This window comes from Saccostrea cucullata, unplaced genomic scaffold (assembly GCF_032062105.1).
Source record: "Saccostrea cucullata isolate Sc308-1 unplaced genomic scaffold, CSIRO_AGI_Scuc_v1 ctg5432, whole genome shotgun sequence".
Taxonomy (NCBI): Eukaryota; Metazoa; Mollusca; class Bivalvia; order Ostreida; family Ostreidae; genus Saccostrea; species Saccostrea cuccullata.
The window spans coordinates 17,457-78,453 of NW_026937397.1; the positions used below are offsets into that span (position 1 = coordinate 17,457).

At 33.4% G+C, this 60,997-nt stretch overlaps 1 protein-coding gene and 2 pseudogenes across 1 annotated transcript; all 3 read left to right on the forward strand.

Annotated features, from left to right (window-relative positions):
• The first annotated feature begins 13,909 nt into the window (after positions 1 to 13,909).
• Positions 13,910 to 14,821, forward strand: LOC134248116 (uncharacterized). Its single transcript, XM_062730534.1, has one exon. It carries the CDS (start codon positions 13,910 to 13,912, stop codon positions 14,819 to 14,821), a length of 912 nt encoding a protein of 303 aa, XP_062586518.1.
• Positions 14,822 to 21,694: 6,873 nt separating this feature from the next.
• Positions 21,695 to 29,767, forward strand: LOC134248117 (serine-rich adhesin for platelets-like; annotated as a pseudogene).
• A 15,383-nt stretch (positions 29,768 to 45,150) lies between these two features.
• LOC134248119 (uncharacterized) lies at positions 45,151 to 57,907 on the forward strand (annotated as a pseudogene).
• Positions 57,908 to 60,997: the final 3,090 nt, after the last annotated feature.

Here is a 60,997-nt window from a genome sequence, read left to right on the forward strand (position 1 = left end):
AAAAGAAAGTACCGGTGATCTTATATATATTGATTATTCTTAGCATTATTTTCCAGATTGTGAATGTTCTGAATAATCTATTATTTATTTATGTATTGAACATTAATTTTCACCATCAATTCCTTTAGTTAAATAAAGAAATGATGTAATGAGTTATTTTTTATTCGTACAAGTTAATCACACAGAGACAGAAATGGCAATTTAGTTATATTTAAAAACTCGGGCTGAAAATATAATCTTTACTAATTTTAAGGCACGATTGTGCATCGATATCTGATAGCAGTTAGATTTATAAATAATGCGAGTGTTTATCAGTACATAAAGTTCGTGGACTAGTGTCATAAAATTAAACCTATTTGAGGTACATCAAACATCAAGTAATTATAAGCGTCACCTCATAAAATTTTACTTATATTTAATAATACTTTACAAATGTTTTAAATGTATACAATATTGTCCTGGTGGCGTTACATCAAACATTACCTTTTTTTCTACTTGAGTATATCTGACGGGGAAAAAAAATATCTTGAAAACTCCTTTGCAGTAGTGTATAATAATTTGTACACAGTTAAAAAAGAGAAAATACTTCCTATAAGTTCAATAAATGATTGGATTGATCTTTTTTTTAAAAAAAAAAAAGGAAGGCGGATTATTAAAAATGATATTTGTAATGTTGCCCATTGAAAGCAAGTTTAAAACCGTTTTTAATCAAGCAATTTGATATCAAAGACCTCAAAATTACAGCTTGAAAAATAGTTGACTATCTTAACAATGATTTAATTATTAAATACCTAGGATATCGTTTACTTTTGATTTTTATTATATTGTATATGATAAAAAGGAGGCACCCATTCTCTATTTATTGTACTTATTGGAGATATATTTCGAAAGAACCTTATCTTATCTAAATATCTGAATATTATACATATACATGGAATTTACATTAATGACCAAGAATGAAATTACATTTTTAGAATTACATTTCTGAGGTTAATTGTTATGATATTACACTCACTAAGGTGAGGTCGTTTTAATCTATACTGGATTCCAAAACTTCATTGAAATCTTAACAAACGACGAAAATATTGCCCCGTCCAGCAAAGGACCTACCAAGACGCTATCCTTGCTTCTTACTAAAAAATAATTAACTGCATTTAAGAATCAACGGTAGACGTACTGTTCTAGGGCAATTTTCAGATGTGGATACACAAAACACTCAAGAAATTTCAGCAAATCTAAAATCAGACTTTTTAATGTCTATGAAATCAATACATTCAAATGTACGACACTTCTACACTTCATAATTTTACCCCATGGTAAATTAAGAAAATCTAGGCTCCTTCACCTCGACATGTAGATGTATCGTATTGTCAAATGAATTCATAATGGTAACTTCCATTCTTATATCGATACGATTTATCTCAGTGAGCTTGAGGTAAACAAATACCACAAAGTCTGACACATCTGTTTCATATTTGGATATTTTACTTGAAATAGACAAAAATGGTAATCTAACTACCAAGCTCTATGATAAACGTGATGACTTTAACTTTACAATCGTCAACTTCCCTTACTTATGCAGCAATATACTTTAAAATACAATTTATCATCGATCCAAATGCCGGATGACGTTTTTTCGTATTAATTGTTAATTGTAGACCATTATTTACACACTGAATTGACGATGGATTTCTTCTGTTATTTCCAGAATGTGACAAGGAGCACACAGCGGGTGTAATCGGTCGGCAGGGGATGCTCACTCCTCCATGGCACCTACTGACCCACCTCTGATTTTTTGGAGGTCCATGTTTTTCTCTGCTCTTATTTTGTATTGTTTTATGGACTTTTGATCTTGAATATTGTTCGTTATTTCCCTGATATTTCATTGATATTATACACAATGCTTTTTCAATTTATAAAAACAGAACTCTGAATTAAATTTCCACATTTGTAATTTGTCTTCAACAAAATCACTCTAATTCTACCAAAGCTACAGCAGATCACTTAATGTTTGCGACATCTTGTTTTCGCGAGAAAACCATTAACTCTTTATCTGCTAGACAAAACTTTCACAAATTGTAGTTACTGCTCTGTTTAACCCTTTCGCTGCCAACGTAAATTTTTGAATTGCCAAAAAACGTAACGTCACACGTAAATGACGTTACAATAGTTGTGACGTTATTAAAATTTGCGGGTTAACGTTGTATCAATGACGTAAATCGCACCTGCGTTATGTATAATTTTAACAGAGGAAGATCCTGTTTCAGCGCATGATCTGAGAAAAAGTTTTTTTTTTATATTTAAAAAAAGAGACATTTTAAAAGAAAATTGTGTTGTCTGAACATAACGTTATCTCCAACATGTACACGGCTGCACGGTCGATTCCTTATTTTTTGAATTAAATTACGCACTGATTAATAATTTGGTTGATTTACTGTGAAGTATAGGTAGTGGAAATGGTAGTATTATAGCCATCAAAATTATTTCGGAATATGAATTGGTAAACCTTCCATTTTGCATACTTGTATGTATTTACAATGTACGGAAAATAAATACATTGTTTAAAATATAAAAGTACTCTGTAAAGCATTCTTTATGAAATTTATTATTTTTTTCTAAAGAAAAAAAAATGATATACCCCAACAAAAACCAGCTAGTCTGAAACTCTACACTGATAAGAAGACCATGTAATATAGAAGTTAACGCCTTTATCAAGAAATTAAAAACTTAAACAAATTGCGTGTATTTTATTGCCATTTCTTGTTGTTTAGTGAAATACTTTTAGGATATTTTTGTTTTCCTGACACGCCAAACCTTTATACCGTTAAATACATGAAATAAAAAGTCAAATGTGTCAAAGACATTTCTCATTGTCTATTTTTTGAAAATAATTGTTTTAATTCTAGTGCATGTACGAATTTTGAAAACTAAGAGTCGGAAATATAATAGTCCTCACTTTGTATGCCTCTATTCTTTTCCCATGTAAATTGTGAATGATTTACCTCGACCCTTAAAAGTACTGTTACATCTTGTGTATTTTATTTTCAATAGGTATACAGTACATATTAATCGTAAATGAAATACATATAAATTGCGTTTTGCTAGAATTGAAGCATTATACAAGTGGATGCATATGCTAGATTTAACGTGTGCAGTGACAAATGTTCTTTCGTAATAACTTGAAAATTAAAATGAATAATGGTGAAGCGTATTTTCTTTTTCATTTTTAAGACATTTAACGCCATCTCCGGCCTCAAACAGGGTCTGTCCTTATATTTACAATATTTTTAGAAATCGGTGGCGATTTTAGATTTTTTTTTAGTGGGATACAAGTCAGAAGCAACCAGCTCAAACTTGAAAAACATATATTGTGTACCGGGTATAAACATGTATTTGAATGGAGGGGAAAGGGGGGTCTTGGTTAAGGTTTTTTTTTCTTCCAAATACACGACTCTCTCCTTCTATACCTTTTAAAAGTGGCCCCCCGGTTTGCACAATATATTTCCTAAGGTTGGTTTTTCGTTACTTTTATACATACAGATATTTAATAAATCAAATGGAACATTTCAAAACGACCCCCCCCCAAAAAAAAACTCGACTGATGAATCGTAAATAGTTTGTAAAACTTAACATCTCAGGTTACCTGCATGCAGTCTATCAGCTTTGTATCCGGTTCCATGCTTCTTTTGATACAAGATTAAACAAAAATTAAAACTGCATTTTTTGACAGATGGTCTACTCTAGCTGCAGATCTGTAGCTAACTCAAGCATAGATCAACCACAAATTTAGCTGCAGAAATGTAGCTCTCCGAAAAAAAATATATGTTGACAGACCGGAGAGCTACAGTGCCATCCATTGGAAAAACTGTATATTAATTGCCCACAAAAAAGTGCGCTGTTAGATTTATTTCTCTATGATTTTAAAACTGTCATCTCAAAAAATTACTGACTGTGTGTTTCTAAATCGAAAATTTAGCCCATTTATACTGCCATTTTGGTGTGCAAGATAATTCGGTCCAACACGCTTCGTACCAGTATCAACCACGAGCTAGCGAGAGTACTTGATAGAGGAGTAAGGACTTTTTTTCAAATTTGAATTTTTGCAATTGAGGTAGGTAATTGAAGAATTAATATAGAACCGAGCGCACTTTTTGTGCACAATAAATATACATTTTTTTTTTTCAATGGAAGGCACCGTAGCTCTCCGATCTATCAAGATATTTTTCAGAGAGCTACAGTTCTGCAGCTACCACAAATTATGAAAATGGCCCTCCATTAGATCACTAAAGTTTATGATTCATATGCTAGTACATCACCTTAATTTTTGGTAATTAATCCTTTCTATTGATTTATTATAAGCTTACAATATTCGAACGTAGCCTATTTATCTTTTAATATATTTTTCAGTTACACCAGTTCACTTGCGATCTTTTAATAGGAAAAAATATATACAGTGTGTTAATTTTTTTAACCCGGTTCTTTGCAACCCGGTATTGTCTATGGAGTCCTTGTCTTCCAACAAACTGTTTGATATTTTATGGACGTTCACAAACTGTGCTTTATTTGTGCACCAGTTTTAATTCTTATGAAGGAGAATTTATGCAAAAACTTTAACATGAGATGAATACGGTAGAACATCCGATAAATTGTATGACAAACAAGTTGACTTGTCTACTTTTTATATTGAATACAGTAATATTCCACTTTTGCCCTCTAACGATGTTTATGTCTCCCAGTTTTTTCGCTACTCGATCCAGACCTTGCTCTGAGTATGACCAAATAAAGAGCAAGACATCCTACTCACAAAAAAATTGATGTTACAGGAATTCAAGAGCGGTAGTCGTAATAATTTTTTTATTGTAAAAAGGAGGCAATTGATCCCATTTCTAATGTTCAGAAGTCCGATTATTCTCAATATGCCATTTTTTTATTTAAAGGATATTTGCTTCTATATATATATATATATATATATATATATATATATATATATATATATATATATATATATATATATATATATCCAAAAATGAAAAGAAATATCACAGTGTCCGGTAATAAATATAAGAAAAAATGACAAGGCAACAACGTTAGTAAAACGTAAGCGCTTTCTTCATTATTTCTTCAGACGTTTTACATTTCAAAACATTTCAAAAATGTGACGTAATAACGTATACACAGACAGCATATCAACCAACCCGAGTACAGAAAAATAAAACTTAGTGAACATCTTGCTGTTTGTGGACAGGGACAATTCAAAGTTTATCCCTTTTATAAACTTAAAACAGAGAACATTTTAGAAAGACGGGAAAAAGAAAAACATTTTATCAAGATTTTTAAACCATCCTTAAATAGTTTAATGTAGACTGTCTCATGACTTAATTATTTATTACGTTATGAATTATGTGATTTTACTTTGACTCTATAATTGTTTCCTCGATTAGCATTGTCATTGCATTGTTGTTGACGTTATCAACAGGTAACGTTATTACGTCACATTTTTGAAATGTTTTGAAATGTAAAACGTCTGAAGAAATAATGAAGAAAGCGCTTACTTTTTACTAACATTGTTGCCTTGTCATTTTTTCTATATATATATATATATATATATATATATATATATATATAGAAAGCACAGAGAAATTCACTTTTTACAAGGATACTCACTTCCGCCCCAGCCCGGGGTTGAACTCTCAACCTACGGAATCTGTCTCCTAGCAGTGCAGGAACAGCGCGTTAGACCGCTTGGCTATCTAGGCAAGTTTAAAAACTTGCTTTCGATGCCGATGGAATTCTCACAACGCTGTCCTACACTACATAGTCATTGAGAATGGAAGTGAGATACAGTTATTTGGACATTAGTTTTTAGAAGATCGTTACCAACACATGTTGTGATGAAATTAATTTTATTTATAAAGCACAAATTACAACTCTTAAACTAACGCGCTGTTCCTGCACTGCTAGGAGACAGATTCCGTAGGTCGAGAGTTTAACCCCGGGCTGGGGCGGAAGTGAGTATCCTTGTAAAAAGTGAATTTCTCTGTGCTTTCTATATTAATATTCCTTCACTTAGGGCAGTTATATTAGTTTAAGAGTTGTTGTAATTTGTGCTTTATAAATATATATATATATATATATATATATATATATATATATATATATATATATATATATATATATATATATATATATATATATATATATATATATATATATATATATATATATATATATATTTCTGTTCATTATCTTCACCCCTTTCAGACATTGACAGTAAGAGTTTTAATTTTATTGGCGAGTTATATTTCCCCCTCGGGCACATTTTAGCGACAACTCTGGAGTAAATTATTTTATCTTCTTTCATTGTGTAGTCCAATAATTGGACCTAATCATGTTTATATTGTAGCATATTTTATATTCGTTATATATGTATATTTCATTTCTTTGTTAATTCAGTTAGACATGTTTGTATATTCTTATTTTCGTTTACCTAATTTTAGGTGCAGAAAACAACACTAACATGATTGGACTTTATAAGTCCGTAAATTTATAAAATACATGTCATAAAAAAAATTTAAAAGAAGGAAATAAGCAGGGAGATGGCAAATATTATGGTTTTTTTTTACCATAAAAACTAAGTGGCCTGATGTAGGTGCTTCGCAGTTTCAAAAGCGTACACTGTCACAAGTATGGCATATGTTAAATTACATGTAAGCTTCAATTGCAATAATAAACTATCAGTTTATGGTTTTTTCCCACTCGATATCAAAAGTCATTTTTTAATTGATTAATATAATTAATTAGTGGTAATTTTTCTGACTGCGTTATTTCATTGAAATGCTTCTGATTTTTAAAGCAGCCCTCGGGGTTTCGTCATTTCTTCGAACAATACATCTAAAGACCGGTATACACGGTAAGATTTGTATTATAATACTTAATCTTATCGTGTTTACACTCTTAATACAGTGTATACTAGATTTTTCGAATCTTATAAAACTGTATTATAAATAGAGCGATGCTCTTTTTCCTAAGACAAGTCTTACCATATCGGTACCTTTTACTTTCAACCAATGAAATGTAATGACACTAGGTGTCATCCTATTTTTATCATTACTAAAAAGCACATGGTAAATAATAATGGCCGACTTTACAAGTAAAGACATCGAAAAACTTGTGGTTTTATGGGAAGGGGAATAGGACTTGTAGAATATATCAAGCTGTGCAAAGTACGATGATAGACACTGCTATCAGAGCCTCATCCTACATTATTTTGACAGAGAGAGAAATATGACAGGAGAAAACACGTTGGCATACGTAGTTTATTTACAATCTTATAAGATATGTATTAGCGTGAGTACAAGAAAGTATTATGATACAAAAGTATTATAATACTTGTATTATACTACAAATCTCATCGTGTATATTGGCCTTAAAACAGACTAATTTATTTTATTTCCTGTTTTAAAATAAAAAAAAACTTCGCTCATCATTCACATAAATATATTTTCATTCTGTTTGGCATTATCACAATAGAATAAAGTATTTTATTTCAATTTTGGGCATATAATCTACCCGACCGCGTTTGGCATTGATAAAAAAAAAACGAGTACGCTCTTTCAAGCGTTTAGAGAAAGAATTTGTTATTGTGGACTGATAGCGATTCTGTGACAAATATGTCAAATAGAAACATATTTGAATTAAGGGACAGGGGCTTTAATATTCCACATTGGATCCAATATTTCAATGTAAGTGTTATTTATGTTTTTAACTTATCATTTATCTACTACCTTCCAATTGCACGGAATTTTATACATTTGAATAAATCTATTTTTATAAGGCAAAAAATGGCAATTCAATATGTCAGAAACCATGCTTTTGCCTTATCAATGAGCACAGGAAATAGGAAAAAAAGATATATTCAATTCAATACATTTTATTTAGAATATTGTATATGCGAAATTGTAATTTTTTCAAACAATGCATTTTTTAAAATTACATATAAAGATAATATCTCAATTCTCAATATGGTCGTTTCCTCTTCCCTGTAATTTTTGCCACTAACATTACTTGATGCATATTTTATTTTCGCTATAGAAAATAGATTTCTGAGCAGGAATTATTTCAAACATGTGTTAGAATTTTTTCCCCGTTTTAACAACATTTCCCAACAAAAGAAATTCTGTTTAACAATGATTAAATCTTTTTTTATTCTTGTGATTTAAATATAAAAAGAAAACAAAGCAATCGAATCATATATTATTAACATTTTTTATAAGAGGTTATTATTCAAATGTTTTTTTTTTTCACAAAAAAATAAGATCTTTGATTTTTAAACCAATAGCACAAAGAGACACTGGTTATCTGCAAATTAAAAGGGTGCCTTTAAGTAAAATCACACCCTGCTAGATGCTTCTTTTTTGTTAAGCCACTGGAGTGGAATATCAATTGTTATACAATCCCTACCTATAACCCCGAAATATGTCCAGACCTTGATTTCTCCTTACATAGGTCGGGCAGTATTAGGGACAGTGCCCCGATTTAAACTCCGAGACATGTGAATTAAATCTTAACATTGCTCAAAGTGGATATAAAAATGGCAATTTTTCATTTGTGCTAGCAAGAACAGGGCGAGGTCGTTTTTATGCACTACATTGTGTAATCATTTAACACATCCCTCGTTCACAGTCAGTCGGGTAAGTTTTCATCTGTGACAGTAAGATCAGGGCGAGGTCTTCTTTCGGTAGTATCATTTAACAACCACGGGTATCACTTCCCTCGTTCACAAGCAGTAAGGGTCATGTAGCAGTCGTCAACGTTCTTGAAAGTTAAGTAGATTGCGTTTAAGGAAGTTAAAACGAAAACACAGCAAGTTCTTATGCATATTTAAAATTTTTCACTTTGTACCGACGGATATATTTTTCCACCTTAATTTTTCAAATCATAAATTTTAATGTTATCACTGAATGATTGAATATAAGTTTAAAAATAGTGTTCCTTTAGGGCAATCTTTATGGTTTTTTAACCAGAGGTCCTAAGTCCAATAAATAGTGTTGATATTTTACTCATTGTACTATTGTAATTCTGTTCAAAAGAATAGAATTGGTTTTTAATCTTTACAATCATGTGAGATATCTTTATATCTATGAGTGTGACTCCATTAAATTTTGTAAATCTTCACTTATGATAAAAGAGCTATTGCTCAAGATATAAATGTTTTGCAATTTTTAGATAAAGATCTATATAACTACTTGTTTCACTTTATCTTATTTCCTTTCCATTTATAGGAAGTCTAGCCAACCATTCCTACAAACAAGAATTCACAAGGAACCAATGTGACAATTTTCCGAATGCATCTGAATTTCTTTTCTATACTGGGTTTTGCAACCATTTTATAAAGTTTTATTTTTTTCGTTTACATAAATTAGGACAAAATAATAAAAGTTCAGTATATTCATGGTTTATTATTAGGACATGTTCACGAACGTATTTTTTCTTTTTGTTTTTAGCCTGTTCCCCAAATTTAATAAGGACCTAGATATTTTTCTTATCCACTGTTTGATATATATACCTTTATATAATTTAATTTTGTTTGTATTCTTGCCTCTCATTGGTTGATTTCCAAAAAGGAACACATTACATTTTGTATAATCTGGTTTGGTATGGGGACACACCCCCTTGACAACCAGCTGAATCATCTGTATCGATCAATCCCCTCATTTCCAGTCCTTGGGATTCATGGAAAATTCCAGATTTAATGAATGTACCTTTAACTTCAAACAGTAGCTCGATCTTACCTCGTGTAAACAAGCATCATGGCTGCTAGATCTATGTATCAGTTTTTACCTCCCCTCGCTTCCTATCACTTCCGTTACTACGGTTGTATTATTGCGCGGTAAATTTGAACTCATAAAAACAACACAATTTTACACCCCCAGTTGTTTAATTATTTTAAAATTAAATTATAAGGAATGACTCTAATTCTTGGCCAAATTATCGAGTATAATATGGTTTGGGTCTGTTTACGCTTTACGCTTTATAATCCGCGAAGCGGATTATAAAAAAGCGTAAACTGACCCAAACCATATTATACTCGATAATTTGGCCAAGAATTAGAGTCATTCCTTAAATAGATAATGTGGTCAAATTGATAAATTTCTATACTGAGGGTTTTTTGAAACAATATATATAAGATCACATCATGTCTGAATTAATTGAGTTGTATGATTGCTTGCCTATGTGATGCATTTTTAAATTTCAACATTTAAATGTGTTCATTGTGTGGTAGAGGGACAAAGAAAGGGCGAAACAGATGTATCAAATTTTTACTCTATATTCATCCTTTCTAGAAAGAGAGACGCCTCAATGTGACTCAAACGTATGCATGTGTATTTTATTTCATTACTGAATGGGACGTAAACATTACATTTCGGTACTGAAACGTGCTCGATATTTTCAGTGATACACTTGTGGATTATCTTATTACATCGAAGAAAGTTTAGGAAAGGAAGGTGGACTGTTAGTACTCATTCCTATTCAAGATCATTGTAAGGTCATCCCTTACAATATTACAATGTAGTCCTTCAACCATGAAATTAGAGGGTGGAAAGAGACAACGAACTTCTTCCCTGTTAAATATATCTGTCTGTCCATCTGTTTGTCCAAATGTCTGTTAGTTTATAGACATAAAGATCAAGCACTCAATTCGATTCGCGTCAATGTTTTTTTTTTTTTCGGAATAACAAAAAAACAAAAGTAGGGAATTCTTTGCAGATGTTTTTTTAATGCTTGTCATCTCCTCGCACCGGAGGTGTAAGGGATAAAGTTCTAGTGATGCAAAATATGTTTCTTGTTTTTGATTACCTAGTGTGCATCTACAACCTTTCGTTAGACGTATTTTCTACAGCGGTTGGCACAGGGTACACATGTTTTCTTCTCTTATGAGAAAGTTGTAGTCGTCCTGTTTTACGTGCAGAGAAATAATCTGAAATATGGTATACATTTGTTCGACTAGGAACCAAACTATTTTGATTGTAAGATCTATCTCCATTCATACATGTGTATTTCTAAAGTATAGAATTTAACGTATATCTTTTGTTTCATGTCGGTTATATTTGTTTAAAAATGTTTTGTGGAAATATCTGGAAAGAAAACGGATTTCTAATATAGAGTAAAAAAGGACTTATGATAATTAAGCAGTATCATCAGTATGACAGGTTTTATTCATTTCCATGTTTAATGTACATGAGTACACCAAAGTGACTTAGACACCCCCTTCTTTGCAATTGACTTGCAAAATAATTAAACTAATTTTTAAGCTTGAATAAAGCGTGGGAAAGTGATTGAAAAGTGCTTTTATTTGTAGGATGCCAACTCAGAAAAAGAAGCCATTAGTAGCTGCAGCACTACTTTCGGTTCAGAACAGAGATCCGGGCCCTGCTCCAGCAGGAGCGCTGTTTGGTCTTTGGTGGTCACAGCTCTGGTCATCCTTCTTCTTGGAGCTGCATGTGTTCCTCTCATCCTATACTTAATAGAGGAAGGTAAGACAGGCGTGAATTTTCTATTTTCTCTTCAAACACGGAAGTTTGATAATGATTTATACGTATTTTTTAATATCATAACTGGGTTTCAATTTAAATGTTTCATTTAAAAAAAAACATAATTTCGACATATTTATATTATTTTAGTTAGATATATTTATGTTTTTTTATTATTTTATTTCAGATCAATTCAAATATTGTAAGTATAGCATATTTATTTTACATTTCACAATGTACAAACAATTACTGTAATAAGAAAACAATATGAAGCTTTTTTTGAAAATGTGAAACCCTGTTAGACCTCTAATTCAAGTACATACTCATGATATAGTTTAGTGAAATGATGCTTAATGAAAAATACTGATTTTGTAGATAGGGCATCAGCTACATTGAGATTAAAGGGGCAATACGACAAGAGGCTTGGTAACCTTAGTAGTACGATATCTGAAGAGTTCCAGAAGGACTTTTGCAATACGGTATAACATATATTATAGATTAAACTGAAAATATCAATCACTACAGATTCAGATAATCATTTTCAGAACTTCTGAGTTGTCACGATTATTTAACCTTGATGAGTTTGCACATTCTCTAATAAGCGATATTTATGTTGGTCCAATAGATTACAATTTTTGAGTTGATCAAGGATAAGTTTAATAATTGCAAAATGCACGTTGCTGTGATGCTTGCAGAGAAACGATACAGTCTTTAGTTCTACCCTGACCTTTTCCGTTTGCCTTGAATATACAAAAATTAATTCGAATGGGATTCCCCAAACAATTTAATCCGTAAAGTTTTATTTTTTAAAAGAGAAGCTTTTAATTAATGTATTTTCGTGCTTAATTTTAACATACTGTGGTTTCATCAATATTCGTTGAGCACCAATTTTCGTGGATTTCGTTGTTGAGCAGATCCACGAATTCGAATGTTCATTGAATTACGAAATATGACATTCATTTCTATGGGCAATGCTTTTGTCCACGAAATTACGTATCCTCGAAAACGTCTGTTTTACAAAATCCACGAAAATTGATGAAACCACAGTAGTATGCGACAAGAAAATGTTTTCGAAGGGCATCAACTCAACTCATCCTTTAAATTGACAAATTAATTTGAATTGGAATTCTCAAACAATCTTTCAAAATTTAAAGATTTCAAAGCCTTATGGCACAAAACTATCAACCACTGACTGTCAAGCAAGTAAACAATACTCTGATATTGAATTAAACCATGTCAAAATAGTAAATGATTAACAGAGAGAAAGTTTCAAAAATTTATTTTCCTTAGCAGTAGTGAATTAACATAGATCGCATTGAATTCTATGCAGGAAAGAAATTTTAAAAAAAAATTCCTTTTGAAACTGATTTTTTATTTTTAAAATTAAAATTGAGGGAGATAACTCATACCAAAATTCATAAATTAGGACACATCCCACCCTTACATGATAAATTGCTAATAGTAATTAATGGAAATTGTGTCTACATGTAAATACACTGATTATTCAACACCCACACATCTGTTATGTATTTTATTTCATTAAAACTAAATATATTTAATTGAATAATTGGAGATAGAATACCTTAATAAATCAAAAACCCTGCTATAGTGAATTATATATGTAGTTTTCTACTTTAGAAAAATCTATATTCTTTCTCTTTTATGTACAACATTGATTATTGTAATTGTGACTACTTATTATGCACATTTTACAGATGGGGAATACACAGAAAAATAGATACAGCAATGACTACACAGGCTGTTTAGTAACAGAAATACGGTTTGTAAAACATAGTCAAACATTTAATTATATATCATGCATCGTGTTTAAAGGATAATCCTAAATATAATCCATGAAATATAAGGAAAAATGTATTTTTGAACATATTGCGCTTCTTGAACTAAATGTCAGTGACTAGATGTGTTACATCTAAGAATGATCAAAAATGAATTAGCTATGGTCTTCAAATCTTGAAATTTTAAAATTTATCAATCATAGTTACTTCCATACATGTATTGTGATATATCCCAATAAACTTGAAAAAAAGAAACAAACCATGTCTTTCCATATCTAGATTTATAACTGACATACAAGTAGACGATAAGGGCAATTCAACACCGAAATTGTAAAACATACGAGATTTACCATCGTTGACTTTCAGACGGTCGAAATAATGATATTGTCAGCAAATGTAATTTTTCATTGAGTTAGATACTCACTGATGTTTTTTCAAACTAAGTGTTAGACCATTAATCAAGATTGTCAACAGAAAGCTTGAGGACATATTTTGTCAAATTATACAATTTTAAAAAAAATCATGGAAATATGACATTTTTCTTCTTTTAACAGGAATGGAAGTATAATAGTAAGCTTCTCAATGTTCTTTTACACAAAAGACCTCGTGACATCGGACAATGTTAAATCAGAAATAACCGAGTACTGGAGAGGGACGTCTCATAATGTGACTTTTGCTAATGTGTTCAATGTGTCAATTGAAATAGAAACATTAGATGTTGGAGTAAAACGAGAAGAACAAACTGAGTATGTAAATGCCAGATCAAGTTCGCAATTTGTCCCACCTTCTTCGATACCAACTACCGTCCAACCAACGACTGTGCCAACTACAAGTACTTTACAGAATGAAACTACTACGACAGAAAGCAGCATCTATTCTACGCCTATTGAAACAATAACCACTCAGGCTGACACTACAGCAAGCGATACGTCAACTGCTCAACCCACTGCAACAACAGTAAATACACCACCAACAACTTTAGAAGGAGATACTTCATCATTTCCTTCTTCAACAGTAACAACAGTTTTTGCTCAAACAACAATTTCAGAAAGCGAAACAACAGAAAGCAGTTCACTTACTTCCTCGACGATATCAACAGCTATGGCTACAGAGGATGATACTTCAGAGAGCAGTACTTCCACTGCTTCACTCACTACAACAACAGTTATCTCTTCATCTGATTCAACTCATCAGAGCGATAGCACTTATGCAGTCACTCAAACTTCTACAACGACATCTCCTCAAAGTACGTCGACATCTTCTACCAACTCTCCTTCAAGCAATACCAACAATTTCATTGATTCATCCACAGTAACAGGTACAAGTGGTCCCTTCACAAGCACAACATTTGATACCCAAGGCACAGAGTCTTCTACCGAAAGTCCAAACGAAACATCAGATGTAACATCAGACCTTCCAGATTCCACCACTTCCATTATAGAGGTTACGGATACAGTTTATACCTCTTCTTCAACTTCCAGACATACGACATAGATGTCACTATTTTCTGTTCCTTGAAATGAGAGACCACGTCAGTAAGTTGTTCTAGATACGACTTCTACAACCGTGAAATATTTAGAACACAGTACCACTTTTCAGATATGAGTTCTACATTTCCTTTACTTACAATTTCCTCCAGTACAATTGCTTCTACTACAACAGACAGTTCAGCATCTACGATGTACACTACTACCTCTCCGTGAAGTTATACATGTAATCTCAGATGCACTTTTAAAAAATTTCTTATATCTAACAAGTTAACAATTTTACATTGTAATGCAAGGAACAAAAATAAAATGCATTTTATTTAGCATGAGCAATATTTGTTGGAATTTGAATTTTCAAGTATGCGCAGAATTAATTCGGCGCTTTTCGAATGCTCTGTACGGAAATAACTACATGTATATAATTTTATTTAATTATCTTTTCGAAAGTAAAGAACTGGATATTTTCTTGATTCGAGTCGATCTTTCGGGTGAATTCTTCCTGCGATCAATTCTCCTACGATCAAAACGATTTTCTGATTTGGCATGTTTCGCGTAAATTTTAGTTCGGTAGATTCTGACGGTAGTTTCAGTAGAGTGGACTGTGAAGCGCCTTTTTATTATTTTTGAGGTATATTCTGATTTCATAAATTTCAATAATTCAAATTCTTGAAATACAAAAATAGATTTTTTTTATATCAGGAAATCATTTTATGATATAAAAAAATCGAATTCTTGATATCAAAAATGCGTTCCTAATATCAGAGATTCGAGTTTTTGATATTAAAAAAAATCTTGTTAATTTTCTATATCAAAAAATCGACTTTGTGATATGAGAACTGGTTTAGTACAAACATGGATATTGTGAATTCACTGATATAGTGAAGTTATCTTGGATCCCAAGCTATAAAAAAATTAACAAAATCCTTATACATTTGTACAATATACAATGAATTTTCGATATCATAAAATCCCAAAGATATTTTGATATCAGAAAATGTTTGTTATATCAAAAATTCGAATTATTTATATTAGAAAATGATTTTCTGATTTCAGAAATTCGAATTTTTTGTATTAAAAAATCTTGTTTATTTTCTTATATTTTTTTGATATCAAAAATTAATTTTTTTGATATCATAAAATTCCCAAGATATTTTGATATCAGAAAATAGTTTTTTAATATCAAAAATGTTTTGATATCAGAAAATAGTTTTTTGATATCAAAAATGCGAATTCTCGATATCAGAAAATGATTTTCTGATATCAGAAATTGGAATTTTTGATATAAAAAAAATCTTGTTTATTTTCTGATATAAAAATATATTTTCTGATATCAGAAAATGATTTTTTTATATCCAACAATCGCCTAGTGGACACTGTTTTTATCAATGGGGAAATCATTTTAAAAATGGATATTTATTTGCAAGGTATAGAAGGCAACACTTACATAATTGGACTTGAAATGTCCGTAAAATGCATCACAAGTGCATGTCTTCAAGAAAGTTTTTTTAGAAGAAAATAAGCAGGGGTGCCAAATATTATATTCTGATTTTTCCCCATAAAAACTATGCGCACTTGTGTATATAAAGGAAATTTGATTCGAAGAATTGTTGTCACAAAATAATTTCAGATTTTTAAAAACGCTCAGTTAAGATATTTCCCACTGAATATTAAGAATTATTTTTAATTGATATTTATAATTTTTAAGAGTTGTTTTTCATAATCAGATTTTTTTTCTTTTAAAGAGATTCGGATATCAAAAACAACCCTTATTGCATCTTTAAAAAAATTAAATATTCTGAACGATTTATATTCAAATTCTTTATTATTTCCCTCTGTAACAAAACATTAAAGCCTCGCCCGTCAGTCAAATAAATATCACAATACAATGTAATACATTAATATGCCACAACGTAACTGGTTTAAGTATTTCCTTTTTTTGTTACATAATCTACCCGTTCGCGTTAGACATTGATTAAAAAAATCAAAGGCATTCAGTCAAGCGTTAAGTGAACGAAACTGTTATTGTGGATTGTTATGAATTCTGGGACAAATATGTCGAATAGAAACATATTCGAATTAGAGGACAGAGGATTTAATGTTCCCCAATGGATCCAATATTTCAATGTAAGTGTACTTTGTGTAACCATTTATCTGCCGCCTTCTAATGTGAAAGTCAATATGTTTGTTTTCAGATTTTGACATGCATTTGAATATATCGATTTTTAAAGGCAAAAATAGCCATTCAATATTTAATACACCATATGCCTTCGCATTATTGTTGAGAACAGAAAAAATAGACTTTAAATAGAATATTGTGTATGAGAAATGAACATTTTTACTAGCAATGCATTTATATCCTACCTCCACTCTATCTTCCTTCTTCCACGTGATACTCCACTAATATTAGTTTTATGTATATTTTGTTTTCTCAATATGAAAGATATTTCTGTACATTATATTAACAAGTAGCAGGACTTATATAAAAGACATGTTGGGGTTTAATGCCTGTTTTAAGAATATAAGATAAATACAAAGCGATTGAATCACGTGTTATTATATTCTTTTAGGGGTGCATTCTTTATTTTTCTTTTTCACAAAAAAATTGAACCTTGCTTTTTAAGTCATTCCAAAGACAATGGGTTATCTAGAAATCAGGAAAGGAAACGTCGTTTTTAGGTAAAATGACACCTCTCTGGAGATATATTTGTTTGTTGCAAAGCCACTGAGATAGATAATTGGTATTAAGATAAAACATTACTGGTTATAGATATAAAACAGCCTTACGATTTTCAGACTATTACTTTTCGTTGGATTGGGCAGACAGTATCAGGGAAAGAGCCTCGATTTCAACTATCAGAATGTTAATATAATTTCGAACTTAAAGACATGACAGATAATTTAGAAACTTCGGTAAAAGATGACATTTTTTTTTCGAGGAGAGCTAAAGATAACATAATTTAATATCAACAAAAAAAACTAACTTCTTAAAAAACAGTCAGTCTTAACTCAAAATATGCCTATAAACTTGCAGTATTCTTGTTGTAACTTCCTGTAATGTAATCTGTCTGACTCTGATGAACGTTGACGACTGCGATATGACTCCGACTGCCTGTGAACGAGGGAAGTGACACCTAAAGGTATTATAATCCTAACTGAAGAAGACCTCGCCCTGATTTTACTGTCACAGATGGAAATTAACTTACCAATAGACATTTTTACATTTACTTTGAACAATTTCACAATGAAATTTTACATATCAGCTTATTTATATTTTCAAAATTGCTTCATCTGTTATATTTAGTGATTAAAAATTAAAATATTAAATCATGCTGATAAGCAAAGACTGACTTTATACTAATGTATTTATCTACCCAACGTTATTTTCAAATCATGAACTTAAATTTAATTACTGAATAATTGAAGTTTAGAGGAGAAATATTTAAACTTCTAAACGTATGCATAATTTTATGTATTGCAATGTACATATCATTGCTGTTTGTGACATAAACATTACATTTCGCTACTGATTATAGTCTTCCACCAGTGAAACCGTGGGAGAGTAGGAGAAAACAGCATCTGTCATGTAAAATTTGTCTGTCCTTCTATGTGTTATACTCAATCCGTTATTCTAAGGCATGTACAGACAACGAACAGTGTTCAAGCTCAGAAGTGCATTAAAAGATTTTTTTCGTAGGACGGTTGGCACAGGGTATAATTTTTAAGTTGTAGCTATCCTGTTTTTACCTGCAGAGAAAACTGAAATTATACATTTATTCGACTAAGAACAGAATATTTTGTTTCTAGCATTTATCTACATTAATTTTCTAAAATAAAGAGTTAAACATTAAACTTCTTTTTTCATGTTTTTTGAAGTGATTAGAGTGTTTAGTGAAAATATCTGGAGCGAGTAAATATACATGTATTTCTAATATAGAGCAAAGACGAGACTGCGATATTTAAGCAGTATACCAATAAGAGAGTGAGGTTTTATTCTTTTCAATGTTTTATATACCTGTACCCGACTACACCAAAGTGACTTACAAACCCCCTTCCTTACCTTGCAAAATAATTAAATTAAATCTTTTAAGCTTGAGTAAAAGATGTGAAAGGGATTGAAATGTGCCTTGCATTGTTTGTAGGAGGCCAATTCAGAAAAGGAAGCCAGTAGTGGCCGCAGCACCACTTCCGGATCAGAACAGAGATCCGGGTCCTGCTCCAGCAGATGCGCTGTTTGGTCTTTGGTGGCCACAGCTCTGGTCATCCTTATACTGGGCGCTGCATGTGTTCCTCTCATTCTATACTTAATAGAAGAAGGTAAACAAGGCGTGATTTTTATAGTTTCACTTAAACCATATGAATAATTTGACTTACACGTATATTTGTTATAATATTGGGTTTTAATACATATAATACACGCTTCATAAATGTTTGATTTGGTGTCATTTTAGATTCTTTATAATGTTTTTTATTTATTTCAGATCAATTCAAATACTGTGAGTTTGACGTATTTTTATATTGCACTAAATACAATATTTTTATATAGCGCTAGGCATTTAATCAAGAAAAAATACTGGAATCTAACACTCTTTGTTTGACAATAATAAAATTCTATTATTATACCTCTAATTCAAGTTTATATAGTTAATAAAAGATGATACAAAATGGATCATGTTGAACATTTCAGATAGGGCGACAGCTACATTGACGTTACAGGGCCAATATGACAAGAGGCTTGGTAACCTGAATAGTTCCCTCTCTATAGAGTTCCAGAAAGACTTTTGCAGAACGGTATATAAATTACATCGTGATAGATTACATATCTTACTTATAATGATTTATCAATATAAAATGATGTTTATTCAGTTTGACATCTTGTCTTACAAACTATTTGTAGTTTAATAGTTTAAAGTAAGGTAATTTACGACAATTTGTCAAACAATTGAAGTTCAAGATTTCTCTTTTTATGAATGATAGAATAAAAAATATGGTGCTACTGTAGGAACGACTAAAACGTTTTACAAAGTCACCAGACATATTAAGTTATATTCAATAACTATTGATATTATTATACTTTCATGTTAAATACTAAAATCTGATTGGTTTAGACGCAGTTAACAATCTGTTCTATTACCCTCAGCCTTAGCAACACACGAGGCAACGGGTACCACAACGTTAATGCCACATGCGTGGAAATTATGCGCGTACGGTTCACCGTAGAATTCTCAAAACGTCAGTTGCGCGTTTGAAAGAACCGGAATAAACTTGACGTCAATAAAAGCTTGCGTCCGATGTAGCTTACTTGAAAACAACAAACGACAGACAAAACATGCTTGCGAGTGCAGAAATAACGAAACTTTTGATGAGAAAGGACTCGTAGAGTATCAAATAAACAATAAGAGGTCAGTAAATCTTTTTCGAAGTAGCGGGGAGTTTGAAAGCTTTCTAAACGTGAACGAAAAGGCGATCGACGATTCGTATTGCTGACATAGCAAGAAGACATTCAGACCAGCATAATAAAATAATTGGTGTCTGTTTTGGAGGGTAACAGTTGAAATTGACACCCCTCGGAAAACCATTGTTAACCTACGCTGATGCGTCGGTTGACAATGGTTTTCCTTGGGGTGTCAATTTCAACTGTTATCCTTCAAAACAGGCACCATTTATATATTATGATAATGTACAGATAGATGCTACTATTTATTGTACATTTTTTATAGATGGGGAATACACAGAAAAATAAATACACCAATGACTACAAAGGCTGTTTAGTGACAGATATACGGTGAGTACTTCAACTTTTTCAAACATTTTGTCATCAATACATCGTATTAAAAATAGCAAGAATGTTAAATACTATTTGTATTGAAAATTTAAAATACAAAAGATTTTTTCTAAAAATCATGCAATTTTTTTTTTCTGTAAGAGACTTATTTAGTGATGCCGAGTAAGAAAACGTTTAAATTTAATTGCGTGTTGTTAAGTTAAGTTAAGTGTTGTTAATGTATTAACGAAGTTTTAATTCAACTAACAATAGTTAATTTTATGCATATCTCTCGATGAAGACACCATTCGAATAACAAATTTCACTACACTTGTTCAATATTTAAATATTTTACTGATGCAAGGCGATAATAGTCAACTAACAATTAAATCTTTGAGGTTGCTTGAACTGGTTTAAGCTTTTTTTTTCCCATGGTTAACTTTCCTAATTTAAGTATTATTGTTCTTATAGCACCTGCAAATGGTGTTCATGTCGCCAAACATCGACAATCAGGAGAGAACTCTGAACTCTGAGTACAATCATTGTAGCTCTCTGGTCATCCATCCCACATCTTAAAGATCAAATCTGCAGCTACCTACACCACAGAGCGCTACTTAAATATATTTAATACATACATTGTACTGTTATTGTGCACTTCCTATTTAACTTTTAATCAAACACTTATTTCGGGTCTCCAAACGCAAACCATGGACTTTGCAATAATAATCCAATTCGAGGCGGGGAAGGGACCTTTACATGAAGTGAATTATGTCCTCAAAGTACCATTAATTTATATAAAATTTCATTAAAGATAAATCATTATTCCGATCAATTCAATACGTTCGTGTAGAGTACTAGTATAACATGCTTACTCCTGCTGATCTCATCTGTCAAATTTTCAGGGTGTGTGTTTTATTCCCTGTTTAATAATTTGTATTGAATTTAGGTTTCAGAGATATATTACTGTTACACTTCACCATTTAAGTAAAAAAGGAATTACGGAATTTTTGAAAAAGTTTGAAGAATATTTATTTAAACTTGTGCAATTTCCAATGAAAAAAAGTAAAAATTAAATTTTTTTTTTAACATTTTAACAGGAATGGTAGTATTATAGTAAAGTTCTCAATGTTCTTCTACACAAAAGACATCGTGACCTCGGACAATGTAAAAACAGAAATATCTAAGTACTTGAGGACACGCCCTAATGTCACCTTTGCTAGTGTGTTCAATGTGTCAATTGAAATAGAAACATTAGATGTTGGAGTAAGTCGACAAGAACAAACTGAGTATGACATTGCCATATCAAAATCCCAATTTGTCCCACCTTCTTCGATAACAACTACCGTCCAACCAACGACTGTACCAACTACAACTCTTGACGATAGCACCTCCAGTGCTTTACAGGATGAAACTACTATGACAGACAGCAGCATCTCTGCTTCTACACTCACTGAATTAACAACCACTGAGGCTGATACTACAGAAAGCGACACGTCAACTGTCCAATCCACATTAACATCAGTAACTACACCAACAACTTTAGAAGAAGATACAACAACTTCAGAAAGCGAATCAACAGAAAGTATTTTACTTACTTCGCCGATGATATCAACAGTTATGGCTACAGAGGATGATACTTCAGAGGACAGTTCAACTGCTTCACTTACAACAGTTATGCTCATTTCTTCATCAGATTCAACTCATCAGAGCGATAGCACTTCTGCAGTCACTGAAACTTCCACAACGACATCTCCTCAAGGTTCATCAACATCTTCTACCAACTCTCCTACAGGCAATACCAATGATTTAAATGATTCATCCACTGAAACAAGTACAATTACAACACTTGATTTTCAAGACACAACATTTACTACAAGCATTCCTAAGGATACATCAAATGTAACATCAGAGCTTCCGGATTCCAGCACTTCCTCTTCTTCGAATACAGAGACCACTTCTTCAACTTCACTAAATGAGATTACTACAACCGAGCAATATTCAGATGACAGCACCACCGAGACAGACTTTCCAGATTTGAATGTATCTAGTTCTTCTCTTCCTCCTGTTACCAATGCTTCTGATGTAATCACCTCTGATAGCCCAGCAACCATAACATACACTACTACCTCTCATCAACAATTTGCAGGTATTTTATATGTATGAAAAGGTCGTGTTTAATATTGTAAAATCACATATTTTCTGGGGTCAAATTTTCGTGGTTTGAGTAAAAACTCCTGGTTCGTTGGACTTTGAATTCGAGGATGAAGAATTGTTTAGTAGTTATGTATGTAACATTTTATATTTCGAAGTGGACATATATTCTTGGGTCACTTCATACCAAAAAAAAAACGAAAACTAAACCCCAACGAAATTTGTGATTTCACAGTAGTTTGTACTTTGACTAGTATTTTTAAAAATGGAAATTAAGAGCTTAAAGTTTATATAATACACGTTGACAGATGATTTTTAAATTCTTTATACTTTAGTACAAGTACTAGTAGTACATGTTTTTCTAGATGGGGGAATATTTTTACTTAAATTTTTTTTTTATTTAATGATATTAGACACTTGAACATTATTAGACCTTTTTACAAATCACTTTGGAGGGAAAAACTATCTTTTAAAATGGCATGCTTATTTTCTTTATTCAAGAAACAATTCTAAATAATACAATGAAAGAATCAATTCCAGATTAAGCAAGCAACATATTTAAATAAAAATATACATTTAATTTGAATTAGTTTTAGAGTGAAAAATCCAAACAAACAGTACTTTATCTTTTAAAAAAAATAGTGCAAAGTATAATTTGTACAAATATTCTTACAAATGCTTCGAAATGACGGTTTTGAAATTACTTTTAATTTCTTATTACGTAGTGCTATGGTTTTAAAATTGACATTTGTGTATTGATGATCATGAGTGTATTTATATCTTGTGTACATATTATAATTTCCGATAAATAAATGATTTTTTTATTTTATGAAAGTCACGGTTGTACCCTTTCATTTGAATCGGTAAAGATAAATGCCTTTGATACCAGTTCTGTTATTCTTTATTTCAGTTGTTGCGATGGATCACTCATATGGTGAAATTGGCAAAGTGGTTGAACATACTTGCAGAATTGAAATCAGAAGTGGCGAATGGGAGCAGATATATCTCAGACAATCTGACAGAAAAGAGAATCTAGGAGTTTATCTTAAAAATGGCAGTACTGTTTCATACACCAACGACAGTATTCTCACTCCCAAATTTGAGACAGGTTCCTCTGGGATAAATGCTTCAGTGATCTTTAACTTAACCGAGTATCCATCGGAACGCTGTGGATCTAGACAATTTGAATTTGTTTGCAGTGTGCAGATGAAAAATGGACATTTCTTCAATACTACTGCCAGCTTTACAATAATTGGTGAGAAAAAATACTTACAGAGTTCGATTTAATTTTTTTTAACTCAAATAAAAAAAAACATTAAATAATTTTCCTGATTTTAAAGGTTCTAGTATCAATCATTCTATATATGATATTCAAACTTTTTAAGTCGATGAATTAGGATTTATAATATGTCTATATGACTTAAAAAAGGAATTTTCTTTAAGCTGACTTGAATTTAAACTTTTGCTTAAATAGTTAAAAGTTAATTTGTCAATTCTGACAATGAGAGCTAAATATAATTTGAATTTTTTTTGTCAATTTTAAATGTTGGAGATCTCAATAAATTGCTGGAATATTTAGTTTTGATACACGTGTGATGTACAAATTGACTACATTTAAATACATGTTATTGTAACATATATCGATAAGCATTCTTTTTTATTGTAGTTACGAATAATCATTAAAAATATTTTACATTTTATTTTAGCTCCAATGACACCACCAGCTGTTACTGTTCGAGCAACCAAACACGTGATCAACATCACGAGCAATGAAACCTTCGCCGGTGTCCTGATCAGCTGTAATGCGACAAAAGACCAGTCTAACGATTCCGCTCAAGATGTAGGAATTCGAATTTTCAACTCTACTGATCATAAAATCGCAGAATTTGTCTATTTTCCAGATAGAAGTGGAATGTATACTCCAAGTTGTGGAGAATGGGTCTTTGTTCAAGAAACTGAACCTACGGTGTTTTCATATCGCACAGATTTAAATGGATCGACACTTTACTGTTTTTTACAAAACGCTGGAGCAGGGAACAAGGTTGTTTTAAGTAACAACGTTACGCTGACTTTTGGTGCATTAGAAACAGAGACCTGAAAGTTTTTGAATTTAACATGTGTTTATCCTCTACTAGAATACAACAATCGTAAAATCCGCACATTTATTTAAGGAAAGAAAAGGCATCAAAATGGAGTATATTTGAAGATAACACTATTAAATTGCGCACAGACTAGCCATTTTAGTCTTCCAGTTCACCTTTCTAAAGTTATCTGTCTGTTATGATTTCTTGGAATCATTTTCTAATGAAGATTTTTTTATCATGTCTTAGAATTTCAGTAATTGCACTCTCATGTTGAGGTCATAGTTAGCAAAAAAAAAAAAAAAATCAAAAAAAAAAACAGAACCTTGACATGCTGTTTACTACCTTTCAAAATAAATAAAATGATTTTGCCATAAGTAATAACTCACAACTTTCCAGAGTGAAGTTCACATCTATTAATTGGAAAATCTTGTAATCAAACCAATGAAGCAGAATTCATTCACAAGCATCTGCATTAAAAAAAAAATCTAACGTCTTATATACCGTATAGCGGGTTATTTTAGCGCGGTGCTAATTTTTGGTTATTTTGGCATTTTGATGATAGTGCACTAAAATTTTAATCGCTAAAATAGTCTGTACTCTTCTTAGTATCCATTTGCAAAGAGCTGAAACCCTGCGTCCGCTAAAATAAATTACGCAAAAGTTATTGGCATACTTTAGAGCAGGCAAAACACCAAATTTTACACCCGCCAAGAAAACCCGCTATATGGTATTAAAAACATTTTTATTTCATTACTTTGTTGATTCGATGTATAGTTTTGTGAACTCTAGAGAAAAGATACCAAATAGCCTGACACATTTGTTATATATTTGGATATTTTACGAGAAAAATACGTTAACTGCTAAATTAATCTATCAACCAAATATTTTTATAAACATTATGATTTTTTCATCTTCCCTTTCACCATTATCACATGATATAGAGTTTATCAGTTAAACTGATCCTATATGGAAGAAAACGATTTATATTCGATCAATTTTATTAAAAGAGGCAAATTACTGAGAAAAATGATGAAACAAAAATATCAACCATCTCCTTTAAAGTACGCAGATTTTCGAAAATTCTCTTGTCGAAATAATGACCTGGTTAGTATACAGTTAAAGTATATCATTAAGGGAGTTAGCAAGATTCCAGTTCCCCATGACCTGGACTATTTCCCGAGGCTTATACCGATACAAATTTAAATTGAAAAGATCACCTCGTTAAAAAAATATTGATTTACAAATTTACTTATCATTATTCGTCGCAAATACCAAATAAAAAGACAGTTACTCCAGAATTCTAATTCAATCATTGCATTTTGTTGTTTACGTCTTATTTTGTTGCGTTTTGTTACATGAAATACGTCACGAAGCGTTGTGTTTTGCGTCGCTCTTTTATGACGTCACAATGAAAGTCTATAACCGCGAATTAGCATGACTAGCTTTCGACCGAGGGATTAGTTAAAAAAAACTAACGCACGGCGATTAGTCGATTCACATCGATTTCTAGGGAATTGTTCAGATCTATTCACTTAATTTTATATAGGGAAAATCAGTAGAGGTATAATAACAATACCTATCTATCATTAAGTTGTATGTGATTAAATTTTCATCCAAATTGATCGATTAATATTTTCTCGATGATTGTCGACGATTTTTTTTTCGTTTATCCAATCATGACAAGGAGCGTATGGTGGGTGTGACCGATAGACAGGGGATGATTACTAATCCATGGCACATGACCCATCTCTGATGATGTAAGAGGTCTGTTTGTTTGTTTGTTTGTCCTTTTAATTTATATTATTCATTGTGTACTTTTCAGCGTTATAACTGTGCTTTGTTTTCATTTTTCTCTTTAAAGTTTAAGGATTCAAAATTATAATTATAAAACATATGGTGACTTCACCTAAAAATTGTTCACTTTCCTCATACAATGGTTTATTTTAAAAAACGCCTCTATGCCCATTCAAAAAAGATCTACTCATTTAAAAAGTTTATATTTCATGTTTTGTAATTTTATAAGTGTCGAATAGTGCAAATAAAGCCTGTTTCCAGAAAGTGATAGTTTAAGAGATGAGAGAACCTTTTACCTACTACAAGTTGTTAGAACCTTCTTGTGGTATTCGTCTAATAAAATAGGCTTTATATATTTATAACGTATAACATATATATATCATTGACGAAGAAATTTCCTTTTTACACCAGAAATAATACATGACCTAAGATTCCCTCGGATGTGTTGTAAAGTTTCCTTTTTTTCCAGGAATCACGCGTGATTGAGGAATAAGGAAGATTCCGTCCCCTCCCCGGTCTTCTCCAAGTTCTACTTGTAATCTTATAAGTTGTTTCTTCCGTATGTATATATGTAACTTAGTGACCTCTAGTCCTTAAAATTTTAAGAATTTTTATGGAAAGTTTTGATAGATGGACAAATAAACCATTTATTTACCGCTTTGTATTGGATAGAATAATAATTCAGATTTTTTTTTTCATTATTTTGATGATTAAAAATTCATTTTAATTCTCTTTTCTAAATTTAACATACTAGATATGTTAGAAGGTTTAATTATACCTTATGAAAAGTAAATTTCAAAACAGTAAAATTATGAGAAGTTTTATTGATATCTTTTCAGTAACAAATATTTTTTATCGCATGACATTCCTCATATTTGTTTGTTTGGGTTTTTTTCTTTTGTTTGTTGGTTTTTTTTGTAGAATCTGGATAATAATGTTTTCTTGATTTCTTTTAAAATTTGCTTCTTCACAAATTGATATATTTTCACGAACTTGACTTATACAGACTTTTTCTTCCTCTCCATGTCTCCATGTACCCCAACAACCAGAAATGTACGGCAGACTTTCTAGTACATACGATGTATATTATGCGTTAACTTTACCATCAAAATTGTGGGCATTTAAACAAGTGCAATTCAAATGCATTACCTAATTAAGGTGACCATACATGTTTGCAACAAGGAATCCACCCATAAAATTACAAAACAACATTTGCCTTACCTCAAACTTTTATTCATTGAAGCTTTCTTTTGGGAGCAACGTCATAATCGTAACATTCAATGCAAAAATTAATCATATTAAATCAAACCATATAATTTGCATATTAGTATTTTTACAGAGACAAAAGAAAGATAGGTTCCAAGGATACAACTTTAACGCATATTTGCCTTGTAAAAAACCCAGAGAAATCAAAAAACTACCTTATTCTTATCAAAACATGATATTTTTAAACATATTTGTATATATCAAGTATATATACACATACGTTAATGTTACAGGGATTAAAAAATCGTTCAGAATCAGCATTTTGTAAATTCTATTGTCTTTATCATGACATATCACTGTATGGTATTTTAGCCGACTTAATTCATACTAATCGTAAGGCCTTTGTGTCATATTACATATGATGAATACCGAAGTTCTGTCTATATGATTAATACAAGTAGAGCTTTTTTAAAAAGCTTACCGTCTTTAGCACAATCTTAAGCAGTAAACTGATCTACACTTATCAGGCCGTATAATTCTTTTGAATTTTGTATTTCACTGACATTAGCGCTACCAAGGTTGTCGCTCGGTCATCTCCGTAAACTCTGACTGGCCGAGAGCTTTCGGCAAACCTCGGCTGATTCCATTCCCTTCGCAGAAGGATAAAACGTACGCTGAACTAGGACCTGGGGTCCCCCGCAAATAGTTCGTCATTTTGCGTAGTAATAAAACATTCTAGGAACTCTCCAGGCATTAAAGGCACAAAAGTAAATTCATCGATATCATCAATACGGAGACCTCAGGTCACCTTATATATTAATTGAATTTTATATGATAGACAATTTTCTTTGTCTTACTCCAAAATAATCATATTTATAACTTTATAAAGAAGAACTTTCTAATATATATATATTAGCAGAAACGTGAAAATAATAAAGGGTGACCAGATGTAACCTAATATTTTACATCAATAGGGGGACCAAAGATCACCTTACATTGTACAACGGTAGGGGGACCAGAGGCCACCTTATATTTAACATCATTAGGGAGACCAGTTGTCACCTTACATTGTACATCATCAGAGGGATCATAGGTCACCTTACATTTTAAATCAATAGGGGTCCAAAGGTAATATTTTATTGCACATAATAGGGGGACCTGGGGATACCTTATATCGTACATCATTTGGGGGACCAGAGGTCACCATATAATGTACATCAGTAGGGGGACTACAGGTAACCTAATATTGTACTGTACATAAGTAGAGGGACCAGTGGGCACCTTATATTGTACATCATTAGGGAGACCAGAGGGCACCTTATATTGTGCATCAGTGGGGGGGGGAGAGGGCACCTTATACTATACATCAGTAGGGGGACCACTGGACACCTAATATTGTACATCAGTAGTAGGACCAGAGGTCATCTTATATTGTTCATCAGCAGAAGGACCAGAGGACACCTTATATTATACATAAGTAAGGGGACCAGAGGTCACCTTATATTTAACATCAGTAGGATGACTAGAGGTCACCTTATATTGTACATCAGCAGGGGGACCAAGGGTCACCTTATATTGTACATCAGAAGGGGGACCAGAGGTCACCTTATATTGTGCATCGGTAGGGGGACCAGAGGCTACCTTATATTGTTCATCAGTAAGGGAGACCAGAGGTCACTTTATATCCAACAACAGAAGGGGGACGAGAGGTCACCTTATATCTAACATCAGAAGGGGGACCAGAGGTCACCTTATATTGTACATCAGTAGAGGGACCGGAGGCCTCTTTATATTGTATATCAGCAGGGGGACCAGGGGTCACTTTATATTTAAAATCAGAATGGGGACCAGAGGTCATCTTATATTGTACATCAGCAGGGGGACCAGAGACCACTTTATATTGTACATCCAAAGGGGGACCAGAGGTCACCTTATATTTAACACCAGAAGGGGGACTAGAGGTCACCTTATATTGTACATCAGTAAGGGGATGAGAGGTCACTTCATATTGAGCATCAGCAGGGATACCAGGGGTCACCTAATATTGTACATTGGCAGGGGGACCAGAGGTCACCTTACATTGTACATTAAAAGGGGACCAGAGGACATCTTATATTGTACATCAGTAGGGGGACCTAAGGCCATTTTTTATTGTATATCAGTAGGGGGACCAGAGGTCACCTTTAATTGAACATCAGAAGGGGACCAGAGGTCACCTTATATTGCACATCAGTAAGGAGATCAAAGGACACTTTATACTGTGCATCAGCAGGGGGACCAGGGATCACCTTATATTGTGAATCAGTAGGACCAGAGGCCACCTTATATTGTACACCAGTAGGGGGACCAGAGGTCACCTCATATTGTACATCAGAAGGGGACCAGTAAGGGGACCAGAGGTCACCTTATATTATACATCAGTAGGAGGACTAATGGAGTTTTATAAAGAGACTTACTTTTACATTAGACAGCTGACTTTTACATTTTAAGTAATGGAGTAAGTCATTGTTTAAATTGTAAAAGTCAGTAGTCGATTGTAAAAGTAAGTCTCTTCATAAAACTCCAGTGGTCACCTCATATTGTACATCAGAAGGGGGGCCAGATGTATTGTACATCAGTAAGGGGATCAGAGGCCACTTTATATTGCACATCAGTAGGGGGATCAAAGGTCACCGTATATTGTACATCAATAGGGGGACTAGAGGTCACCTCATATTGTACATCAGTAGGGGGACCAGAGGACACCTGATATTGTACATCGGTAGGTCACCTTATACAAGGGTCGTTTAATAATGTCTTCGGTGCTCGGAAAGAAACAAAAGTCGCTTTTCAATAATTTAGTTATAATGATTTAACCTATGATTATCTTTTCATTAAAACACATGTAAGTAACATTTTTATCCAATTTCTGATTCATTTTCAATTGTTTTTCGAACTCATTTTCTGGTATGAACCTTTGTATACTGGATTATTGCAGATCCTATGATTTCCTGGACTTGTTTCTTCCTTCTGAAAGGCGTTTTCTCAAGTTTGGCAAATGGAACAAGTCCAAAGGCGAAAGATCTGGCGAATATTGTTAACGTGAATGAACATTAACTTTTGTTTATCCCCAAGACTCCTTTACTCTTCAGGGCTTTCGGGTTTGGACGCTGTCATGGAAAAAATCTTATGTTGTGGATTCCTTATTCTCATTAACCTTTTGATTTTTTGCCAAAAAATTGCTTTCTAGATTCCTCCAGCAATTAAACTGCATCACCGAATACGAATTTGAACAATAAGACCACTAATATTTAAGAAAATTGCCCATAAATCTATCCTTGTGCTCTTGCAATTCCCTGCTCTTCTTAGACCTTTGCTTTTTTTTGTCAAGTACATCATATTGTAAATTTGTTTTGAGGGTTTTAAGCAATAGATTCAAGTTTCATTATCTGTTTGAAATTCAAATAAACGTGGATAACTACAATTACTGATATTTTTAATAATTGTTCATATATTCTGATATGCAGTCGTTTTCACTCATTTTTTAAGGGTTACTTTTGAGTAATACGCTTTTTTTTTCCTGTCAAACGTTTTTAAAACAGTGTGAACTACTCCCGAAATGATGTGTATTTTGAAAGAGGGCGTATAAGGCGTGTACAATCCCCCGCTCTGAGACAAAATGTTTTTCAAATTTCAAAATCCACAAAAAAGCTATATTTTTCTAAAATCATGTTCTCAGTAATGTCATCTTCAAAATATTTTATCATTTTATTTTTCTGAACGACTTATCATTTGATAATATTTATTTCAAAGTTGATAGTTAAGCATATTTAGTGGAAAATGGGTTTAATAGAGGTATAAAAAACGAATTTTGAACATGAATGGGTCAAGTCTCCATTCTTCGTGAACGCTTAAATGATGGAAATGTAACAAACCCGTCCATTTAAATCACACTGAAAGACTTCAATAGTGCATATACTTCGTAGCGTACCGGTAGTGGTTAAAGCGGTTGGTCTTGGACTAAACCTGAGCTATGAAGAGAGTTCGAATCATACATGAAGCTTTTTCTTTTTCTTTTATTTTTTTGTTTTCAAATGTCATAAAAACATGAATAAAAAATAAATTATTCATAAATTATTAAAACAATGAAATAAAGAATTTGATTTGCAAAAGATGATATAAACCATAAAATTTTGAAAAAATACTACTTTTCGAATTGAGAAATATCTTTTTTCAGATCGCGGAATTGTCCTTGCCTTGTATGCCTCCATTCTTTGCTATGTGTCGTATAGTCAATCATACACAATCAGTGATTATTTGTTGAAATTTGGCAAACAGTACATTATTTGTTTAATTTTTGTTTGCAAAAACGGTATTCATTTTTGATCCCCATTATATACATTTTATCAGTGAAATCCAATTGCTCAATTGTCTAGAAAACAAACATTGATTGCAGTAAATTTTTACATATTTCAGTGAGTATTTCTTTGGGATTCTTAACAAATTTTACAACAGCTTTAATGGACGGTTTAATTTTACTTTAGTTTACTGATTCTTTACAATTCATTTTTAATGCAGTGTCTCGAATACCCTTGTTTTCCAGCTTCTCACAATAATGACTTAAAACTATGTGATGAAAAGTAGTCACATCAATTGTTATAAATTCAAGCTTTCTATTGCATGTCATACAGTTCAGGACATTATTTATTGAACAGCCCTCGTAATTTGTACATCAGTAGAGGGACAAGAGGTCACATTATATTGTACATCATTAAAAACTAATGATGACACTTTTGAACGACAATGAAGAAACCGGAAGACACTTTATATTTTACATCAATAAGAAGGCCAGAGGTCATCTTATAATATTATATTGTAAGTCAACAGGGAAACCAGAAGACACCTAATATTTTACATAAATATTGAGACCAAAGGACTTATTTGGTCACCTGAATCAACGCATGTGACTTATTGCTATCAGTTTTTTTCTGGCGTCGTGCGCTGTGCATTGTGCGTTTACATTTAAACATTTTCAGCTTTTCTCTGTAATCCCTCAACCATTTACAACCAATTTTGGCATAAAGCATCTATGGGTGAAAGGGAAATTTTTTTTAATTCATGGTCCCTGCCCTCCACCCCCTAAGGCAAGAATGTTTGGGCGTAATTACTACAATTGATGAAATCTTTCAAAATCTTCTTTACTCATTTACATCAAGCCGTCGAACTGTTGGCATAATTATCATAAGCATTGACTCCATACCAAAGTTGTGAAATTCATTGTCCCAGGGTCAGGGGCCCTGGGGTTAGGAAAGGGCTATAAAATTTATATTAATTTATAATCTCTCTCACTTCGTCTGTCCGAATATAAATTAATTATACTTTTTATTCTGTATTGAAAGAATAATCAACTCATATGTATGGAATGCTGCTCGTCAGAACGTTTATTACAAATTTAACACATTTGTATTCATTTCAACACACGTTATTTTTAATCATTAAATAATACTTATATACATACATATATATATATATATATATATATATATATATATATATATATATATATATATATATATATATATATATATATATATATATATATATATATATATATATATATATATATATATATATATATATATATATATGTGCTTAATTTACTGGTTTCCATTCCTTACACGTTCTGTACGAGCGGTATAGTAACTTTTTAAGCACGCACATGCTATTTATATGACCATGTCACGTGACATAAAAACCACACAGATCCACCATTCTGTTCACACAGGAAATACCCATAACGACAATAATAATAATTATGAAATGCATTTATTCTTTGAAAATATTTCCCTCTGCCCCTGGATATTAAACAAACTAACTACATGCAAAGTTGTGATGAGGAAGGGTATTCTCTCCAAAGTTTTGAAATTCGTGACCCAAAGGTCAGGGGTTCCGGTGTTACGCTGGGGCTATATAAACTGTAAAGTTTATATTCATTAAAGAGGCTGAGGGGTGGCAGCCATTTTCAGACTATTTTGATCTCCTTTAAAAGAAGAGCTCCATATAAAGATATACAAAAATGATCAAATTTTAAAAACTAAAATGTATGAATTTTTTCTTTGCCAAATGATAGTTGGCAGCTTATGATACCGTATCTAAAAAAAAGTAAGTTAAAACTGATGGTTAATTTGTGGTTAATTTGTTGTCCCCCAGCCTCCTTAATTCTTTAAAAAAAAATCTTCCTCTCTGCTCCTGGATATTAATTAAACTAACTACATATAGTTATGATAAGCAAGGGAGTGTCTTCCAGAATTATAAATTTCAAGGCCCCTGGCTCATGGGTACCATGTCATTTGTAGACAATACTGTAATTGAATTAATGCTTTGAAATTTGTTCTTTGGTATAAACCAATTTTTCTTATGTACAATGGTCCTTTTTTCAAAATTGTGAAATGTATGACCTTAGGATGAGGGTTTTTGTGATCAATGAGCAAGTTACTAATTATTGCTAATTATTACCGCTTATTTGAAAATGAAAGTTTTAAAGTTTTACAAGATGTTCAAATGACCTATAAGATCCATAGGCCTCTTGTCGTGTTCTTAAGTGAACGTCTAGCATCTCGTTAATATGCATTTTATCTGTACCCACTGGTCCGCCCTTGTTTTCTTTTTAGGTGTCTGTTGGTTAAGACGAGTCTAGAATCGTTGATGCTTTATCTCTCTGCATTCATATAATATTTTTTGTCTGATTTCTTTAAAAATGTACAACAAAGGGGACCACTGGTCTCCTTATTTATGTACAATACAAGGTGACCTCTGGTCCCCCTTCTGTTATCTCCTACTGATGTACAATATAAGGTGTCCTTTCGTCCTCCTAATGTTGTACAATATAAGCTAACCCCTGGCCCTCTACTGTTGTACTATATAAGGTGACCCCTGGTCCCCCTGCTTTTGTAAAATATAAGGTGACCCCTGGTTCCCCTACTAATGTTCCCTACTTATGTACAATATGAGGTGACCTATGGTCCCATTACTGATGTACAATATAAGGTGACATCTGGTCACCCTACTGGTGTACAAAATAAGAAACCCCTGGTCCCCCTACTGATGAATAATATAAGGTGTCCTCTGGTCCCCCTACGGATGTCCCCAACTTATGAACAATATAAGATGTACCCTGGACACCCTGCTGTTGTACAACATAAGAAGTCCTATGGTCCCCCTACTGATGTACAATATAAGATGACCCTGGTCCCCCTGCTGATGTATAATATAAGGTGTCCTCTGGTCTCCCTACTGATGTACAATATAAGGTGACCCCTGGTCCCCCTACTCATGTACAATATAAGATGTCCCCAGGTCTCCCTACTGGTGTACAATAAAAGATGTCCCCTGGTTCAACAACTGATGTACAATATAAGGTGTCCTCTGATCCCCCTACTGATGTACAAAATAAGGTGCCCTCTGGTCCCCCTACTGATGTTCATAATAAGGTGTCCTCTGGTCCCCTTACTGATGTACAATATAAGGTGACCCCTAGTCCCCCTACCAATGTACGATATATGGTGTCCTCTGGTCCTCCTACTGATATACAATATAAGGTTACCTCTGGTCCCCCTATTGATATACAATATAAGGTGACCTCTAGTCCCCCTACTGATGTCCCCTACCATAAGGTGCCCTCTGATCCCTTTATTGATCTAAAGTGTAATATTAGGTGTCCTCTGGTCCCCTACTGATGTTCAATATAAAGTGTCCTCTGGTCCCCCTACTGATGTACAATATAAAGTGCCCTCTGGTCCCCCTACTGATGTACATTATAAGGTGCCATCTAGTCCCCCTACTGATGTACAATATAAGGTTACCCCAAGTCCCCCTACCAATGTACGATATATGGTGTCCTCTGGTCCCCCAATTGATATACAATATAAGGTTACCTCTGGTCCCCCTATTGATATACAATGTAAGGTTACCTCTAGTCCCCCTACTGATGTACAATATAAGGTGTCCTCTGGTCCCCCTAATGATCTAAAGTGTAATATAAGGTGTGTTCTGGTCCCCCTACTGATGTACAATATAAGAGGACCTCTGGTCCCCCTACTGATGTACAATACAGGGTTACCTTTGGTCCCCCTATTGATGTAAAGTGTAATATTAAGTGTCCTCTGGTCCCCTACTGATGTTCAATATAAGGTGATCACAGGTCCCCTACTGATGAACAATACATAAGGTGACCTCTGGTCCCCCTACTGATGCCCCCTACTGATGTACAAAATAAGGTGACCTCTGGTCCCCCTATTGATTTAAATTGTAATACTAGGTGTCCTCTGGTCCCCCTACGGATGTACAATTTAAGGTGACCTCTGGTCCCCCTACTGCTGTACAATATAAGGTGACCTCTGTCCCCCTTCTGATGTCCCCTACTGATGTACAAAATAAGTTGACATCTAGTCCCCCTACTATAGCTAATGTACAATATAAGGTTGACTCGAGTCCCCCAACTGATGTACAATATAAGGTTACTCCTGGTCCCCCTACTGATGTACAATATAAGGTTACCTCTAGTCCCCCTACTGATGTACAGTATAAGGTGACCTCTGGTCCCCCTACATATGTATAATTAAAGGTGACCTCTGCTCTACTACTGATGTCCACTACTGATGTACAGTATAAGGTGACCTCTGGTCCCCTACTGATGTGCAATATAAGGTGACTCCTGGTCCCCCTACTGATGTACAATATAAGGTGACCTCTGGTCCCCCAACTGATATACAATATAAGGTGACCTCCTGGTCCCCCTACTGATATACAATATAAGGTTACCTCTGGTCCCCCAACTGATGTACAGTATAAGGTGACCTCTGGTCCCCCTAAATATGTAGAATTTAAAGGTGACCTCTGCTCTCCTACTGATGCCCACTACTGATGTAGAGTATAAGGTGACCTCTGGTCCCCCTACTACAGCTGATGTACAATATAAGGTTGCCTCTGGTCCCCCAAATGATGTACAATATAAAGTGACTCCTGGTCCCCCTATTGATGTACAATTTAAGGTGACCTCTGGTCCCCCTACTGCTGTACAATATAAGGTGACCTCTGGTCCCCCTTCTTATGTACAATATAAGGTGACCTCTGCTCCCCCTTCTGATGTCCCCTACTGATGTACAAAATAAGGTGACATCTAGTCCCCTACTATAGCTAATGTACAATATAAGGTTGACTCGAGTCCCCCAACTGATGTACAATATAAGGTTACTCCTGGTCCCCCTAATGATGTACAATATAAGGTGACCTCTGGTCCCCCTACTGATGTGCAATATAAGGTGACTCCTGGTCCCCCTACTGATGTACAATATAAGGTTGCCTCTGGTCGCCCAACTGATGTACAATATAAGGTGACTCCTGGTCCCCCTACTGATATACAATATAAGGTTACCTCTAGTCCCCAAACTGATGTACAGTATAAGGTGACCTCTGGTCCCCCTACATATGTAGAATTAAAGGTGACCTCTGCTCTCCTACTGATGTCCACCACTGATGTAAAATAAAAGGTGACTCCTGGTCCCCCTGCTGATGTACAATATAAAGTGACCTCTGTTCCCTCTACTTTAGCTAATGTACAATATAAGGTTGCCTCTGGTCCCCCAACTGATGTGCAATATAAGGTGATTCCTGGTCCCCCTTTTGACGTAGGATATAAGGTGACCTCTGGTCCCACTAATGATGTACAATATAAGCCGTTCTCTGGTCCCCTTACTGTTGTCCCCTACTGATGTACAATATAAGGTGACCTCTGGTCCCCCTTCATATGTAGAATTAAAGGTGACCTCTGCTCCCCCTACTGATGTACAGTATAAGGTGACCTCTGGTCCCCCTACTGATGTACAATTTAAGGTGACCTCTGGTCCCCCTACTACAGCTGATGTACAATATAAGGTTGCCTCTGTTCCCCCAAATGATGTAAAATATAAAGTGACTCCTGGTCCTCTTATTGATGTACAATTTAAGGTGACCTCTGGTCCCCCTACTGCTGTACAGTATAAGGTGACCTCTGGTCCCCCTACATATGTAGAATTAAAGGTGACCTCTGCTCTCCTACTGATGTCCACCACTGATGTAAAATAAAAGGTGACTCCTGGTCCCCCTGCTGATGTACAATATCAGGTGACTCCTGGTCCCCCTGATGATGTACAATATAAGGTGACCTCTGGTCCCCCTACTTTAGCTAATGTACAATATAAGGTTGCCTCTGGTCCCCCAACTGATGTGCAATATAAGGTGATTCCTGGTCCCCGTTTTGACGTAGGATATAAAGTGACCTCTGGTCCCACTAATGATGTACAATATAAGCCGTTCTCTGGTCCCCTTACTGTTGTCCCCTACTGATGTACAATATAAGGTGACCTCTGGTTCCCCTACATATGTAGAATTAAAGGTGACCTCTGCTCCCCCTACTGATGTACAGTATAAGGTGACCTCTGGTCCCCCTACTGATGTACAATTTAAGGTGACTTCTGGTCCCCCTACTATAGCTGATGTACAATATAAGGTTGCCTCTGGTCCCCCAAATGATGTACAATATAAAGTGACTCCTGGTCCCCCTATTGATGTACAATTTAAGGTGACCTCTGGTCCCCCTACTGCTGTACAATATAAGGTGACCTCTGCTCTCCTACTGATGTCCCCTACTAATGTACAATATAAGGTGACCTCTGGTCCCCCCATTGACGTACAATTTAAGGTGACCTCTGGTCCCCCTACATATGTATAATTAAAGGTGACCTCTGGTCCCCCTAATGATGTAGAATATAAGGTGTTTTCTGGCCCCCTTTCTGTTGTCCGCTACTTATGTACAATATAAGGTGTCTTCTGGTCCCCCTACATATGTAGAATTCAAAATGCCCTCTAGTCCCCCTACTGATTCAGTATAAGGTGCCCTCTGGTCCCCCTACTGATGTAGAGTATAAGGTGTCCTCTGGTCCCCCTACTGATGTACCCTTCTGATGTACAGTATAAGGTGACTTCTGGTCAACCTAATGATGTATTATATAAGGTGACACACTGGTCCTCTTACTGATGTACAATATTAGGTGTCCTCTGGTCCTCCTACTGATGTACAAATAAGGTGTCCTCTGGTCCCCCTACTGATGAACATTAAGGTGTCCTCTTGTTCCCCTACTGATGTAAAGTTTAAGGTGACCTCTGGTCCCCCTACTTATGTACTATATAAGGTGACCTTTGCTCTCCCTACTGATGTCCCCCTACTGATGTACAATATAAGGTGACCTCTGGTCCCCCTACTGATGTACAATATTACTTGTTCTCTGGTCACCTTACTGTTGTCCCCTACTGATGTGTACTATAACGTTACATGGAATAAAATCATAGGGGAGACCACAAGTCACCTAACGTAATCCATAAATGTTAAACGCTTATATATCATATATCGCATAAAATTGCAGTTAATGTTGCTCAGCACCCACCCTCCACCCCTCTATCTTTTCTAATACCCATCAGATGGTTATTCCTTTTAAAAAATTGTTTGTTTTACACTTTAAAGGCTTCACAGTATTACGATTTATTCTATTTTCACTTTACGTATGCAACGCACTACATTTTGTAGCGGAGTAAACAGTTCCGATAATCGTGAACTGAGCAGGGGACCTCAGGTCCTAGTTCAGCGTACGTTTTATCCTTCTGCATTCCCTTCTTCAAACAAGAAAGAGGAAAAGAATAATAACAAAATGTAAAGCCTGAAAGCTATAAAAATCAAATTTTATTTATAATGAAATTAAAAGAGACCTTTTTATTTATTGCTATAAAAAATACAATGTTATTAAGAGTTAATTACTGCTGATTTTGCTGTTCGTTTTGTCATTTTTTAAAGATTGGAAATCTTGCAAAATTGTTAAGTCGTACGAAAATAAGATCATCAGAAAGTTATCTCCCTTGCCTTGAACAGCATTTCAACCAATGAAAAAAATGAAAATTTTCTCATCATGCAATTTCTACCAATCACAAAAGAGAGGAAGTGCATAGTCCGAAGACTGTAAAAAACTTCAACTATACAATACCGTCTTCCAAGGAAGACGGTAACAAAGAGCTCACGCCGGATGTGACCGATCAAAAAGGGGTGCTAACTCATCATAGGCGGCGGATCCAATCTCTGGAATTTCCAGGTGTCTGGGTTGTTTGTTTGTTTGTTTTTTGGTTTAACGTCTATCTCAAAAAATTTTCACTCAATGTAGACGTCACCACATGGCGACTTCATGGGCGGCAAAGTTAGTCATTTATTCGTCAATCAGGGCCATTGAAGAAAGGGAGGTCTTTTTAGTACAAGTCGAAAAAAAATTCCACCGGTTCGACAAATACTAATCTATTAATTTCTTTATTATTAGTTATAAACCTGGTTATTTTTTTTTTATTTTACAGATGTCAATAATGTAACCTTTATTTGCAACAATTTCACAGTTCTATGAATAGATGATACACTCAACGAAAATCCCGAAAAGGATCATTACTTCATACAATATCACAATTTTTTCCATCTATGTAGGTCTTCTATTCGTATTTATTTTTTTAATTGTCGGTTGATTTATTGATTGAAAGTATATTTTCAAAAAAATATTCCAAACTAATTGCTAAACGAGAAAGCGGTTGGCGTGTCAGTCTCTATTAAAAGAAATATAATAAAGATTTTTTGTGCTTTGGGTCCAACTCCCAAGAAATTCATTTCTAATAAATAATTCAGCTAACTAAATTTTCCTTGGAAAAAATTACTTGTCACACATTTCTTTCATGAACTATGGAGATAACAAACATTTTTCAAGCTCTAAAGTCCATTGAAATATAGTATATAATAGGAGCAGAGCAAACTCGGACTTCTAATATATCAGAGGTGGGAATCAGGTGCCATGGCAGAGTGAGCATCCCCTGTCGACCAGTCACACTCACAGTGTGCACCTTGTCGTGATATGGGGGAAAGATTCTAGACAATTTAGTGACTGTAAATTTATTTAAACAATATGTAATATTTGAAACATAATAAGATTGGACAACAGGTACTGCCTATATATAACTCTTATCCACATGTACAGTGAGTGTGAATAATGGCCTGACAATTAATTTGGAAAAAAGTTAGCATTTAACTTAATGATAGATCGTAAATAATAATTGCATGGATAATAACTTAATAACTAATAGTTGCTGGGTTGACCTACATGTAATTTCTATCTGTGTAATCTCTCAATTTTTTTCAGATTTTATTTATCAAAACAGTATTATTGTATAATATTGTATTATAACTTTGAACTATTAAATATGTACTGTTAAATCCAAAATTATTATAAGTGTATTATATAAAATATGAGTGGAAATGTGGGACTGAGGAACACTTGACCTGAGGTTTCATCCCCCAGTTTAGACTCATTAAGAGTCCTTGTATTATATTTATGTAATATTTGTTATTTTGTAAACTGATGAGCTGTATTTGTCCAAAGTTACTGTAAATGTATTATATTCGGCGTGTACGATATTTGGCGCAAATTGAATTTTCAACAAGTTGGCGTAGATTTGATTTAGCCCCTCTGAATGTGCTTTACATAAACCTTTATACACAAAGCATTTAGCGATGTACTTGATTTAGCGGAGGCTGCTTTCAGCGAAAGGCGCCAAAAAGAAAACAACCAATTGTAATATGTTTACAGTTTATTCTGAATAAACTATATCAATATCTTCAAAAACTACAACTTTGCTCTATAATTAACTTGATTACAATAAGATTTTTTTTCGTTTAAGGACAGATGAAACAAACAAAAAAAGGATGCCTTGATAGATATATATTTCTAGGTCTATTCTTTACAAATAATACAAGTAATAAATTTCCAAAATATTAAGAAAATTGTAAACGTTCGATGATGTTAAAAAAATTATACCCTTCTACAGCAATTCTTGGAAATATTTTTTCCCTTCAAAATTAAAATCACGCAGTTTAACTTGTTCGTCTTACTCATTGAAATATGACTCAAACTGATATTCTCAATCTTTGTGACAACGGTTTGTATCATCTGTCCATAATTAAACCATATAGCCTCAAACGCCACCAAACCCAATTCTAAAATGGACATGCATATATAGAGATTTTTTATGTGTTCTTTTTGGACTTGTTTGTTTTCTGAAAATGTAAATACTGAATCTAAAATTAATCGCAATTCAATTCTTGGAAGGAACTTTTCCCGAACTCCACACTCGATCAAAAACTTTTTTGCATTGCTTTATTTAAGCTTAACAGAATTATATAACATATGGTACATTATATATTATATAATGATATTATTGTTAAAAAATATTATTTAAATGCTTGTACAACAGGTCTTTCTTTTATGATACTAAGATAATTTTTTTTCTAAATTGTATGTTCATTTGTTTCTTTATGATACCAAGGTATGTTTCCCTATATTCTATGAAAAATTGTTTGAAGCCGTTTTAATTTAATGTTAAACAATTGACTGTATTGAAACTAGCCACACCGAGTCGTATTTAAGCGTGTTCTACGGAGGGACAAATCAAATTTGCTATGATGCGGAGCTAAACATCCAAACAAATACAATATAAATAATCAATCATTGATCATATCTAGATCCCTCTTTCTTTTTCTTTATTTTCACAATATAAAATCATACATGTACAATTTTGATCATATTTTTGGGGAACTTTATTTTGGGGGTCACTTTATGGGATAAAATATCAAATATATCCCATTTAAGTGCAGCCATTATGTTCAGCAGAAATTGCTTTCCTGTGTAGATAAGTGAGGGTTAAGTGATTGTCTAATCTTCCTTGTTTAGCGATCAATGCTTATAAAACTGTAAAGTTAAAATAATAAAACACTTTTTAAAAACAAGAATTAAATTAGTTTGCAGTTGTTTTGTTTTATCTGGTTTTTCCCAATTCCATTTTTGGTTTAAATATTTTATTGGTTTCAATAGCAATGTCCTGATGAGTTTTTCAGTTTCTTTTAATAATTAACAATGTTTGAAAACTGAAATTCATATAAATATACACTTTTTATTTATTTTATTTAAATATCTCAAGACATCGAATTATGTATGATAAATAATGTGTTGATATATTCAATTAAAAATTTATTAGCAGAAGGTGTATATTTTTAAAAGATACTTATTATTCTTTATTTTTCCAACTTTATCACTTTATATGGTTTGAGATAAATAGAAAGAATGACACTAAATTTTTTGTTTGTTTGAAACAATGACATTTAATTTTTTTCTATCTTAGTGTTAACGTTGCTCGAGACTTGTCAAAAAATTCAGTCTTACCGTACATTGTAAATCGAACAATATCAAGATAGTGAAAATAGTAAAAAAGAAAATATACTGAAAGGAAAAAGAAACGCAGGGTAAACTTTTGGGGAGAATTTAATTTATTTTTCTTAAAATATTTTTTTAGTTTTCCTATCTAACTTTTAAAATTATCTTTTAATAAGATATAACCAAATTCCCATTTGATTTTGTCTAATAATTCATGAGTTATTGAAGCTCAAATGACGATACCCCCCAAAAGTGAAAATCGAAAACTTTCATTATCTTCAATGTCTCTCCCGTGCATCTGTCAGAGCCTTATTTCTCCTTTGCATGGAATTTCATCAGAGTGTTTATCTTTCAAACCCAGGCTATATTTGGCTTGAGTAACCACGCAAAAAAAATAAGTCAAATGGTGTGCGCATGCGCCAGTGAGAGGAATGCAACAGAAAGTTGACTGCCTCAAAAACACAAATTGCGGAATTGTTTTTTTTCAAATTTCCTATGAATGTAATGAATATAATCGTCTACTGTATAAATGACTGTTTTTGTGGTAGTAAGGTGGCGATTTAAGAGATGGCAGGACGAATAACCCGCTCGTAACATGGTTCTGTTTCGCGTTAACGTCTTTGTCACGGTTGATTGAAAACCTTTCCAGACCCTCTCTGACAACTAGTAACAAGTTTTATGGGGGAAAATTTACAAGAAACTGCTCAGTAAACCGTTGTTGCTTTTTTCATTAATTGGGCAATTCGAAAACAAGACCCCATTGAACTTCTGCAAACTGAACCAAGATTGCAAGAAATTCATAATGTCTCTTAATATCGAAAAACGATGTGCATACCGCATCTGCATCAAATAATGCAACAAGATTTGTTGACAAACTCGTCGTTATCAAATTGCGTGTGTTTTGGGCTTTTTTGCGTTTTCCTTACGTGACGTCAAAAAATTTATGGTTGAGTAATTCTGAATACTGATTTTGGTGCACAGTAACTAAATTTCTCTTCTGACCAATTTTCGTAATTTTCGGTCATGTGGTCAAAATTTTATCGAATATTATGCTACCCTGCGTTTCTTTTTCCTTTCAGTATATGAAATTGGAGTAGGAATTTAAGTTTTCCCTCGACTTCAATTCCTAGAAATATAAGCATTTTTTTCTATTAAGTTATGAAGAATTGCATTCTTTGCTGTTTAATATATAACAAAAACTATTTAAGGAATGAAGCTTATTTCAACTTATGTTATCCGATATAACATAACTTGGGGCAGTTTACGCTTTATAAACCGAAAAGCGGTTTATAAGAAAGCGTAAACTGCCCCAAGTTTTGTTATATCGGATAACATAAGTTGAAATTAGCTTCATTCCTTATAATTTAATTTCAGTGTAGACAATGAGACAATATTTCCTCCGGAATAGGCTTCAAATTGAGCATTATTTTAAAAGAAACGTCAAGCGGAGTAATACGTTTTTGACGCAACTCATTGTGACGTATAGGAAAGTCATGTTATACAAAATGTTATATGTTCCTCTGAATGATTCAGCCAATGAAATAGCTTGATACAAGTGAAATTAAATTATTAAAGCATAAATCAATTTGTGTCGTACAGATTTCTCTTGTTGGTTAGAGATAATTGCTTTGTAAACCTTTAACCTTAGACCATACATATTGAAAATTTCTAAATCAATGAGTATATTCGGTTCATTAATTAATTTTTACTTTTACAAAAGGTTAACAAGGTCAGTTTTCCTCGGAATCTGATCTTTAAGTATTTCAATTATATCAATTGTAGTTATGCATTGTTTTTTCAGTTTCTATCGCTTATAAAGAAGCAAATAAATCTTAAGAAATTGAAAATTTATACTGTTTAAATGAACTTTTGAGCAAGATTGTTGTTCATATCCTTGTAGAAGTACTACCAAACTAAACAATTGACCAGAACACGGAAAATTCAAATACCATGAAGTGATTTAGATGTTCACATAGGAATTAAACCGGAAGGTTATAACAGTTTTCCGTAATGTAAATAGTCGACATATAAAACACAAATCCCCTGCTTATAAATATGATTTAGTCGCCGGACTTTGGCTTAAATACAACGATGACTTGGCAATTCATAATTCCGCTGATTATTCTTATGGGGACATTAGACAACGTAACTTTGCAGGCAATTAATACTAGTTATGCATCCCGTAAGTTTTTTTGTCTATTTTGATATTATTCGTTTTAATTGCCCCTCATTAAAGAATTTCCTGATGGTAATTATCACAATTATCATCTGTTGCTGAGATTGTTCCCTTTGCAAAGTGATTTAACATACATGTTTTTAATATGCCTTTTTAACCAAAAGCATTCGATAAATTTGAAACAGATTTTAGTTAAACTATGTATATATAATTTTCTTTCTATAAATAGCACACAGTATATTTTTATGCTTTATCAAATTATAGCTAATTCAACTTTGTGATGTAGCCAATTCAACTAATTTCCGACTGACATACAATTCGTGCAGGGAATATACATGATCTGTATAAAAACGAACATAACACTTTAATTGCATATATGCAAGTTTGTTACGAATTGGAAATATCGGGGGGGTTTTTCTTTATTGTTAAGACGTATACAATTGTGTTCCTCATTCTGCCCTTTTCAATATGATATCTTTGAACAAAATTCAAAGAGGAAAAGGCTTGATTTAGATTAGTATTATAATAACAACCACAGTCAGATTGTTTAGTTCATCTCTGAGTTATATTTCGAACTTGAAAAATATTCAAAATGGAGTCTGTTGAATTAATTTGAAGACGTCCTCAAGCACATTTTTTTAAAGTAGGGGATTATATGGTAATAATAACGGACACTTTTCAAACTCAAAAGTCCATTAAATGTTTATTTTAAAAGTAGAGGAAACACTAATCTCTAAAATATCAGAGGTAGGATCAGGTGCCATGAGGGTTGAGTATCCAATCCCCACCTGTCATACCTGTCGTGTGCTCCTCGTCACGGGAAAAACCGTCGACATGTCAGTGTGTCAATATAATCGCCTAACATTATGTCTGAAAAACGGCATTAAATCATTAAGTACTAGTATTTGGTTTAGATAGGTTGTATTTGTTTTCAGGGTCATTGTATTAAGTACTATTAATCAATTTGAAAGAACTTAAGTTATGATGACTTTAAACGAGCCTTCTAATATTCTTGTTACATCAACTTGACTGTCAATAACTTAATTCGTTTTCAAAAACATTTGGAAAACATCTAACCTATAAAAAATAACATCTTTTTTCCCTGCGTTGAAAAGATCTTATGAATCAGCGGTAATCGTTTTATCTGGTATAACTAATTTCCTCCTTAAAACATTAAGCATGGTTTTCCGTGTGATCCTCGTTATGGTTTCTCTCTTTAGTATTAAGGTTCACGTACTGGTACTGTTATGGAATAGAGGGATTAAGATTGAAGCACCTCCTACTTACATTGAACATGATCTCGGATTGTTTGTATAAGTGTTCTTCTCACACGGAAGTTTAAGAAGGTTGCTATCTGTCCTAATCAAAGAGTCAATGACTTTTGAGTTCCCCCATCCTCCAAAAAACAAGAGGCCCACGGGCCTTATAGGTCACCTGAGCATTATGCAACAATTTTCTAGTTATTGAATTTGATTCATGTTTTAAGCCAGATGCTATATGACATTCACAATTTTTGAAAGAGGCACCATTGATCATCATAACAATATACTTAGCAGTTGCTTAGCTTGGTTACTGAATACCCATATGCAGGGTAGGGGCACAAAAATGCATTCCAACTAATCAGTAGTGCCCCTAACACTGTGACATAAACCCCTGACCCTAGGTCCACACATTGCACAAATTTCAAAAAAGCACCCTTAATATCAAAAAATAAATAAATGTTTTATAAATACAAAAGAGCAGATTTCAAACAATAAATTCATTTTCAGTATATAAGTAGAGCCCCCACCCCACCCCTGACCCTGGGGCTTTGAAATTCACAATTCTGCAAGATTAGGGCCCTTGCTCATCATAACTATAAAGGTAGTTCATCTGCTTTATATCCAGAGACAAAGAAAAAACATTTCAAAGATTTAATGTATTTTCATTATATAATCAACTGAGCCCCGCCCTCCTAACACCAGAACCCCTGACCCTGGGGCCATAAAATTCATAATTTTGATAGAGGCATTCTTGCTCATCATAACTATGTACTTAGTTTATTTAATTCCTAGGAGAAGAGAAGAAGATTTTCAAAGAAATCATGTATTTTCACTATATATAATCTATAGAGACCCGCCCTAACACCAGAACCCCTGACCCTGGGGCCATTAAATTCACAATTTTGGTAAAAGCACTCTTGCTCATCATAACTATGCACTTAGTTAGTTTATTTAATACCTAGGAGCAGAGAAGAAGATTTTCAAAGAATTCATGTATTTTTACTATATATAATCTATAGAGCCCCGCCCAAACACCAGAACCCTTGAGCCATAAAATTCACAATTTTGGTTGAGGCACTCTTGCTCATCATAACTATGCACTTAGTTGGTTTATTCAATACCTAGGAGCAGAGTAGAAGATTTTCAAAGAATTCATGTATTTTCACTATATAATCAATAGAGCCCCCCCCCCCCCTTACACCAGAACCCTTGACCCTGGGGCCATAAAATTCATAATTTTGGTAGAGGCATTCTTGCTCATCATAACTATGCACTTAGTTAGTATATTTCATACCCAGGGGCAGAGAAGGAGATTTTCAAAGAAATCATGTATTTTCACTATATATAATCAATATGGCCCCGCCCTAACACCAGAACCCCTGACCCTGGGGCCATAAAATTCACAATTTTGGTAGAGGCACTCATGCTCATCATAACTATGCACTTAGTTAGTATATTTCATACCCAGGGGCAGAGAAGACGATTTTCAAAGAAATCATGTATTTTCACTATATATAATCAATAGAGCCCCGCTCTAACACCAGAACCCCTGACCCTGGGGCCATAAAATTCACAATTTTGGTAGAGGCACTCTTGCTCATCATATCTACGTACATAGTTGGTTTATTTAATACCCAGGAGTAGAGAAAAAGATTTCCAAAGAAATAATGCATTTTCACTATATACTTATTTAGCCCCGCCCTAGCACTAGAACCCCTTGACCCCAGGGCCATGAATTTCACAATTTTGGTAAAGGACTCAATGCTGATTACAATCATGCAAACAGTTTGACTGCTTGATGTCCAGGAGTAAAGAAGAAGATTGCATTAATTTTAGTGGTTTTGGCCCCACCCCTCAGGCCCCAGGGGGGGCAAGGATCATGAAATTCACAATTTTTGTTTCCCTTCACCCATAAATGCTTTGTGCCAAATTTGGTTGAAATTGGTTCAGTGGTTGCAGAGAAGAAGCTGAAAATGTTCAAATGTTAACACACGACGGACGACGAACGACGAACGACGGACGACGACGGACGAAAACGGATAGCAATAGGTCATCTGAGTTTACTCAGGTGACCTTAAAATTATATTGAAAATATTATTTAAAGAAAAAATAAGACACATATTTTATAATTAATGTAAAAGAAATCTTAATTTTTGGTGTAAAAAAGAATACTGTTCAATTTCCAGCTGTTTTTTTTTTAGTAGAAAATTTTAATGTACCTGCATACTAGGTATATAGGGGTTATGTTCCCAGTAAATACGATATACAAAAGAATGATCTGCCTATAAATAATTTCTAAAACGGTATATGTTATTGCCAAACAAGGTGATAAAAGAAGAGCAGCAACAGATTTATTTGATTTCATTATTTTGCAAGTTTGCAAGGACATTGTATCGACCATAGAACTGAATGAAATGATGACTTTAAACGAAACTGATGAATTTCTTGTTTTATCAACTTGTTTTTCCACAATTTTACCTCGTCTAGGAAATTGTTCATGCGTAGAGCATATTGCATATCGTATCAACTGAGATATATAAACTCCGTATGCAGGTCATCAAGGTAGAGTCTGTATTTAGGTGCATAAGTAAGGAAAGTTGAGGAAAACAATTAAAGTCATCATGATTATCATAGTGCATAGTTGTTGCGTGGACCCTGAGGTCCACGCAGTAAATATATAAGCGAAGTTAAACCGGATGCCCTAGGCAAACGACAAGGTACGCATGCGCGACAATTCTTACCTTAGGTAGCTTGCCCGTAGAATAATTCGCACTATTCGAATTAAACTATGCAATCCATTGGCATATAGCGCTTTTAAATCTACATATCGCATTTACATATTCATAGGCAGATCCGATTTTCTTTCTTTTACATATACTTTTATAAACAAACTAAACATTGATTCTATGGTACAAACTTATAGTTTAGAAGTTATAGTATATAGAAATTAAAGATACATGTAACTTAACAACTTGATTGAAAATCGTCACTCAACGAATAGAGATAGCTTTTAAAAGATAGGGCAAGTTTTCACCGGCATTAGAATGTGAAACCAAGGCTCGCAAAATAATTTAATATTTCAGCAATCTAAATATCGTTTGATAAAGGTCTGTAGCATCCTCTTTTAATGTGTGAGGGGAAGGGGGGGGGGGGTCAGACAAAAACATCTGCATACTACAGAGATGTGCTGCTCGTGAACCATCAGATCTCTATTTTTCCCATGATAAATTTCTTCCATATAAATCCAGAACAGGTCTCAAGTCCCAGCAAGTATGAGTTACACGTATCAAAATAACCCGATTTTTTAAACTGACAAAACTAAAGGTCGCTAATCGGAGATAAAATTTCACGATTTTGCTTGAGTCTACAATCAGTTATGAGTGGGCAGATCATTGTAGAAAAAGTGAACAAACCAACGTGAATATTTTCTACACTAGAAATTTTCTTAATTGAATTTCAGTTAGAAAAAGCATGCACATGGTCCACGTATTGCAGTCTTTTTTTGAAGGACAGCAACTTGTTAGTTTACTATTAACGTTTTTTTTTTCAAGTTAAAATATCTTAATATGAAACAAATGTGTCATATCCTGTGGTATCTTTTATCTCAAGCTCACCAGGATATATCGTATTGACATAAAATTGGAAATTACCATTGTTAATTGACAATGCGTCGTCGATACACTAAGTATCTAAACATAGATATTGTCAATCAGAAACTCAGGCATTTTATGTCAACTTCATAGTACTTGTGTGTACAATCAGAATGTTGTTAAACAAAATAATTTTGCAAATAATCAATGACAATAAAAGTAAATTTACGAGTTCCATTTTCATTGAAAAAGCAGCTGTCAATGATATACACTTGTATGTATGAATTTTTAAAACATTGAAATCTGTACACATTAATAAGCGTGGAGGGAAATTCCCATTATAGTAAATTAGTAAAACAACTTCCTTGCTTGTTTCAAATTTTCCATATACTCATTTCACCTGTTTTCTGTAAAAGGATATCGGATATTTGTTTCTAGGAAAAAGTTAAATTTTGACATGGAGCTATAAAAAAAGTTGTTATATTACGAAACAACAGCGTTTGTTCTCTGATTGATACGAAATTTAGAGAAGATTTTGGATCGGAACCCTTGGCTAGTGTGTGCTTCCTCAAATGTCTGAGTTTATTTTAAAATAAATAAGATATTTTGAATAGATGGTGATACTTATTTCAACGTAACATATAACAGATGTAAAATATATTTATGTTGTATTACTGTTTGTGATTTTTGGTACATTGTATCTCAAAATCTCAAAGGCTAAAAATTAACCAACTTTCACGTATATCATACTAGTATATATGCATGCAATTGGATAATACATTATTTTGTATACTTTTTATTCTGTATATATAATTTGATGAGCCTTATATAGTTCAAAGAATGAAATTTACTTAAACTGAAAAAATCACGTAAAGAATAAAAATTTGTCGAAATGTAACAATTAAGATTAAAATATCCCAAACTTCGTATTGCTAATCATGTACATTATCTTGAGGCCTAGAGAGCCCCCCGATTATTAATTTATCAACCTGAGAGCTCCTGTTCCCGATAAGTTAAATTTAAACCTTTTTACATTAAAGTTATCTTCTATTTGTTAATATTTACATTTCCAATAAATTTCCCCTGTAATTCTTTACAAAATAAAATGCGGTATATTGAGTTCCTATAAAAAAAACTATCTTACATGTATATGGTCACATTTTCTTCCTTATATATTGCGTAAAAGTTTTTAAATAAACTTTATGTAGGTATATAAACTAGTCCATGCATATTGAACTGATTTTGAAATAAATTTCAGTCTCTTTGGAAGAGTTGGTGAGTGGATTTCGTTTCCAGCAATTGCAGCTGTCAACAACAATGATGAACGCTAGTATTCACGCAAGACTTCCCGAGAAGTTGGCTTCTGCAGAGGCCCAAGAAGCGGATCAAAGAGAAGCAAAAGGTTTTTTTTTTGGTTTATAAGACCCTACATTTTCTAGAGTGTTTAATTTCCATACTTTCTGCAACCATCCCTATTAATCTATACATCAACATTTTGAACTAAAAAAAAATATACGTTGACACATTACATTTAAACTTTGAATGAAAATTGAAAATCTACTTGATTACACTAATTTAATCTTACAAATTTTACGCAAAATATAACCATGACTAAAATGTTGTTTTTTTGTGCACGTCACGTTTTAAGCATTTGACATGTCATTAGTTTGAAGGACGTTTGATTATACAAGAAAATCAATTCAATTTTTTCTGAAGAGTTAGAACTATTAGTAGATTTAACTCAAGTATTTTTAATATCAAAATATTTACGTGCAAGTAATTGATAACAAAAATTATCTTTCTGTAGCTTTCAGTGCCTTTCATGAAGCCCAGACTCCATTTATTGCCACAACATCGCGCTACAACTTGGGATACATAGGTCGTGGTTATGATTTATTCAAGGGGAATCCCCTCAGTGAAGACGGAGTGGTGGATCAAGGATTTCGTCTGCCGATAATGGAATTACCCTACACCAACAAGTTTACAGCTGACGGAGAATATCGGATTCCAGATAATGTTGACGTCATTGCAGAATCAAGGTATTGATTGATTGATTAAATAATTGATTAACTCATTTTTTTTTTATTTAATATCCCTTTCATTGTGGTATATCTTACAAATTTTTCATTATTGAGAACCTCTGTCTGAGTATAAATTATAAATAATTACACTACAAATTTGTAACAGAAAAATCGATATATAAAATGTAGAATAAAACAGTCACGTAGAATAAAATTGTTATAATGCACTAAGATTGGGACTATAAAAGCATGTTACATTACGCCTCGTATAATTTTAACAATTCAATTTTTTACAGCAATAAAAATCGAATCTTTTTAAAAGATACATCTTTTTTTTAAGCGCCAAGTTTGGATCCTCTCTCTATTCAGTGCAGTCAGAGTCGGACTATAAAAGCATGCTGAGTGTGGACGCTTCGGTATATCGGATTTTAAAAACTTTTTCCCTATGTTAAAAAAGTCAAATGAATTTTATTTTGTTTTTGCTATCTCTTGACAAGACAAATGTCTTTTTATATGAAAATTATACCGGTTTTTGACAACTTGCCTTTTAAATTTCACAAGAGCGAAGTTTAGTGCCAAGGTGCAAATGATGACAGAAAATAACTTCAAAATCTCTCATTTATACATTTTTATTAACAAAAATTCCTTAATTTTAAGGACAATGAAATAAAGTTTCTTCAAAATGTTACATTTCTACAGAATTTCTCTCCCGATAAATCATAGCCATATAATTTATAAAATTAGTTTTTGTTAATTGATTCGTAAATACGAATATCAAAAAATATTACAAATTCAGTTATCACAGTTAAAGCAGGTGTATTTTATGACAAATAACGAAGTTATTACTTTATTTTATAAAGGTTAATGCTGCTGGAGGTGGGTGGGGCGTTAGTGCAAGTTTCAGTGCCAGTACATCATATCAAAAAAAATACGCGGGAAATTCAAAAAGGGGAGACAACTACTTTAAGCATTGTCAGTCGGGCTGTGGCGTACCGAGCTAGGATGTCCGAGACCTCCAAAATGTCCAAGGTAAAAACTTTGTTGTTTAATTACTGTGAATGTATATAGATGCTAAAATGTTTGTATTTTTCAGTTACTCTAATGAAACTCCAATAAATGTTGCTTGAACCTTAATAATTTTCCAAAAGATAATGTATAAAAAATATAGCAAAATACATTAATATTTCATAGCTTACGAGAACAAAATTGGACAAAAAAAAACAGTAAATTCAATTTAAAATCTTTGAGGAATAATAAACATTTTTAATTTTATTAATTTATCTCTCAAAGAGTATCAATGACCCTTGATAATGAAAGTTGAATAGCTGTGTGCTTCTCCGCTCAGCAAAAACCAAGAATAATTATACAAAAAATAAATATATAAAAAATACATATATATTTTTTACCCACTTAAAAACAATAAATTTCTGTAGGTTTTCTAGGTAAATAAAAATTGAAAAACATCTGTTTATCTAGGTAAATGAACAATATTTAATGTGATGAACATATATCATTCATGTAAAACAATATATTATCTGATTACCTTAGGTAAATGAATTCTTTGAGAAGGCTGTAATGTTGCTGCCTATGGAGAACTGTGAGGATGAATCATTGCAAGGCATGTACCTCAATTTTATTCACGAATTTGGGACCCATTATACAACTCAAGTAGTCATGGGGGCTAAAGCAGTTCAACAGCTTACCTTTGCAAAATCTGACCTTTCAAAAATGGAATCAGAAGGAATCAGTGCTAAGGTTAAGTATAGTTTTCCTAATAAATACATGTACCTACATGTATGTGTTCCTTCATTTAGGTACAAATTACCAGTCGATGCTTGTGATATAAATATTTTCCATAAGGATATATATGTCTCATTAATGTAAAAAAAGGTAACCTACATGTAGGTCTTTTGAAATCATCAACACATAATATTATAAACAATGAAATTACAATTTTATTATATAAGGAAGACATTATTTTGCATATGACATGACGTTGACTCCGTGCATTTTTACATCAGAAATAATATGTTTTACGGTATGGCCGTTAGGGCGAGCGAACTTATACCTTCAAAAATAAAATTGAAACGTTGATCAGCCACTTCAAATCTCATGTCACACGAGAAATCTGTGACTTTATGAGAGAGCTGGCCCCCGGATCATGAAACATCTTAGCTTAAGTCAAATAATGTCTTAGACTGATTTTTTTTAGAGGTTAAGCAGCCCAAAATGAAAAGCTTTCCAAGATCAATCTGGTCATATGCAAATAAAGGGTTTCCTTTATCAAGTTTTTAAGATTTTATAACAGCCAAGATGCCTGGGGCCTGGTCAGGGTTTAAATAGCGTCTAGTATATAGTTATGGAAAGGATACGAGGTAAATAGCAAATTAATGGTTCTTTGAGGGAGGAAACTATTTCCAGAGGCGGATTTTCTCTACAGATCGTTCAAGGAATGGTATCAAAAAATGTAACTATGATGTCAAAACATTTCGATATACGATGTTAAAATAATACTTGAATTCTACCAAAATCGAAATGTCTGTGAATTTTAAAAAAGATAATAATTTCAGTGTTTTCGGGCACGATGCATTATATAATTAGTTACATGTATTATACAATCTTTAAAACCGCATGCAATTGTGATTATGCCTCTAAAGAGTTTTTAAATGTCAGAACATATGGTAAAAAGAATAAAAATTTTGCCTATGATTGTTTCAGTATAATAAAACGGTTATGGAATGAGAACTCAGGAAATAGCAAATTTAACGTTCCCCGAGGGAGGAAACTATTTCCCGAGGCGGCAAGAGAAATAGTTTCCTACGTACCTTAAGTTTTCCTCGTACACTTAGACCTAGTGTAAATTTTGTCAAAAGACATTGCAGATTTATTTTTTTGTTTATTTTAAAGATTTTTACAAACTGAAAGCCTTGAATTCGTTACGTATTTATTTCATATAATTTACTCGAGCATGGAGTCTCTGGATAGCAAATGAAATTCTGGGAAGTTTTCACACAAAAATTTGCTTGACGTATGCACAGATTTAATTCTGAATTTCCTCTGTTCTTACATGTTGGTCTATTGAGCTCGCTTCTCTGCGCTGGCTATTACGCCAAGGCCATTTTTGGTTGTTTTTCAACATATTCTGCATTTAACGGTTACCTTTGTAATACCAATGCGCGATTTTCTTTGGTCAAGCTTGAAGTAGATTTAATTTTAGCCACCTTTCCCTAGGTTGCCGCACAAGCCTCCTTTAGCGGTTTCGGAGCCTCGGGCGGTGGAGGGTTCAGTGTGGGTTTTGGTTCCAAAAGTGAATCAAATGAGCGTGTGCAAAACACCAACAAAGAACAATATGAATACTACATCGGCGGGAATCCTCCATCCGGGGATTTTTCATCCGGAAGTACCGAGAGTTTACGAGAATGGGCGAGATCTGCAGATGAGAAACCGGTACCAATTCAGTACAAGCTGACTTCCATCGAGACGCTCTTGAAGCCTGGATACTTTAAAGATATTACTTATGGTATGATATGAAAAATCATAACATGAATAAATTATTCATTTATTTATCGAAACATGAATAAAGTTGTTTGAGTTTATCCGTTTTCCTTTTGGCTGTGTGGTTGTTTTAAAGGATATGAATAATTCTTTTCTTTGCCAGTGCTTCAACATGTGATATATTTTTGGCCCTGATTTTTTTTTAGACATTCTTAATCGTTAAATTTTAATGTATATAAGACAAATTCATGTTTTAACATTGAACTGGGCACAGTGTTCTTTCAATGAAAAGGTCCAGAAAAATAAAAATATATGGAAAACTTTTAACGCTAAGTAAAATCGCTTGATATATGCAAATGAGACTTGATTTTGATAAAAATTACCTGTGCAGATCCTGTGCCTAAATGTCTGTAGTCTTCTGAATAATGTTTACATTGAAAAATTGATTTAAAACTGAAACAAAAAAACACTGAATACTTAAAAATTGGGAATACAATCCTCAATATTTCAGGTTTGTTTGAAAGACGTCGATGTTTACGTCGAGCCCTGTATACTTACTGTAAGGAAACGGTATCTCCCTCCCTTTGTAATCCACAAGACGGCGCTTTTACGACTCGTCCGTCACGACGTAAAAGACAGACCGAGGATGTCGAAAGTGTCAATGATGATATTAAGTAAGAAAATCTATACAAAATACATCACCAGAATATTTTTTTATTATTAATGTTTATAAAGAAGTGTCTAAGATTTGTTATATATCGAGTCGTATCGAATTTTTCAAAGATAAATGACATTATTTGTATAATATTTTTGCATCATTTGAAAGGTTACCAATATATCGATATACATATATCTGAATCACACTGAATTTTGTTTAACGCGAACACTTTAATGAATTTTCACAATAAAATTGCTACAATATTTTGAAATACTACGTAACATTAACATGTACAATTTATACATGTATATATTGAGATGCACTCATTCCTGGATTACATTTACATGAAGGTATCATTATTGCAAAAAAAAAATTAACACAATAAGATATTCAATTTGAAATGTAAATAAAACCTTATTGCATCATAATTACCAGTATATAAGAAAACATTTACTTACAGTCAACAGTATCACAAATTATGACGGACTCTTTCAAATCAAGTCTGGAGATGATGATTCCACAACACTGGGAACTTCGTTGGTGTATGGTCAGAGTTTTAAACTCGTGTCGGTGGAGGTTTGTTCAATTTGGGTTTTTTTTCAAAATTTGTTTCACAATTATTGTCTTGATGTTGTCAATGAGAAATCACTGCTACAAATGTGTCATTGCATGGATTTTCGCAGGATCATGAAATAATCATTTGATATGCATCTTTTCAAGGGAGAAAATCTGTTTACTGGAAGATTATTTATTGAATGATGTGAACAAAGCTGAGCAAGTAAACTCGAAACTGCCTTTAAAAGACAGGACGGGCGAAAGTATGTTTTATTTTATGGCTTTCAATTACAGAAGCATTAAATCAAAACCTTCTAGGTAACCATATGCATATTGAAGCTTATAAGATTTCATAATTATAAAAAAAAACATACAGATTCTGGTCATTTTCCTTCATACAAATATACTCAGTGTTAACAGCTCTTGCCAAAATGTCAAATTTAATTCATGACATATCGTAAACAAAACATTGATTAACTTTCTGAAAAAAAAAGAATTTTGTTACACTTCTCAAAAGTTGAATTTCTTTTCAAAGATTTGCAGCTCCAGGGATATCACTGATTTCTCGGTCTTCCTAAGATTGGAAAAAGGTAAAACTAGATCATTTATATCATATCATATAATCAAATTTTATTGTCCATGTTTGTGTCTTTTTATCACCATGCTTGTTTTTAAGTATCATTAATTCCATACACTTTTTATTTTGATGTATATATGCTAGTTTTTTTTCCATTTTGTAGAATTTATCATTACTTTTTTTTCATCTATCAGAAATTTAATTTTAATGCTAACGAATTTTTTTTTTCGCTTTCAATTTTAGATCGATCCTATTTGATAAGTTTGCAGATAAGATGCTCTGGAAGAAACAATCCTTCACAATATCAAGTGAATCTGGAAGGGACAGCGGGGACCGCTAAGTTTGAAATGGACAATCTATGTAAACGTGGATATTCATGGTTTAGGATCAGTTACACTTCTTGGTATCATGGAGCCTTTGCCGAAAAAGATATCGGTCAGCTTCAACGTGTCAGGTTTATGGTGTGTTCTTTCATTACGATTGTTAACTTATTTGTTATATCCATAGGTTCAAGATCAGTTACAAAAAAATTGGGGTGTTGTAAAAATAAAGGTATGGAACTCATTATACTGGGTACCCAATTTCGCTAATAAAATGGTTTTTAATCAAATGCTCTAAAATTTTACTTTCTAATCAAATCAATTCATAGATAAACAATCTTCATTTCTACCAAAGCTCATTACGAATTTCCATATACTTCCCGAGATATTCCAAAGGCGTAGTCACAGGGGGGGGGGGGGAGCGGGGGTACTAGCCCCCCCCCCCCCACTTTAGATCTGGGGGGGGGGGGGGGGGCAGAGAACGTTCTGTGCCCCCCCCCCCCACTTTTTAATGAAGAACAAAATCACAGCTATTTTTCCCAACATTACCTTTACTATAGGAAATATTCATTGAATTCCCCCCCCCTCCCCACTTTTGACTCTTAATTGGATATGAAAGTAACTTGCCTTTGAAAAAGTTAACCATTAACCCCCCCCCCCCCCCACGAAATAGGATTTTCGAGTTTGGGGAGCTTTCCTTTTTTTTTTTTTTTTTTGCTTGTCAAAGAATTTCCGGAGCTCAGCCCCCCCCCCCCCCCCACTTTAAAGTTGTTAAGTTTTTTTTTTTTTTTTGCTTTTCAAAGAATTTCCGCAGTTGAGCCCCCCACTATAAAGTTGTTTTTTATTTTTTGCTTGTCAAAGAATTTCTGGACTTGAGTCCCTCCCACTTTTAAGTTTGTGACTACGCCTCTGTATTCTAATAAATTTACCACGTAGACCTTTTTCAGCTCACCTGAGCCGAAGGCTCAAGTGAGCTTTTCTGATCACATTTTGTCGTCGTCCGTCCGTCCGTCCGTCTGTCTGTCTGTCCGTCTGTCTGTCCGTCTGTAAACTTTTCACATTTTCGACTTCTTCTCAAGAACCACTGGGCCAAATTTTGACCAAACTTGGTACAAAGCATCCTTGGGTGAAGGGGAATTTAAATTGTTAAAATGAAGGGACATATCCCCTCGCAAGGGGAGATAATCAATAAAAGACAAAAATAGGGTTGTGACATTAAAAAATCTTCTTCTCAAGAACCACTGGGCCAGTAAAGCTGAAACTTATGGGGAAGCATCCTGGGGTAGTGTAGATTCTAAATTGTTCAAATCATGACCCCCAGGGGAAGGGCGGGGCCACAATGGGGAATCAAAGTTTTATATAGAATTATATAGGAAAATTCTTTGAAAATCTTCTTCTCAAGAACCACTGGGCCAGAAAAGCTGAAACTTATGTGGAAGCATCCTGGTGTAGTGTAGATTCTAAATTGTTCAAATCATGACCCCCGGGGGAAGGGCGGGGCCACAATGGGGTATCAAAGTTTTATATAGAAATATATAGGAAAAATCTTTGAAAATCTTCTTCTCAAGAACCACTGGGCCAGAAAAGCTGAAACTTATGTGGAAAAATCCTGGTATAATGTAGATTCTAAATTGTTCAAATAATGACCCCCGGGGGAAGGGCGGGGCCACAATGGGGAATCAAAGTTTTATATAGAAATATATAAGAAAAATCTTTGAAAATCTTCTTCTCAAGAACCACTGGGCCAGAAAAAGTGAAACTTATGAGGAAGCATTCTGGGGTAGTGTAAATTCTAAATTATAGGAATCATGACCCCGGGGGAAGGGCAGGGCCATTATAGAGAATCAAAGTTTTACATATATATATATATATATATATATATATATATATATATATATATATATATATATAGGAAAAATCTTTGAAAATCTTCATCTCATGAACCACTGGGCCAAAAAAGCTGAAACTTATGTGGAAGCATCCTGGTATAATGTAGATTCTCAATTGTTCAAATAATGACCCCCGGGGAAAGGGTGGGGCCACAATGGGGAATCAAAGGTTTATATAGAAATATATAGGAAAAATCTTTGAAAATCTTCTTCTCAAGAACCACTGGGCCAGAAAAAGTGAAACTTATGTGGAAGCATTCTGGGGTAGTGTAAATTCTAAATTGTAGGAATCATGACCCCCGGGGGAAGGGCGGGGCCATTATAGGGAATAGAAAAATTTTCTCATGGTATATAGAAATATATAGGAAAAATCTTTGAAAATCTTCTCGGGAACCACTGGGCCAAAAAAGCTGAAACATATTTGCCCATTGAAGGATCATGGGGTAGTGTAGATTTCAAAATGTCTAAATTATGATCAGTGGGGTAGGGTGGGGATGACTATGTATAACGAGGGGGAAGTAAAGAACAGAATGGTCAAAGCTTCTCAGGTGAGCGATGTGGCCCATGGGCCTCTTGTTTTACTTGAAATAGAAATTAGCTTGGGTCCCTGGCCATTCACATAGAGTACATATTACAGACAGTGTTTGAAGTGCAGCGAAGAGTTGCTTAGTATTTACAAAATCTTTCACCATTTTAAAGTTGATTTCTTAATCCAGATCGTAAGGTAAAGTCCGTAATAATTCCTTTCGAGTAAATATAATTTGAAAATGTCTACATCAACAACTGCACGTCAAGTTGATTATGAATGTAAAAGAAGCTTATATGATTTTAAACAAATTTTTCCCGGATTGTAAACATTTCGATTTTTATAAAAATTAGACCGCTAAAATTTTGTTGGTGAGTTTTAAGTAACATCATATGATCAAAACAAAGAAAATCTTGTAGAGCTCGAATGCAAATGGGCAAATATTCATAAGCGAGTTTAAACCGGATGCCATGGGCACACATCGGCGAGTACCGCTACGCATGGCGAGAATGGTAGAGAGTAATTTGCCCATAAGACAACTTGCCCGTAAAATTATTCGCCCTGTTCGAATTCAGAATATGCCATTCATTAGCAAATCTTGCTTTTAAATCTGCATTCGTATTTATTTATTCATTGACGAATCCGAATTTCTTTTTTGATACATACCGGTATACTTTTAAATACAAACTAAGCATTGATTCTATGGCACATACATTTTAAAAAGTAGGAAGAACTTGGAGAATATATACATGTAACTTAAAGCTGACATGAACTCTTAAAAAGGCATCAGTTTTCATCTTTGTACGACTTACTACA

Bases quoted from the DNA above. Each gene is read 5' to 3' on its own strand.
- LOC134248116 (XM_062730534.1), top strand. From the start codon at position 13,910: ATGTTCTTTTACACAAAAGACCTCGTGACATCGGACAATGTTAAATCA.